Raw genomic sequence first — 72,089 nt, forward strand, 5'->3', positions numbered from 1 at the left:
GCAGCTCTGGCTCCTCCAATTTTGATTGTCAGCTGGACGACCGCTTCCGTGAGGCCCCTGCCGGCAGGCCCCAGTTGCGGCCCTCGTTTAGGGAAGCGGCGATGGAGTCGCCAACCGCTTCCGAGCTTGCGGTCTAGGCGCCGAATCCCTTTGGGCCCCTCTGGCGTGACGCAATTGTTGCCGGATTTTCTTCCGTCAGGCTTTCGCCCGGCTCCCGCACCATTCCTGCATTTCCGGGTGCAGTCAGCGGAGCGTTTGAGATGGGGCCCCCTGCAGACTAGGCATTGGGGCTGGCACTATAGTGCCCCTCCTCTGGGGGGACCGTTCCGCAGGCCCGGCAGCGATCATTCCGCGGATTAATGTAGACATCCGCCCTATGTCCCACTGCTCCACATAAGGTACAAGCTGGTGTCGACGTTTAACTGCACTTTGTAGCCATCGAACGTAATCACCGTCCGTTCGACTGTCCTAGCTTCCTCACACCCACCACCGGGATGTCTGGCGAGTAGAGAGCTCCAGCAGTATCCACTTCCGACACCTTCGGATCCACTTGAATTAGTCCACGGCACGTACGTGTTCTCCATCATCTTGAGGTTATTTGTACCGCTTGCAATTGGCCGCCAATCCGCGGACTACCCATTGCGAGGACGTGCCGAATAAGCAGTGCGTCTTGAATTCCAAAAATAATTATCTTCTGATCCAACGCCAGCCAAATAGAGAGTGCCTGCGACGTGCACGGGACCCCGGTATATCACCAACATGTATACCTTCTCCGATTTGATTACTGCCCTTGAAATTTGACAAATTGAATGTTCTTTTAGGTTTCACGACTGCAACAGCGTCTTCTGTACCGAATTTGGGCATCACCTTCGGTTTCGAACGCTTCGGTCGAAGTGTTTTGCCTGGCGTCGAAGTGGTGACGTGACCATTCATAGCGTCCCCACCGCGCTTCGTGCTGTTTAGAACTAGTACGCGTCTCGGCCGGTCGCTCTCGCTCTTCTAACGTCTTCCGAATAACATACACCTGTATTCCGTGGCTTCATCCAATACTGGCTCCTTCGCAGGCTGTAGCTCCATTACATGCGTGCTTTGCGGGTCGTGGCCCCGCGCAAGACTCATGGCGACCGCGCATATTCGTGACACCAAGGGTGCGTTCCAATTCTGGCCAGCATCAGGGACAGTCTACGTGGACAGCTAATGAGACAGCCGAGACAGCTTCAAGGCAATATAATGGAACGTGTTTCGAAGCGTTCGGAAGACGTGTGAAAGAAGCTTCTGCGACGTGGCGCCACCTCGCGGCGACAACAGAAAGTTTAGAAAAGCACGCATTATATCTGTATTTTATGTATTTGTACCTGGAATCTATGAAAAACGTGAAGTTACTTGCTTTAAGGACGCAGGAAAGTGTGTCTAGTTTTCTTGTGCGCAGACGATCTTCCTGTCGACTTTCCAAGCGTCCTGCTCAGTCCCAGTCTTGTTTGGACAGGAAAGTAGCCTGCATCGTTATTGATTTCGATACTGTCTTTGCGAAGCTGTCTACTTTGACGTCTTTGTGGTAATTGGAACGAGACTTAGGATGGTCGCTGTCCGCTTACATGTGCACACTCTTTGCCTAAGAGTGCACATTGGCTCGCTTTCCCTTACTTAGCTTGAGGTGGCTGGTTGAAAATCGTGGTGGCATGCAACGGAAAGTTAAGGATACCGCTAAAACGGATCCTCAGCAAAGAAGAGTTGGTAGAGCGAGGTCGTAAACGTGCCGAAAGTGCTCGAACATGTTACATGGCCACGCAAAAAGCTTTATTGTACGCAAATAAACCCATGCTCTTCGGCATGTGCGAGTAGCCAGTGTCTGAGCGATCGGCGGTAGCCATCTTTTATTCCTTACAGAACGAGGCGGCCTGCGGCTATTCAGAAAAAAAATCAGTTTTGTTCAGCATATTAATGCATTTTTAATGCGTACACGTCACTTTGACGCGTTGAGTTTTCGCTGTTTTGTGACGTCGCATGACAGACAGGCGAAGTGGATGCAGTCCGAAAACATTTTATCAATAGCACAAGGCTAATGGTGAAAAAAAAATCGAATCAGAAGTAATAATTTTTTTTCGTCCGGTGTAATCGTGCATAGTTAGTGCGTACATATCATATCATTTGGGACGTTTTCGCGGTTTTCGTGGAGGAGCGTGAAAGACAGGTGATCTGGGGTGGCCCGAAACCTTTTTGACCAATCGTGGATGGCTGATTGCAGAATTGGAATAGAAAATAGAGGGAGATAAAGGAAGGCAATTGTTCTAACCAGTCAAGAGTCCGGTTGGCTACCCTGCGCAGGGGGAAGGGACTAGGGGAATAGAAAGAAGGGAGAGAAAGAGAAAGATGGGGGCAGAGAGACGTCCACGAACAGCACTACAGAGTCAAGGCGCTCGCACAAGCCAGACGCTCTCAGAAAGAAGTGCCTTTACTGCCTTCTGACCCGATGATCGGTGGGGACGGTGTTCTAGTATTGTCTGTTCATCAGCAGATAATCATCAAGTTTCCTGAATGCGTTGGTCATAGATTGTCTTTGTGCCTAAAACTGAGGACAGTGGCGCAATAGGTGGTCAATGCTCTCCTCGCAGCCGCAGACATCCCATGCAGGACTGTCAGCCATTCCAATGAGTGCTGAATAAGCTTTCGTGAAGGCAACTCCGAACCACAACCGACATAGAAGAGACACTTCGCGTCACTGCCGCCCGGCCAGAGGTCTCAGTTTCAGCAAAGGGTTGAGTCTGTGTAGTCTGGTGCACCTTGTATGTACGGTGTTCCACTGAGCTAACGAGAGAGTGCATGCTAGAAATCAAAGCTGTCTCGCAGCGTCTGTCCTTGAGAGAGGAATGGGGACGCAGTGGTCTTCTTGGTTTGACGTCCGAGCTGCCTTATCTGCGTCATCATTTCCTATGATACCGCAATGGCCTGGTATCCATTGAAAAGTGATATCGTGGCCTTTATCTCTCAACTGATGGATGAGTTCCACGATTTGGCACGTCAATTGATCATGAGTTTCATGTTGGAGAAATGATTGTAGACATTGTAAGGCCGGCCTTGAATCGCAGAAGACTGCCCATTTTTCAGGACTCTCTGTGCTGATCACATGAAGCGCATCGCGGAGAGCCGCGAGCTCTCCAGCTGTAGACGTAGTGATATGGGAAGTCTGTAACCATTGGGTTATTCTCCTTGTTGGTATAGCTGCAGCGCCACCGGAACTGGTTGAGTTAGTTGAGCCATCAGTGTAGACGTGTATGCAGTCGCTATATTTCGCGTCCAAGAGACGCAAAGTAAGTTGCTTGGGTGCTTATGACGGCAAGTCCGACTTTTTCTGAAGTCCTGGGATTGTAAGGTTTACTTGAGTACGGCTCACACACCATGGAAGAATCGAAGGTTTTATCGCAGGTGCGTAACCTGGCTTGAGAGAGGCACGATGCGCGAAGACAGTTGCACTGAGTGTCGCGTGAGGCCTTTCTACAGGCACACTTTCGAGGTGGTGGATGGGGATCCGGGCGAAGTGCCTTATCTGCACACGCATTGTTTCAATAGTAATGTGCGTTCCGATAGTGTAATCTTGAGCGATTGCAATAGCTTCTGCCGTTGACGTGCTCCGCGGTAGACCAAGACCTATCGCGGGCTTGGGCTTGGATACCTTGGATTGTGTTTATGTTAGTTCTGCCGGTGTTATAGATGACCGGTAGGCTATACCACCGGAATCCAATAAAGAGGACCCTGTACAGTTGCAGTATGAATTGTATTCACACTCCCCCAGGTCTTTCCTGCTAGGAACCTAAACATATGGCAAATTCCCGTCAGTCGTTTTTTCACATAATTCACATGAGGTGTCCAGGAGAGATTTCTGTCAATAACCACCCCCCAGAATCTGTGACTTGTGCTGTACGAGATCAGCTTTCCGTGGACAGATATCACGTGTGGAGACGTTGGTTTCCTGGTAAGTTCCACCACGGCACTCTTTTCACATGATATTTGAAGTCCTTGTTCTCGAAGGTAGGATGATGTTAAAGTGGCTGCCTTCTGAAGCCGCGTGCGAAGCTGCTGTCGCGTCACACCCATCGTCCAAATACAGATGTCGTCGGCATAGATGGAGAGCCTAACGGTACATGGAATAATGTCGGCGAGTCCAATGAGTGTTCTGTTGAAGAGTGTTAGGATAAGTACTCCGCACTGAGGCACCCCATGGTTACTGTAATGCTGGGAGGTTGGGCCATCCTCGGTAAGTATGAGAAAGGATCTCTTATGTAGATAGCTACTAATCCAGAAGTAGATTTTTCCGCCAAGTCCTACTGCCTCTAACCTGCTGAAGATCGTTTCGCACGTTACATTATCGTACGCTCCCTTAACATTCAGAAACAGGGCAGCAAATAATCGTTTGCAGGATCTCTGGTGCTCGGCGTGCGTCACCAAGTCGATAACGTTGTCTATGGAAGAACAGCCACGCCTGAAACCTGCCGTTGCGTCTGGATATACCTCGTGACGTTTGAGGTATAATTCTAATCGTGCTAGAGCCATTCTCTCCATTAGTTTGCCGATGCAGCTGGCAAGCGCAGTCGGTCGGTATGATGCAATATCTACAGGCGACTTGCCAGGCTTGAGCAGTGGAATTAGGCGAATGGTCTTCCATTCCTGTGAAACCACGCCTGTCTGCCAGGAGCTGTTGAACAAGTGGAGAAGCACTTTCCCAGCCTTTTCGCCAAGATTACATAGGGCACGATAAGTTATACCATCGGGTCCTGGTGATGATGGATGCTTGCACAAGGCAAGTACAGCTTCAAGTTCGTCCATAGTGAAAGAACCGTCCACGCGGGGGTCGCGTGAAATCGGTGAGGGAGCGAGCGTTAATGTTCCAGCGATAATAGTTTCGCCAGCAACCCTCCTGCAGAAATCGTCAGCGATGTCAATCTCTCTGCATTGTTGGTAAATGGCCAAAGACTTGAGTGGGCATGTTGAAGCAGCAGGGATGCTGCCGGCCATAAACGCGTTCCTTTTCTGGGTGCAGTTCGCTGCACTTGCATCGGGATGGACCAGCTGCCCGATGGTGACCAGCCGACTTGCTGTGACGCTTTCAGCTTTGCACTGCGCAACTGCGTCGCCGGACCAACCTCACGGAACCGGAATGGCGTCATCCATATCTGATGCATCGTCAGACACCCAATGTCCTGCTTTGGCGTCTAATGCTCGATGCGCGATACCGGAAATGTTCATCTACGCACGAGCTCATGCTTCTTCATATTGATGCTTCACTATCGTCAGTGCCATCACACCCACCCGACTATTTAAAACGCCAGCTGCTGGCTGAACCTTCCAGTGGGCATGTTGGAGCAGCAGGGATGCAGCCGGCCATAAACCCGTTCCTTTTCTTGGTGCAGGTTTGTGAAGCTCCTTCTTATTATTGTAAAAAATCGAACAACGTGTTTCTGCTGCTCCTACCATGCCCACCATTACTTCTGATTGTTTCAACGTTATCAAACTGCTAATGTTGTGTGGGGACATAGAAGAAGACCCTGGACCTGATGACCTGAATGTACCACCGGAGTTAGCAGTTGTTGTTAAAATTATTGTTGCACATGTTGACTCGCGTCATGATGAACTAAAGATAATGCTTGACGACGTCAAAGAAAGTCAAATTGCCCTAGAAGAAACTGTGTCTGACATTAACGTACGCTAGACTTGCCATCGTAGAGGACCGCGTAAACAATTGAGATGAGGGCCAAACTAATGACCTGCAAGAAGTAGTTGCGGACACAGCTCGTGAAGAAGGTGCCGAACTTCGGAGCAGGCTAGACGATTTTGAAGACCGCGCACGTAGGGAGAACCTAATTTTTTACGGTCTTGCTGACTCGTCAAGTGAATCCTGGACTCAATCGGAAGAATATGTTAAAGCTCTTCTATGCAGTAGCTTAGGTACGCAGTTGTCATCTGACAGCATATCTCAAGCCCATAGATTAGGAGCATACGTAGCTGCTAAATGTCGACCAATAATTGCAAAGTTTACAAGCTTTAAAACAAAAGATGCTATATTTTCTAATAAGGGCGAACCTAAAGGATCAGGTGCAAGCATTTCTGCAGACTTCTGCAAGGCAACCCGTAATTGCCGAAAGAAACTTACCGAGTATGGCAAGGCAAGCGGACAGCCCTTTTCCTTGCGACACAATAGGATGTACATCAACAAAAAATGCTTCATGTACTCCTCGCAAACCAATACTGTGTACTAAATTTCCCCAGATTGCAGATCGTTCTCCGCTTTCGTCAATTGCTTCTACGTCAGGGCAGGATAACCCGCCAGAGAGATAGCACAAGTATTCTAAGAGGGGCGTGCCTACCGTGGGCAACATTTCTTTTGTCTTTACAAACATTAGAAGTGTCATTCACAAACGAGATGGTTTGTCTTCTATCATTGATGATTGTGCTGCAGATGTGGTTGTACTGACAGAAACTTGGCTTTCAAGTAAAATCGCTGACAATGAAATTTTACACTGTCACAATGATTATAAATTCTTCAGATCTGATCGAAGCGGAAGAAAAGGCGGTAGTGTGCTTATTGCAGTATCAACGCGTCATTTCTGTCAAGTTATTTCAGTCATATATCCACTAGAAATTGTGTGCACATGCGTTCGTTTCGGACGTCACGAAGTAATTATTTGTGCCTGTTACCGTGCACCTCAATCTTGTTCGACGTTCTGTGATTCTTTATTTGACGCTTTTAATAACATTCTTATACGATACCCAAATTCTCCCCTTCTAGTTTTAGGTGATTTTAATTTCCCAGATATTTTGTGGGATAGCAGCCATGCCTTTATTTGTACGCATACTAATGAAAGGTCTGATTTTGTTAGTCTCTGTCATGATTTCAATTTAACCCAATTAGTAAAAGAACCTACGCAAGTTACTACTACCTCATCAAACGTGCTAGATCTAGCCCTTACTTCAATCCCAGATGTGTTTTCAGCATTTACATATTTGCCTGGGTAAGCGACCATTGTATCCTTCACTTTCTTTGCAACTTTCCTTTCGAGCGAGCGCCACAGCACAGCAAAATCATAAGAGAATATGCTGGAGAGAATAGCGCCGCTCTTGACGTCGAAATGCAATCTTTTTGCGAATCGTTCCTGCGCTTCTACACGTATAATATTGTAGAAGAGAACTAGGCAACTTATAAAACAAGAATGTTTTCCCTTACCGAGAAATATGTGCCTTTGCGTAAAATTCATTCCAAGTTTCGCTCTCCTTGGTTCACTCCACTGCTCAGCCGTCTACGAAACAAGAGAACAATAATTTACAGAAAAGCAGTATCAGGGGATAACGCTGAACGCTGGGCAGCTTATCAAAATTGCGTCTCTGATTACAAGCGTGAACTTGAAACGGCCGAGCGCAATTCCTTTTCAAGCACTCTTCCTTCTCTGCTTCGAAATAAACCGCGTAAATTTTGGGAAGTGGTTAGCGCTAAACCGAAACAAGATATCCAACTATCGAATGAAACGGGGAACGTCATACCATCTGATATGTGCTGTGTTGCTCTGCATAACGTATTTAAATGTTCGTTTTCTGACGATCAGCCTTTTTCATGACCCGTATTTAATAGCCCCTTGTTTCCCACGATGGATCCCATAATCATTGATTGGGTTGGAATAACAAAACTCATAGAGAATCTAAAGGTATCTGCACCCGGCCCTGATGAAATAACTGCTCAGTTTTTTAAATGCACTGTAACCCACTTACACTTACTTACTCACTTACTTTTTTATGTAAACTGTCAAGCAGTCCTTAGAATGCGGTGTGCTGCCAAACGACTGGATGTCGGAGAAGGTGGTGCCTACTCCAAAACAAGGTAACCCTTCATGCGCTATCAACTACATACCCATCTCGTTAACCAGCATTTCCGGGAAACTTCTGGAACACATAATTTTCTCTAATCTCGTGCTTTTCCATGAATCTACCAACTTTTTTAGTAAGTATCAGCATGGTCTCCGAAAAAAAATTTTTCATGTGAGACACAGTTAGTCATGTTTACTAATGACCTGTTTTCATCTCTAGACCGAGGTTCTTCTATTGATTGTATGTAGGTGGTGGTGGTGATAAACTTTATTGAAAGGGGGAAGGGTAAAGAGGCACGTGGCTGAGTGTTAGGGCTCAAGTAAGGCCCTGGGCCTGCTTGGCCTTTTCCGCCCAGTCCACCAGTTCAAGTTGTCGGTCGACGTCCCCGGAACTGAGCCAGGCTGTCCAGTCAGTCTCGCTGCTGACGGGGGGATGAGAGAACGGGAGCGAGGTGCATTCCCACATTATGTGTGTGAGTGTTCCTGTTTCTGAACAGAGCCTACATTTGTCGCTTTCCCTGCCCCCTGTGATTTTGTTAATGTATTTTGGGTGTGGGTATGTATTTGTCTGAAGTCGCCGAAACGCGACCGCTTGCGTTTTGTCGAGCTGCTTGGCCGGTGGTGGGAGCACGCGACGCCTCAAGCGATACCGATGGGCTATTTCATAATAAGTCTCGCAGGGTTCCTCGTGTCTCTCCTCCTCATTCACGCCGTCCGCATCCGCGGACGAGGCTCGGCACGCGAGATCTCGAGCCAAACTGTGAGCCGACGCGTTGCCGGGCACAGCCGCGTGAGCGGGGGTCCACACGAGGGTTTTCAAGCCGCTTAGGGGGCGTCGTGTGAGGACATGGTACGCCTGTTTGCAAATTCTACCACGGACGAAATTGCCGATGGCCTGCTTGCTGTCGCTGATGACGGTATTCGCGTCCGCATGCATGGCCATGGCAATTCGCGGTTTCCTCCGCTTCCACCACTCGGCCAGCCGTGATTATTGTATGTTCTATCAGTCCTCCGCTGTGATCAGCTACCACCTCAGTCATGAGGTCGCCGCGAGGGTGTCTGGCTGCGTCTATGTAGACCACTCCATCTTGCAAGCCATAGCGTCGCCAAATGGCTTCACTACAGGCCTGCCGACGGCCCTGATGGAACTCGGGGTCCATGTTGCGGGGTAGAGGTGGGGCATAAATATGCCCCCTGACATTTCGTGGAATCGTAACGTACTCTGTAACCTCGGCGATAGCCTCGAGACTGAGCTTCCGGAGGACTGTGCGGCCAGCCGGGGTTAGCGAGAGACGACGGACTTGGGCTGTGTGGTGAGCGTCTAAGAGCTCCTCGATCGTGTTATGCATGCCTAAGGCCTCTAGCCTTGCGGTGGCCGCGTGGTCCGGAAGGCCCAAGGCTGCCTTTGTGCTTCGTCGGATCATGGTGTTTAATTTGGCTAAATCTGTGGCTGCGAGTTTGACATATGGTGTCGAGTACATGGTTCTGCTGGTTATGTATGCCTGCACAAGTCGAAGCAAATCGCCCTCGCCCATGCCGTGGTGCCGATTAGCCACCCGGCGAATGAGCTGTAGTGTGTAGTTGGTCGCCCGCTGGAGTTTCTTTAACATGAGCCCGCAGCGCAGCGTGTTCTGAAAGTCTAGCCCCAATATTTTGATACTGGGGCGCTCCGGGATGGTAAGTTCTCCGACTTTAAAGCGCCCCTGAAACGGTTCGGACAAATTTTGAAGGCGCGTAGGGTACAGCTTAAGTAGAACATTCGCACCACAATTTAAGTGAAGCGTTACGTATTAATGGAGCTGCAAGCGATTAGAAGTTACCCTCCTCCCTAGCTATGCTTTTCCTCCTCAACTCGCTCGCCGAGCGAGCGGCGCTAAGCTCCGCCTTCACTGGTTCAGTGTCACGATGCGACGTCACATCGCTCACTTCCGGTTGTTTAGGAGCACGCCCCGTCCCGCGCGAGACCTCTCCGCTAGCCGCTTGGCCGTTGACCGAGAGCTATCGAAGCAGCGTGCGTTGCGAGCATTCTGTCGTAGCGCCGAACGTGTCCGGTACTCCGCTAAAAACAGGCAAGCTGGTCATTTCGGCAAATGACTGGAGGCATAAACTCAAGCTGATGAAGGAACTTTAGCGTAGACGTACGTGAGCAGCCTGATCGGTCTGCACGGTCCAGACACTTGCTGGCGCAGCACTTAAGCAGTCAAACAAAGCGCTAATATTGCTCTAACCAAAATATTGAAATATAATATTGACCGCGGAGCTCTCGTCAAAATGGAGTACGTTGTAACACAAACAGAGGACACTTGCTGTGTGCCGGAAGTGCTGAAGTGTACTAAAAAACTATTCTTGTGTATTCTCTTTAAGTTATTTTCTTTTTACAAAAACAAAGTAACTAACATTCCAACTATTACGAGCATCATTTGTTCACCATAAAGTTGGAAAAATTATCGACCACGCGCCCTGGTCAGCCAATCAGATAGCTCGCCCATGTGACGTAATATGGGTTATTTGCATCATATGGGTAGGGGCGGCTTAAAATTCCGCCGAGTAGTGCGCTGCGATCGGCAGCGATGTGTATTTTTAAAACCTTATAATAAATTATACGCTTTACGCAGAGCACTTAGATGCATCAATTAATGATCAGAAGAACCTACTCTAACGACTCAGTACGTTTGTAGAAAATCGCCAAAATCGTTTCAGGGTCCCTTTAAGCTCAAGGAAGCGCCTTCTCCGTGGTAATCCCCTGGGACAGCTACTTCTGCTGGGCTTGATCAGGAGGTATTCGGATTTTTCCGGTGAGCACGTCAGGCCCCTTGACTCCGCATAAGCTTGTACGACGTCGATGCCGCGTTGCATGATCTCTAGAAGAGCTTGTGGATCATCCGCCGATGCCCATAACGTCACGTCGTCAGCGTAGAGGCTGTGGTGAAGCCCAGGGATAGAGCACAGCAGTTCCGGGAGCCCGCGCATCGCCGCGTTAAAGAGAAAAGGGGAGATGACTGATCCCTGCGGCGTGCCTCGGCTCCCCAGCTCTATAAATTCAGTTTCATGTTCGCCGACTTTGATCCGGCACTTCCGGTCGGTGAGAAAGTTTCGGACGTATTGGTACGCTCGGTTTCCGACACCCAGTTGGGTCAGGCCCTCGAGCACCGCTGCGTGGGCGACATTGTCGAAGGCCTTCTTCAGGTCGAGGCCCAGGAGGCACCGGAATTGGCGAGCGTCCGCCGGACTTTCGGGTTGCATCACCTGCCTTTTTACCTGAAGGAGCACATCTTCTACGTGTTCATTGAGACGGTCTAGGACCACGTGCTCCATCAGTTTGCCGACGCATGATGTCAGTGAAATCGGCCTGAGGTTGTCCGCATTGAGTGGTTTGCCTGGTTTTGGTATAAAGACGATCGTTGACGTCTTCCACTCTTCCGGGATGACGCCCGTCTTCCAGCATTCGTTCATGAACTCTGTGAGCTGCTCCATTGCGGCCTCGTCCAGGTTGCGTAGCATCTTGTTGGTAACGAGGTCCGAACCCGGCGCCGAGTTCGTCCGCAGCTTGTAGGCGGCTGCCGACACCTCAGCGAACGTAATGTCTTCGTCTATGTGCGCGTTCGGCCGCCCCTGGTAGGCCGCAGGTAACGGTGTCTTGAGTTGCGGGCCGATGTACTTGTCTCGCATCTCTGCCAGGAATGTCCCCGGGTCCTGAGCATGCCTGTGGATTAACTTGGCCATGTTTCTTCTGCCTTCGACCCTGGTGGTGTCCGGATCCAGGAGGTGGCGTAGAAGGTGCCACGTCCGGGCTGCGCTGAGGCGTCCCCTCATGCGATCACATATTTGGTACCATTGCTGCCGGGTGACCTCGGTCGCGTGATCGGAGATCTCTGCGTCGAGTCGAGTGATTCTTTCTTTTAGGGCTTGGTTATCTTTCCCCTGCTGTTGCCAACGCCGGAGCATGCTCGATCTTGCCTGCCACATGTGGAGCAGCCTGCTTTCGACGTTGGTGGTTTCCGGGGCGTCCTCCGGGTCAAGATGTTCCGTATGCTCTTCCACGTCGGCCAGGAGTTGGCTCATCCAGGATGAGATATTGGCGATGGGTCCCTCATTGGCTCGCATTCTTCTGGACTCGCGGAATTTGTCCCAGTTTGTAACCGAGAAGCGATGCTTCCGCCGACGCTTGCCGCGTGCATAGATTTCCGTGTGAAGGATACAGTGGTCGCTTGCCAGAGTTTCGCCGGTGTTTGTCCAGGCATAGTCTTGCGAGTGGACGACGAACGTCAGGTCAGGGTTATTGTCTACCTGACCTCGGCTGCCGATTCTGGTGCGGGTGGTAGTATCGTTGATTAGCGTGAGGCCCAGCTCTTGCGCGGCTTCTGCTAGATGTCTACCCTTGCGGGTGTCGCCCAGGTATCCCCACAGAGTACCGGCGTTGAAGTCCCCAACGATGAGCAGGGGGCAGTCGCGGCTGACTTTGAGGGCCGAGCGAAAAATCGCATCGAGCTTCGGGTCTGCATGCGGGGCGACGTATACGTTGAGGATGAATAGGCTGGGATCTGACGTGCGCGTTGGGATGATCTCCACGAAAACGTGGGGGATGCCCGAGGGGGGAGAAGTTTCGATGTCGTGGATCGCCGTCACCTGCTCTCGGCGAACGAGCGTAGTGACTTTCTTGGAGTTGTTACGGCAATGGAAAGCCCGGTAAGAGGAGAGGCCGGCTTCCATGTTGACTTCTTGTAGCGCTATGATATCAGGTTTGTATGATTCTTGCTGTGCCGTGTTATTAACATGCTGGTGAAGGTTGGCCTTCTTCTTTTTGAATCCGTGGCAGTTCCACTGCCAAACGTGATAGGTGCTATTGGTTGTTACAGCCATGTTGATTGTTGGGGAGTGTGTGGACGGCCAGGTCCAGGCGGGAAGGGCGGAGGACCGCCGCTGCGCTGACGGGTGCCACCTGAGGAACGACCGCGGGGTGAGGGAGAGTCTGCTCCGGCTGGACGGGCGCTAATTTTGGGATGTATTGTGCGATTTGTGCGACCTGTGCGGCTAGCGTGTTGTGGTGCTGTTCGAGTGCCGTCATGCGGTTCTCTAACTGCTGGAAGCGTTCAAAAATCGCAGGAAGGATGGCGTCCATGGCCGCCTTGACCGCGCGTTCAACGTGTTGCTCTACGCGTTTCATTAGGTCTGCGTCCTCAATTGGGGCTGTAGTGGGAGTCCTGTGAATGAGGCTGGCTTTTCGTTTGTTCGGTGGACCCTGGGAGTCCATAACGGACTCTTCACTTTCGGTAGTTGTTGGTATGCTAATAGGCACCGAAGTCGGTGAGGGAACTGATAGGGCGCTAGTTGCCGTGCTAGGGTGTCGGTCCCTGTCCATTGGTTGTGGGAAGCAACCCCTCTCGTAGGTGCGGATCTTTGTATCCTGTTGTGCGATTTTTGTCTGCATGTTTTGGATGGTTTGCTGTAGACTCTTAACTGTGTCAAGTGTAACTATTTCGGGATGCACCTCGCTCCCCCTCCCTGCCACTATGCTGGCCCAGTTTCTTTGGGGCGTCACCTGTGATTGGGCTCCTTGTTGGTTTCGTTGCTGATGCTGCTGTTGGCCCCGGCCTCCAGGGTTGGCTTGGCTCCCCGGCTGCTGCCTCAGGGCGCTCCGCGATCTCGACCGGCCGCAGCGGCTCCTGCTCCGACCTCGGCTCCGGCTCCGACCCCGGCTGCTTGACCGACGTCTTCCGGCCATGGTGCCGCCGTCACCGGTCGACTCCCCATTCGCGAAGGAGACTGACGACGAGTGCCTCTCCCTAGACCAGCTGCGATGGTCGTCGCCCCGTGGCTGCGGTGAGTGAAGCTGCTCTTCCCGCTCTCGAGCCTGCCGATCGCGGCGCTGGCGTCGGCGCTGGCGGATGATGAAAGGGGTCTCAAACTTCTTCCGGCACTCCCGGCTTCCCGTGACGTGGCTCTTGCCGCACAATAGACAATGTGGCGTGCACTCGTGCCCGTCGGTCGTGTCGGGTGCTCCGCATTCTCTACACTTCTTGGTCGTGCCTCGATTCGGACAGACGTCTTCTCGATGCCCGGTCTGGTAGCAAATCAAGCAGGCTTGTACTCTGCGCCGAAATAAATTGCATCGGTGCCATGCCCCGCCGTACATGACGTAATGAGGAACTTCCTGTCTCCTGTAGACCAGCAGGACGGTTTCGGACTCGCCTAGACGGCGGAACCCCACTATGTCGGGATTTATGCCGCTCTCGGACAGATTCTCCTGAATTTGCTGTTGGGTGTGGTGCGGAGGAATTTGGCGAATAATGCCCTTCCCTTGATCTTCAGTTGGGAAGTAAGCATTAATCGGATAGGTTTGACTTCCCACCTTTAGCGTCGATAGCTTCGCGTAACTGTCGGCTCGGTCCCCATCCTCGGTACCCACGACAACGAAGTTACCGACGGCGTCCAAACGTACCATGTCCTTGCCGCAAGCTTGCTTTGACAGTCCCGTGGAAACACACAATGCCTCCACGACGGCTGATGGGCGTTGTCCGGACACATTAAAACCACCGCTGATTCGCAACACCACTTTGAAGTAGTGCGGAGGGATAGGGGGCTCCCTCGGGTGCTTGGGACGTCGCGCCGGGTTAGGCCTAACAACGACTCCGGCCGTGCTCGCCTTCTCGCGGGGCGAACTTATCGCTGACTTGCATTGGGCACGTTTGTCGCGCTGCAGCGTGCGCCATCCTTTATCTGCTAGGTCTTCGGGGGTGATGGGCGTCCCCTCCACGACGACTTCCATGTTGGCGTGGCGTCGTGGGCCGGTCCGGCCCCGACCACTTCAGACAGGAGCTATGCCTAACGGCGGTTTTCAGGCGAGAAAGCGGTCAAAATTCGACGTACCGAGGTGGGAGCGGTGTCCGTCGAGGCCGCTTGACTTGTTGAACGTGAAGATGCAATCGGTTCCTTCCTTGGACCAAGGGAACCTGGCGAAACAGCACAAGATAGCGGACCCCGTTTCGCATACGTACACACAGAAGCGCCTTCGTCGTCTTCCCATTGTGTGTAAGTGGACTGAATACTTTCTCGACAAACGAACTCAGTTCGTATCCGTTAAAAATTCTGATTAACCAACCTCTTTCGTAACTTCCGGTGTGCCACAAGGCTCAGTCCTTGCGCCTCTTTTATTTCTTATTTACATTAACGATCTGCCGGATAAATTGACGTCTAACATCCGTATTTTTGCTGATGACTGTGTTATTTATCGGGAAATAACTAACCCAGATGATTCCTTTTTGCTTCAATCTGACCTTAACACCATTTCTTCGTAGTGTAACCAGTGGTTAATGAAATTAACTATCAACAAATGCAAAATGATCAAATTTTCTAGCGGTAGTGCTGTTTCTACATCTTCATACAAAATTAACAACTCTACTCTGTCCTGTGTCACTTCCTATAAATATTTCGGTGTTGACATTACGAACAATCTGTCATGGCAAACTCACACTGAATACGTGACAAACTCTGCCAATTGAACTCTAGGTTTTTTACGTCGCAATTTTTCTCGCGCACCCTCTTCCTTAAAACTTGCATTATATAAAACATTAGTATAAGGTCTAAACTAGAGTATGCTTCGTCAATTTGAGAACCACCTACAGCACAGCTAACATACTTACTTGAAGCCATTTAGAGCCGCTCTGCACGCTTCATTGTATCCAATTATTCCCGCAGTGCCAGTGTATCCGGCATCAAAACAAGCCTTCATCAGCCAGACCTATCATCAAGAAGGAAACTCGCCCGGTTATCACTCTTTCATAAAATCATCATCAGCCTGGTTACGCCCACTGCAGGGCAAAGGCCTCTCCCGTATTTCTCCAACAACCCCGGTCATGTACTAATTGTGGCCATGCCGTCCCTGCAAACTTCTTAATCTCATCCGCCCACCTAACTTTCTGCCGTCCCCTGCTACGCTTTCCTTCCCTTGGAATCCAGTCCGTAACCCTTAATGACCATCGGTTATCTTCCCTCCTCATTACATGTCCTGCCCATGCCCATTTCTTTTTCTTGATTTCAACTAAGATGTCATTAACTCGCGTTTGTTCCCTCACCCAATCTGCTCTTTTCTTATCCCTTAACGTTACACCTATCATTCTTCTTTCCATAGCTCGTTGCGTCGTCCTCAATTTGAGCAGAACCCTTTTCGTAAGCCTCCAGGTTTCTGCCCCGTAGGCGAGTACTGGTAAGACACAGCTATTATACACTTTTCTTTTGAGGGATAATGGCAACCTGCTGTTCATGATCTGAGAATGCCTGCCAAACGCACCCCAGCCCATTCTTATTCTTCTGATTATTTCTGTCTCATGATCCGGATCCGCAGTCACTACCTGCCCTAAGTAGATGTATTCCTTTACGACTTCCAGTGCCTCGCTGCCTATTGTAAACTGCTGTTCTCTTCCGAGACTGTTAAACATTACTTTAGTTTTCTGCAGATTAATTTTTAGACCCACTCTTCTGCTTTGCCTCTCCAGGTCAGTGAGCATGCATTGCAGTTGGTCCCCTGAGTTACTAAGCAAGGCAATATCATCAGCGAATCGCAAGTTACTAAGGTATTCTCCATTAACTCTTATCCCCATTTCTTCCCAATCCAGGTCTCTGAATACCTCCTGTAAACACGCTGTGAATAGCATTGGAGAGATCGTATCTCCCTGCCTGACGCCTTTCTTTATTGGGATTTTGTTGCTTTCTTTATGGAGGACTACGGTGGCTGTGGAGCCGCTATAGATATTTTTCAGTATTTTTACATATGGCTCGTCTACACCCTGATTCCGTAATGCCTCCATGACTGCTGAGGTTTCGACAGAATCAAATGCTTTCTCGTAATCAATGAAAGCTATATATAACGGTTGGTTGTATTCCGCACATTTCTCTATCACCTGATTGATAGTGTGAATATGATCTATTGTTGAGTAGCCTTTACGGAATCCTGCCTGGTCCTTTGCTTGACAGTGTCTAAGGTGTTCCTGATTCTATTTGCGATTACCTTAGTAAATAGTTTGTAGGCAACGGACAGTAAGCTGATCGGTCTATAATTTTTCAAGTCTTTGGCGTCCCCTTTCTTATGGATTAGGATTATGTTAGCGTTTTTCCAAGATTCCGGTACGCTCGACGTTATGAGGCATTGCGTATACAGGGTGGCCAGTTTCTCTAGAACAGTCTGCCCACCATCCTTCAGTAAATCTGCAGTTACCTGATCCTCCCCAGCTGCCTTCCCCCTTTGCATATCTCCCAAGGCTTTCTTTACTTCTTCCGGCGTTACCTGTGGGATTTCGAATTCCTCTAGACTATTTTCTCTTTCATTATTGTCGTGGGTGGCACTGGTACTGTATAAATCTCTATAGAACTCCTCAGCCACTTGTACTATCTCATCCATATTAGTAATGATATTGCCGGCTTTGTCTCTTAACGCATACATCTGATTCTTGCCAATTCCTAGTTTCTTCTTCACTGTTTTTAGGCTTCCTCCGTTCCTGAGAGCATGTTCAATTCTATCCATATTATACTTCCTTATGTCAGCTGTCTTACGCTTGTTGATTAACTTCGAAAGTTCTGCCAGTTCTATTCTGGCTGTAGGGTTAGAGGCTTTCATACATTGGCGTTTCTTGATGAGATCTTTCGTCTCCTGCGATAGTTTACTGGTATCCTGCCTAACGGAGTTACCACCGACTTCCATTGCACACTCCTTAATGATGTCCACAAGATTGTCGTTCATTGCTTCAACACTAAGGTCCTCTTCCTGAGTTAAAGCCGAATACCTGTTCTGAAGCTTGATCTGGAATTCCTCTATTTTCCCTCTTACCGCTAACTCATTGATCGGCTTCTTATGTACCAGTTTCTTCCGTTCCCTTCTCAGGTCTAGGTTAAATCGAGTTCTTACCATCCTGTGGTCACTGCAGCGCACCTTGCCGAGCACGTCCACATCTTGTATGATGCCAGGGTTAGCGCAGAGTATGAAGTCTATTTCATTTCTAGTCTCGCCGTTCGGGCCCCTCCACGTCCACTTTCGGCTATCCCGCTTGCGGAAGAAGGTATTCATTATCCTCATATTATTCTGTTCCGCAAACTCTACTAATAACTCCCCCCTGATATTCCTAGTGCCTCTGCCATATTCCCCCACTGCCTTGTCTCCAGCCTGCTTTTTGCCTACCTTCGCATTAAAGTCACCCATTAGTATAGTGTATTTAGTTTTCACTCTACCCATCGCCGATTCCACGTCTTCATAGAAGCTTTCGACTTCCTGGTCATCATGACTGGATGTAGGGGCGTAGACCTGTACAATCTTCATTTTGTACCTCTTGTTAAGTTTCACAACAAGACCTGCCACCCTCTCGTTAATGCTATAGAATTCCTGTATGTTACCAGCTATATTCTTATTAATCAGGAATCCGACGCCTAGTTCCCTTCTCTCTGCTAAGCCCCGGTAGCACAGGACGTGCCCGCTTTTTAGCACTGTATATGCTTCTTTTGGCCTCCTAACTTCACTGAGCCCTATTATATCCCATTTACTGCCCTCTAATTCCTCCAATAGCACTGCTAGACTCGCCTCACTAGATAACGTTCTAGCGTTAAACGTTGCCAGGTTCATATTCCAATGGCGGCCTGTCCGGAGCCAGTGATTCTTAGCACCCTCTGCAGCGTCGCAGGTCTGACCGCCGCCGTGGTCAGTTGCTTCGCAGCTGCTGGGGACTGAGGGGCCGGGGTTTGATTGTGTTGTTCATATAGGAGGTTGTGGCCAAGTACTGCACCAGGGTGGCCAATCCTGCTCTGGTGAGGGAGTGCGTTACCGGTTCTGGTCACCGGGATCAGGCCACACTCCAGGCCTGTTTATGCAATTTTATCAACACGCGGATTTTTTTTTTAAATCCGGTGGAAAATTGCCGGCACCGGGATTCGAACCACGGACCTCTTGCACGCGAGGCGGGTGTTCTACCTCTACGCCACCGCTGCACCTTTCATAAAATGTGCTATACTAACCCAAAATTAAAGAATGACCTTTTTATATCACCCCCTCATATTTCATCGCGAATCTACCACAACGTCAAGGTACAAGTACTGCCGCACAAACCTTTTCTTCAATTCTTTTCTCACCAAGACAGCATCCCAATGGAACCACCTCCCTGCCTCCGTCGCCAGCAATCCGGTTGATTCATCCTTTCAGACTGCTATATCTAACATTATTTAATGATTCACCACTCCTCTCTGTAACGCCATCAGGCATTGAGGAGCAGGCACGTACCCAGGATTTTTTTTCGGGGGGGGCCCACCACCTCCATCATCATCATCATCATCATCATCATCATCATCATCATGATTTAGGTCCACTGCAGGACGAAGGCCTCTCCCTGCGATCTCCAATTACCCCTGTCCTGCGCCAACCGATCCCAACTAGCGCCCGCGAATTTCCTAATTTCATCGCTCCACCTAGTGTTTTGTCGTCCTCGATTGCGTTTCCCTTCGCTTGGTACCCATTCTGTAACCCTAATGGTCCAACGGTTATCTAACCGGCGCATTACATGACCTGCCCAGCTACATTTTTTCCTCTTGATGTCAATTAGAATATTGTCTATACCCGTTCGCTCTTTGATCCAAACCACTCTCTTTCTCTCTTAACGTTATGCCTAGCAATCTTCGTTCGATCGCTCTTTGCGTGGTCCTTAACTTGCTCTCAAGTCTCTGCCCCATATGCACTGGCAAAATGCACTGGGCAATGCACTGGAAAATGCATTGGCACTGGACATATTGCACTGGCAAAATGCACTGATTGCACACTTTATTTTTCAATAATAATGGTAAGCTTCCAGTCAGGAGCTGGCAATCTCTGCCGTATGCGATCCAACCTATTTTTATTCTTCTGTGAATTTCCTTCTCATGATCAGGGTTCCCTCTGATTAATTGACCTAGGTAAACGTACTCCTTCACAGTCTATAGTGGCCGACTGGCCATCCTGCTCTCTTGTTCCTTTGCCCGGCTATTTATCATTATCTTCATCTTCTGCATAACAATATTCAACCCCACTCTTACACTATCTCTGTTAAGGTCTCCAATCATTTGTTGTAACTCGTCTGCATTGTTGTTGAATAGAACAATGTCATCGGCAAACCGAAGGTTGCTGAGATATTTGCCGTCGATCTTTACTCCTAAGCCTTCCCAGTTTAATAGCTTGAATTCTTCTAGGCACGCAGAAAATAGCTTTGGAGAAATTGTGTCTCCCTGTCTGACCCCTTTCTTTATCGGTATCTCCCTGCTTTTCTTGTGTAGAATTAAGGTAGCTGTAGAACCTCGTAGATATTCTAACGCGAAAGACGACTCAGTAAGACGACAAACTATTTACAAATTATATTTACAACAACGGTTGCAGCGCTGACCGGTTAGATTCACAGCGCGAGCCCAGTTCGTTCTTCCTCCTCTTTCCTGGGGTGATGGCGCCTACGCGCCTCGTTCAAACAAACAAATACCTCACGCATGTAGCAATATTTTCCAAGCTTTTTACGTAAGCGTACTGTACTCCTTGATTACGTAGTGCCTCTACGATTGCTGGTATCTCTACTGAATCAAATGCCTTTTCGTAATATATATAAGCCACATAGAGAGGTTTATTGTACTCTGCAGATTTCGCGATAACCTGGTTGATGACATGGATGCGATCCATTGTAAAGTATCTCTTCCTGAAGCCAGCCTGTTCCCTTGGTTGACAAAATCCAGTGTTAACCTTATTCTATTGGAGATTATTTTGGTAAATATTTTATATAATACTGGGAGCAAGCTAATGGTCCCATTATTGTTCAATTCTTTAACGTCTCCTTTTTTGTGGATTAGTATAATGTCTGCATTCGTCCAGTTTTCTGGGACCCTTGCAGTTGATAGACACTTCGTATAAAGAGCCGCCAGTTTTCCAAGCATTATGTCTCCTCCATCTTTGATTAAATCGACTGTTATTCCACCTTATCCTCCCGCTCTTCACCGTTTCATGTCTTGCAGGGCCCTTCTGACCTCATTGCTAGATATAGGAGGGTTTCTGTATCCTGTTCATTACTGTTTCTAAGTGAGCTATCGTGACTCCTCTGGGTACTGTATACAGGTCAGCTTAGAATTTTTCCGCTGCTTTTACTATATCTTCGAGATTGCTGATGATATTATCCTTAGTATATTTTAGTGCATACATCATGGTTTGTCCTACGCCAGGTTTCTTTTTTACTGATTTCAGGCTGCGTTCATTTTTTACGGCTTCTTCAGTATTTTTCATGTTATAGTTTCGAATATCAGTTATTTTCGCCTTGTTGATCAGCTTTGACAGTTCCGCGAATTGCGTAACGCTGCGCGGCCGCCAGTCCCATACAACCGCGTAGAGCGCAAGACTCTGCGATTCTAGACGCACTGCGCTCACTGCGAAGGGTTAGAAAAACACCCACATAAGCACAGCAGAGAAGTGGCTACGTGAGGCGGTTCGACCGTAACTGTAGAAGCGTCATTCAAATTGTTCTCCACTTCCGGCGGCGATTTCTCTACTTCCTTTTTAAATAAAAAGATGTTGATCCATAAATGTTCTCATAAACAACGGTTAACGTTTTTATTATTCGCTTTTGCTTGCAGTTTGGTTGTTGCCTTGGCTCTCTCCCTTAGTAGATCGCTAAATATCTCAACTCCTTGCGATTTTTGTTTCCAGTTGCCAATTTTCCACGAAAAGTGCTATACAGTTAGGGAAAAACAGACGAGGTAACGGGCGACAGTCATCTTGCTTATGGGTTTAATTGTTATTGCAGGGTTTTTTCAAGATGGACGCTCTTTCACATTATTTTATTTCCCACCTTATCTAACCCATATCACGTGTTTATGGTTCCGGACATCTGTCAGCGTCGCGGCGAGCCGTAACTCAAGGAAACAATGAAGCAAAGGGATAAGTTAAACGCAATTGGCGTTTTCTCCGGCCGCAACTCGTTCTATGAGAGTACAGACAGACCAGCTGAGCAACAGCCGCATCCCTCTCCTGGTCCCAGGATCAGCCTGAACAAAGAAGGTTGAACTAACAAAAGCAACAGCTATGCTCGTGACGGTCGAATAGATGGTGACAACTGAACGCATCTCGAGTTAATCGCACGGGTGCGGAATCTACGAGAAAACTGTCCTTCACATTACAAGAGGTGCCGTTAACTACCGCCATCTAAAAGGAGTGAAAAAGGCAGCATAATGCTGACCGATGAACAGCTGCGAAGTCTCAACATTGATCTGGCGGCGCTTTAGGAATGTGTGAGGAGTGGTGGCGTGGGTGGGGAGGGGGGGGGGGCTATGCCATTTGATTTCGGGGGGGGGCCCGGGCCCCCCCGGGCCCCCCCCCTGGGTACGTGCCTGTTGAGGAGTATTATAAATGAATAAATAAATAAATAAATACAAGGGGTGACGTTGCCGGGGGGTTCCACGGAAACCACGAATAGTTCTCCATATGTGAGACAAAGGTTTTCTTGGACCCAAAGACTCACAGAACGGCAGCCATCTTTGCAATGCGAGTTTGTCCATGCGACGCTGAATTTTCTTTTGAGTTCTTCTCGCTAACCTCAAGCCATGTACCGACTTCGTGCGCCAATATCTTCGCTCTGCATGGCGACGTATCGTACGAATCTTCTCTAATTCAATGTCGTATTCGGTGCATGCAGATGTTCTCGAAAGCGAATGCGTGACAGCATCTAGGACACCTTTTACAGTGCGCTCTAGGCTAGAGGATAAGCCCTCACAACAGCCATCTTCCACAATTGATTTGAACATCGGCCAGTGGATACATTGGATGACGCCGGGTAACTTGGAGTCCGTCAGCCCTTCAATCAATATTTCAATATTTGAAAACCACGTAACTTTTTTGGTGAAGGAGCGCGAAACAAAGGTGAGGTCCAGGCAGGTACAATAGACAGTTCCACGCAGAAAGGGGAGGCTTCCATCATTTAACAAACGCAGCTCTTGTTCGGAGGCAAATGACAGCAATCTTCTGCCCCTCGAGTTTATCTTAGCGCTTCCCCAGAGGTAGTAGAGGGCATTGAAGTATCCAGTTATCACCAAATGATGCGGAGTCAATGTCGTGATTCGCCGTAACCGCTCGCAATCCAGTCGATTTGAGCGCGAGATGTAGGCTCCAACTACTGTGAAAGTGAGCTTGTCTTTCTTTACTGTTACACGTGTACTGGTTTTTATGGTCAGTTGGCACTGGATGATGAACTTAAGTAAGGTTACATCGTATGAAAACGATAATCATGCTGCATTCTCCACGTGCGGCGGACATGAAGCACTCATAACCGGATAGTCTGACGTGAAAAGATAGGTGCTCAGAGATGATGACAATGGGAAACTGGTTCATGAATACAAACTTTCGAAGGTCCGACATGCATGACTTAAGTCCTCTGGCGTGCCACTGAAATATCAATCAATCAATCAATCAATCAATCAATCAATCAATCAATCAATCAATCAATCAATTTTTATTATTACATAAAAATAATATACAGGTAGTGGTATACAGAAAGAGGTCCCATAGTTAAAACTGAATTGGGACCTCCTGTTCATGGTTAACATAAAAGTTCGTTTGGCAAGCAACAGCAGCTCAAGTGGTACAATTGCAGTAATTATAAATAATGATATACAAATCTAAGCAGATAAAGTAATTAATAGACAATATAACGGCAGTAAGCAATATTTCGAAACTAGATAAAACTAAAGTAAAAGAGGAAGAAATAGAAAAAAAATTAAAGAAAAAGATTAATTACATGTTGGAGTACATAAGAATGGCAAGTCTAAAACCAAAATCAAATTATACAGTGCGCAGTGTCACTTACATATCACATAACAGAAAATTTTTCAGTTCATCACAAAATCGATGGGGTTTCAGGAGTTTGATGAAAAATGGTAATGTATTCCATGCTGATATGGCTGCAAAGTGAACTGTCGGTTTCCCATAATTATTGCGCACTTTGGGCAGAATGAAGTTATTATGCAGCGCAAAACGAGTTGAGTTATGATTTGTTAGAGATGATATCGGAATTACCGATAATGAGATTTTGTCATTTATTAGTTTGAAAAGAAAAGTAGCAAGGTTGTACTTGACAAGGGCTGCAACGTCTAGAATGTTATTTGCTTGTAGTAACGGTTTAGCATTGGCGGTGTGAGCGTAAAAACGCGAAATGAGTGAGAGCAACACAGGTCGTGAAAAAAAAAGCGCCTGCCGTGATTTATCGCTCACGGTCAACGCCGCCGACGCCGACACCCGACGCCGACGACACCGGCTTTTCTGCGACACGAGCTCCTTAACGCTATCGCGTTAAAATGGACGCCCCCTGATGAGAATGCGTATTCCATGTGATAACTTCCTTTTTATATGAGTTATATGGCGATGAAATTTTAGGTTACAGTCAATAATAACACCTAAGTATGTGCATTCTTGACTTGCTGATAATAAATGGTCACCAATGGAAATGGGCGGAATGCATAGTGATGATTTATTTTGGGATGAGAATAAAATAAAAATTTAGTTTTAGTAGGATTAATGGTAAGCCTATTTATTTTGCACCATTGTAACAAGTTATAAAGATCACTATTAAGCTTGGTTATTACCGTTGACAGACATTCGCCAGAATGAGTAATTGTTGTATCATCGGCATATAGTATACATTTGGAATATGTGAGGCAGTTAGGTAGATCATTAATATAAAGTAAAAAGGGCCCAATATGGATCCTTGTGGTACACCTAAATTAGTCATTTTAGGTTTAGAATGGGCATCGGAAACACTAACAACCTGGTATCTGTCTCGTAAGTAGCTGCGTAATAGTAGTGAAGGAGGACCTGTGATACCCATTGAACCTAGGTTAAGATAAAGAATTTCGACACCTTCCGGACCTCGTCACGAAACGATGGCTTCTGGCAAGCCATGATTTCAACCAAGGGCTGCAAGCACTGGACTCAAAGTGTCCAGCACCTGTAGCGTGCTTCGCGCAGACAGTTTTCATGTTGTTCGGTATAACACGAAATGGCATTCATGAGAGACCTCACAATGTTGATGACCTAACGATGATCGACCAACGTCGCTTCAACATTTTCCGCAGCCGTCGAGGTCGGTACGTTTTGAGTTGGTTACTCACCGACGAGTTGGCTCGTCAGGTCGGGCGAGTCTTCCCACTTTGTTTTCCATGGTGGGGCTGTGCATTGATGCGGCAAACCCTGTGATGGAAGATGGCGCCTCACTATCTAGTGCTGCGGTTTTTTGTGAATGTCGTCGGTGTCGATGCCGACGTCGGCGAATAATGGAAGCAGCCTCTTGATGTGTGGAATTGTCCCGCACCATTTGTTTGAGGATCACGAATTCCTTCCGCACCCGTGGGCAATCCTTTTATGAAGCCTTGGGAGCACCACTGCAGTTAGGGCACTTTACGACATCTGTGCGGCAGGTGTCTGTGTGCCCGCGGTGCCTCAGAGCACCGCGGGCACACGACGTTGTTCACACAGACACCCTTTACGTGGCCAATCTTGGAACGCTTGAAGCACTGGAGGGGCTTCGGTACGAATGGTCGCACTGGATGATGGACATGTCCTACTTTCACGTGGGAAGGAAGGCTGTCTCCTTCAAACCAAACCTTCACACAACGTGTGTTTCCAAGTCTGGAAATCTTCGCAATGAAAGTACCTTCGGTGGTTGGCTTGATTAGTATTGGCAAGTTTTCATTATGGATGGCAACGTCAACGTCATAAATGACGCCTACAGTACCATCACCGCTAGTAGGTATCATTGATCGTACCTTTACATTTTCGATCTCAGTTATATTACGTAGACCGTCTAGGGCGGTACGGTGAAGCACATCCACTGCTAGGACATTTCTCCTTGAGTTTATCCTCACGTCTTTAATCTCGTTTGGTGCGATTTTCTCCAGCAACAAAGAGAGGACCTGCTTGTTCAGGAGCGGCAAATTGGTGGCCGAGTCTACGGGCACGAAAAGCACAGTGTGCGGCCAGCGCTGCGGTGCACTCTTCATCGTAAAAATACTTGCTGACGATGACGTCTGTAGTATAGTCTTCACTTTGCTGTTCGGCTCATCACGAGTTTGAAGTCATCGTCCGAGGAGTCGTAGCTATCCGAGCATAGCTCGGTGGCCTCGCTGTCTGTATCACTTGACGCGCTTCGATACCACATTTACTGGAGGTTATCCGATCTGACGGCTGCGCACCAGGAAGATCCTCGGAGATCTCTTCATCCATAGCCGCAAGCAAGGAGCGGTACGTAGCTCCCAGAATTGCAGGGAAACAAAGCGAAAAGGTAGCGACAAAGGTAAAAGCGTACACTTGTTTACAATACTTGCGCTTGCTTGCGTGCCTGGCAACAAAAACGTATTCTTCATGATAAGTATTATAATGAGTATTTATACATAGTGCAACCTAAAATGTTATATATTTTTTGAAAACTAAGGATATGAGCTATCAAAAGAGCAAAAAGAAAATTATTACTTTGGACCAAACAAAGTCTCACCCCAACCTTAAGAAACGGTTTCCTCTTCATCTTTTATGCCCAAGTGTATTTGTGCGTGTACTTGTCGTGGTTAAGTGGTTGTCCCCGAAAGGACAGATAATTATTCTGTTTAGTTGTCATTATTCTTTCCAGTTTGAAAACTGCACATAGAAGCTTCGCGTATGAAGAACTGTAAAACTGAACACGGTTGCTCGTAAGATCATTTTTGACTAAGGGCAGCCCCCATCCGAAACGTGGTATGAGCGACAAAAGGGCGCACTCCTCATAGTTTGGCTGCCGGCGCTCAAATGAAGCAACCTGCGGGCGCCTTCCCGGACATTTCTGCAATTGTCTTCAAAGCGATAGAAAGTGGTAATTTCCAAAAGGCTGTTTCTGGGCAAACTCCAAACACAGAACACTACAAACACCATATTTTCACAAAATACAATGCATGGCCACTGGGTGTGGTCGTCGCAGTGGAGTCATGAAATATATTCGCGCTGCACACTATCTGTAAAACAGCAGGCAATGACATCTCAATACAGCGTTTGCACGGATTCTCAATGAGTGGTAGCACGTGCGCATGTACTGTGTTATCGATTTCCCTGCAAGCGTTTTCGTCGTGTGTGTTTCGGTTTTTTTTTTTCAATTGGAAAATATTGTTACGGGGTTAAAAACAGTCAGACGTGTATTTACAGTATATTTACAATAATTGTAGCAGCTGACAACATGGTAGACAGCGCGCGAAGTCCAGAGCGTCGTCGTCTTCCGATCAGGATTAAAACATCTTCTTCGTCAGCGTGTCACATGACCCCCGGCAGCTGAAGCACCGGCTCGGTGCTGGTTAGGAGGCGGGCGAATGATACAACGCTCCGACCACGTCGGAGCGTTGCTGAGCCTCGGTTGGCTCAAGAGGGGCGATATTGTACGTGACGTCAGCTACTTGACGCAAGACAGTGCAAGGGCCAGAGTAGCGTGAAAGTAACTTCTTTGAGAGGCCAACGCGTCGCGACGGCGACCAAAGGAGAACCAGGGCGCCCGGTGTGTAATGGACGTCACGATGGCGGGCGTCATATAAGCGCCGCTACAAGTCAACGCCGAGCAATATGGCGTGCTTCTTGTGCTTTGAGTATGGCTTCACAGGCGTACTCGGATGTGGAATTCAGACTAGCAGGCAGAACGGTGTCGGAAGGTAGCGTAGGGTCGCGACCAAACAAGAGGAAGAATGGCAGGCATCACCTGCTATGCCCTTACTGACATGTGCAACCTTATCAGGTTCGAAGATCTTCGGATCCATTTTGCGGCACAGAGCGAGCACGTCCTGGATGTACGTGATTTAGGATTCAGACCAAAAATGTCATGGGGTTAAAAACAGTCAGACGCATATTTACAAGATATTTACAATAATTGTAGCAGCTGACAACATGGTAGACAGCGCGCGAAGTCCAGAGCGTCGTCTTCTTCCGACCAGGATTAAAACATCTTCTTCGTCAGCCTGTCACAATATTTTTCAAAATCGCCTGTTAAAGATAACGCAATTTTGTCTGTTCAGGTGGATTATATGAAGAGGCGGACGTTAATTATACTTGCGCGACAAATTGAAATGGCCATGTAGCTAATTAAAAAGATGCCCTAATACTATTTTAAAAATACATTCACTTGTTGAAATTGCGAAATTGAAAACAGGACGTGGACATCTAACTTGAAGTGAGCAATTAATAAGTTAGTTAGTGATTTTTTTTTCAATTAGAGCTGCATGTATATTGCTATTTGTCATACAAGTGGTGCCCGCCTATTCCGACCTCATATCTGAATAGGCCAAATGGAGCTTTCAATGCATTTTTTAATGTCTCATTAATCAAAATCCACCCACCCAACCAACCAACCAACCAACCAACCAACCAACCAACCAACCAACCAACCAACCAACCAACCAACCAACCAACAAATAAATAAATGAATAAACACGGTACATTACAGGCGCGCCTGAATTATAGCTTGGTGTATGGCTTCATGCACGAAAAAAAAAGAAAGAAAGAAAACGATGAAAGCGGTGCAATAAAGTGCAGACTGGACAAGGCGGTGTTCTGTCCGCTCCTACCCTGTTTACCGCGCAGTTTTCTCTCTCTTTTTCGTCCCGAACACGGTATACATCTAAATTACGCACGCATTTGCACCGTGCAGTGGTCTTATAGGTCGCAGCATATGAGAATTTAACAGCACAAAAGCAAACATGGTTATACGAACGGTTCCGGTGCTGGTTGCAAGCATACTTTCGCTATATACAGCTCGAGACTTCGTCACCCATGAGGACATGCATATGGGATAGCCCGTCGGAACGATTCAATCTTATTGCTGAAATATTTTTGATGTCTCATTATTTAGTATAGGTGAGCTAGAAACTTAGTTCACTATACTGTGAGGCAGCTATAGTACTGCCGATCACTGCCAATGTGTGAGCGCGCGCACACACACACACACACACGCACACACACACACACACACACACACACACACACACACACACGCACACACACACACACACGCACACACACACACGCACGCACACACGCACACACACACACACACACACACACACACACACACGCGCACGCACGCACACACGCACGCACACACATGCACACAAAGCGCCCAAAATATAATGTTCAGCAAATACCGCTTGGCGATGTCCCGGTCTCAGTTTATTCAGCTCAGAGACAGTATAGGCTTATTGTACTCTGCGAATTTCTCGATAACCTGGTTAATGACATGGATGTGATCCACTGTAGAGTAATCTTTCCTGAAGCCAGCCTGCTCCCTTGGTTGACTAAAGTCCAGTGCTGTCCTTATTCTATTGGAGATTATTTTGGTAAATAGTTTATATAATACTGGGAATAAGCTAATGGGCCTATAATTTTTTAGTTCTTTAACGTCGCCCTTTTTATGGATTAGTATGATGTTTGCATTCTTCCAGTTTTCTGGGACCCTTGCAGTCGATAGACACTTCGTATAGAGAGCCGCCAGTTTTCCTAGCATTATGTCTCTTACATCATTGATTAAATCGACTGTTATTCCATCCTCTCCAGCCGCTTTTCCCCGTTTCATGCCTTGCAAGGCCTTTCTGACCTCATCTCTAGTTATAAAAGGAGTTTCTGTATACTGTTCATTATTGTTACGAATAAAGTGCTCCTGAGTCCTCTGGGTACTGTAAAGGTCAGTATAGAATTCTTCCGCTGCTTTTATTATACCTTCTAGATTGCTGATGGTGTTACCCTGCTTATCTTTCAGTACATACATCTTGGTTTGTCTTATGCCAAGTTTCCTTCTCACTGATTTCAGGCTACGTCCATTTTTACAGCTTCTTCAGTCTTTCTCACGTTATAATTTCTAATATCACTTATTTTCGCTTTGTTGATCAGTTTTGACAGTTACGCGAATTCTATCTTATCTCATTAGTTGGTCACTTTCATTCTTTATCGCTTCTTTATTAGGTCCTTTGTTACTTGGCAGAGCTTGCCTACTGGTTGCCTTGGTGCCTTGCCTCCAACTTCAATTGCTGCCTCTGGAGCCATCCTCGTTACGGTTTCTGTTCTAAGGCTGCATATTTGTTTGCAAGTACCAGTCTAAATTTGTCTGCTTTTACCCTTACTGCCTCTAAGTTGACCTGTTTCTTCTTCACCAATTTTACTTTTTCTTTGTTCAAATTGAGGTGAATCCTGGCCCTCACTAACTTATGATCACTATACTTTACCCTACCTATTACTTCTACATCCTGCACTATGCTGAGATCGGCAGAAAGTATGAAATCAATTTCATTTCTTGTTTCACCATTGGGGCTTTTCTAGGTCCATTTTCTGTTGCTAAGCTTCCTAAAAAACTGTTATTCTTCTCAGCTTATTCCTTTCTGTGAATTCTACCAGCATCTTGCCTCTAGCGTTTCTAAAATCGACACCGTAGTTGCCAATTGCCTGTTCACTCGCCTGCTTTTTCCCCACTTTTGCATTGAAGTCCCCCATTACTACTGTATACCGCGTTTGCACTTTTCTCATCGCTAATTCAACATCTTCATAAAACTGATCTACTTCCTCATCGTCGTGACTGGACGTTGGAGCGTAGGTTTGTACTACCCTTAATCTATACCTCTTATTGAGTTTGATTACGACTACTGCTACCCTCTCGTTGATGCTGTAGAATTCGCCAATGTTGCCCGCTATTTCTTTATGGATTAGAAATCCTACCCTGTATTGCTTCTTATCCGGGGGACCTCTATCGCAGATGACATGGCCGTTATATTCAGCAATGTGTAAGCCTCACCAGTTCTAATCTCATTAAGGCCGATAATATCCCAAACAATGTCTGACTTCGAAGAGACCTACTAAGCTAGCCTCCCTCGAGCGCGTTCGGGTGTTAAACGTTGCAAGGGTCAGTTTCCATTGGTGGCCTGTCCGGACCCAGGTATTCTTAGCACCCTCTGCTGCGTTGCAAGTCTGACCGCCGCCTTGGTCAGGTGCTCCGCAGCTGCTGGGGACTGAGGGCCATTGGTTCATTGAGGATATCATTTCATTAGGAAAGTTGTGGCCGTATACTGCACCAGGGAAGCCAATTCCTGTTCTGGTGAGGGAGTGTCTGTTCATGCTTAGTGGGCCTTCCTAATTTGATTGTACCTGGATTAGTATAGCCCCACTCGCTCTCTTCATCTTTCACCGGTGTCAGGCGCCACTCCAAGCCTGCAGATGTAATGCTCTGGAGGATGTCATACGCAGATATACCATCGTTAAAGAAAGAGGGGGGGGGGATTTGAACTTCCGACTACCGCATCCAAGCATAAGACATAGCTCAGTAAGATAATCCCGCATGCGGCTAGGCAACGTTGTCGCCGATAAGTACGGCCCAGAGGGCCCTACATGCGTAAGAGATCCGCTAATTTGTCCGCCCTTTGCGCGTTTTTGCTGATCGGCATAGGTTGCACAACATAGTGTCAATTCTCGGTTGCCCTAGCCTGTTTCCCGCATCTTACGCATGCACGTGGTCTTGAGCGCGCCTAGGTACACGATGTATTTTTGCTGAATTTGAACAGCGCCAAACACTTGTGCGTAAAAATAAAAAAAGGGAAATGTTTTTCAGTGCTTACCGAGAGGCCCCGAGTATCGTATGATCCGCTTGTCGCGTCTGCTTGTCTCTTATCGTCCGAAAACTCGCGTTCTCGGGTGGCTATTCAGAATGTTCAGTCGCACCGCCGTCTCACTACCGCGCTGAGATTCGCACAAAGCAGGCGACCTTGACGGCTCTCAGTGGTGTATTCGACCTTTCTACAGCTTTGGACTGTGATTATACTAGAGCTAATGAGAAGGAGAGAATGGGGGGGGGGGAGGTAACTGACTTCTTAGTTTTTCGGAAGACGCAGCGAGCCTAGGCACTAGGGAGACGGGAGTTGTATGCCTCATTTAACCTACAGTGGTACCTTCTTCGATCAGTCAGACATGGTTTGAACAATTCGCGCTTGTAAGAAATTGGCGGCTCTGCTACCGCCGCAGTCGCAATACAATTATCGGGAATAAAAATGAAAGTAAGCACGAAAGAATAACTACAGATGTAGACGAAAGGGATAGAGGCATATACGATCGTTCCGACGTGCTGAAAATCTCTGTGTTAACTTTACAGCTAGGTGTTGTTGTTGCTTGCTTTCCCAAGTGTTTCAAGGAAAATTGCAAGAGGGTGCCCGCGCGGACGGTCGTGGCGAAGATATGCAATTCCCTGTGATAATGATAAACTAAAACAGTAGGAAAGGGGAAAAAATGGAAGAAAATTCGGGATTCAAACTCGTGCGCCGAATTCGTCGCCGAATTAGTCATTTGAACTACGAAGTTGCTCCAGAAGCTCAAGTAACCTCATCACGACGGCGGCATCGAATAGAAATCGTTCACGTCGTCCGAATGACAGCCTAGAAACCACGGCCTTCTGTATGAGCATCGGAACGATGCAATCTTGGAAGGGGAACAATGACACAAGATGATTTCAAATTACGCGCGCCAGCCGCCTCTTGCGTCCGTGGAATTGTTTACTGCTACCTGCGAAAGATAGCGGCAGTGAAGCGGGCAACACGGACTCCCAAGGCAGGCGCAGTCGGAGCAACGCTTCAGCGCGGAACACGAGGAGAGACGAGGTGCTGGACTCTTGCGAAAAGACTGTGGACGTTGTAGTGAGGCTCTTGTTTAGCTGTTTGTCGGGCACAAGTTCGTTCAACGTAAAGTGATTAAAGTACCGTCACACAACTGTGCGTTACAATATGTAGCTATGTGTTGCAATTCTGATTTCATTTACAACGATTTTGTTGGTACGAGGGAGCTTTGTGGATACGGTAAGCTGACAACCGTGCTGAATTGGCGCGTCTTGGTCAGCTACTCAACGTTGAGGGTAAGAGAAACGGAAGGAAAAGGAAAGGATGATGGTGGTAACGATGACATAAAGAACGGAATCACCTCTGCACGTTAGCACGAGAAACTGCCTCAAGTGGAGACGACGGCCCGATCTGTTTTCGTCGCGGACGAAACCATGCTTGCTGCGTAAGGGTGGATCCAATCCTCTGGAACATTTCGTGCACCATTGCATTTTTCGTTCGCCGCTGGAACGTTCTCTGATACGCCACAGATTCGCACAAAGCAGGCGACCTTGACGGCTCTCAGTGGTGTATTCGACCTTTCTACAGCTTTGGACTGTGATTATACTAGAGCTAATGAGAAGGAGAGAATGGGGGGGGAGGAGGTACGATGTACGTTGACAACGTATACGTTGTCAACGTACATCGCTTCAGATTTGTCTTGCCGCTGTATATATATCCGGCATACCGTGGTGGACTCGCTGCTATAAACACTCACTCGCTTGTTAGCATATCGGAGGTGCACTCATACGAGCAGAAATCTGTGGGGCGCGCGACCCTTGTTTACGCTCTACCGAAAACGAGTTTGAAAGCTGACGCAACTCGCATAATCACTCTGCAGGGCGCGCCCTCGAAGCGGCAGCTCTTTAGCGCCTTCTGCATGGCCTCGCACAGTATTGCTCGCAAAAACCTCATCCGCAAAAACGTACACTAGCAGGGCACCTCCAGCGAGGAAAGGGTTAAAAAGGGAGCGCGAAGAAGTAGAGGAGTAGATTAACGTCGTCAGAGCCGTCTCTTGGTTCAATTAAAGGCGCATCGGGTTGACGCGTTCACGCCGCGCTCGCTGCGCGCATGCGGCCGTCCAGCCGGCCGCATCGGGAGAGGCCTCTCGTAATCTTTAAGGCCCATTAAAGGCACTTGGGCCGGCATCGGCGAAAGGTGGCCTTTTTCCGGCGGCCGAATAGGGTGGGACGGTGGAGGGGGCTGGAAGCAGGTGCAAAGGAGGCCGACGCGGCGCGTGAGTGATTAGGCCGTCGGCCGCCGGAGACACGCGCACATAAAAACCGGAGCTATAAAAAGGGTGTAAAAGGCGACCGGGATGGCTTCCGGAAACTAAGATAAATTCCTCTTAATCCGGCACTTTTAAGTGAAAAAAAGGAAAGGGTCTGCAGCAAGGGCCCCCGGTGTCGAGGGTGTGATTCCGCGGGCACCCCAGACGAGCGCTGACTAGAGGGGCGCTTCCCATTTACGGACGAAGCTCGTTTTGCGAGCTCGTGTCGCTGTTTTTGGGGCTCGGTGGCTTCTGCGCGAGGGAGGAGGAGGAAGAGAGGCCGCGCAGCAGCAAAAAAGGTGACAAGGAGGCCGGGAACGACGCGATTTACGTCGCGCCCGCTGCTCCGAAGAGAGAGCGATCCATGCATCTTTGTTTCTGATTAAGGCGGCAAAAGTTACAAAACAGCCGGCGCTCGCCTAAAAGCGGCCGCCGGCCGACTGAGGTGTATAAATGTAGATCGCATGCGAGCGACAGTAGCAGCCGATTGTACCTTTGCCAGGCTTGATTATGGATCGTGCTCTCTGGTGTTTTCTTCTTTTTTGTTTTTGCTTCCACCCTGGCTTCCGAGGGTGCTTTTTCTGCGCGCGAGACATTTGTTTACGGCAGAGAAGGGTGGTGGCGAATTAGGGGACAACGAGCAGGTGGACATGGGGTAATAAAAGGTTAGGGCGCTCTCACGGATGCTCATGTCTGTGTTTTACACGTGAAACGAAAACGGGAGTTTCGATAAATCTGAATTAACGATGTTTTTGCTGATGAAAATGAACCCGCCGCGGTTGCTCAGTGGCTATGGTGTTAGGCTGCTGAGCACGAGGTCGCGGGATCGAATCCCGGCCACGGCGGCCGCATTTCGATGGGGGCGAAATGCGAAAACACCCGTGTACTTAGATTTAGGTGCACGTTAAAGAACCCCAGGTGGTCAAAATTTCCGGAGTCCCCCACTACGGCGTGCCTCATAATCATAAAGTGGTTTTGGCACGTAAAACCCCATATATTATTATTATTATTGATGAAAATGAGTGAGGACTTATATCGCAGTGCCGTGGGGAAGGGGACTCTGTACATAGAGAACTCGAATGTATTTACTATTCGCGAAAACACATCCGCTGCATATTATGGCCACGCCATCACGTGATAGGCTATGGCACCGGAGTATAGAAACTGCTGGAACAACTAAATAGCCACGCAAAACACAATATAATCCGTTCGGGCAGCATTGGCTTCAGTATACTAATATAAACATAGCAGTCGAAATTTTAATAAATGTAATGACAGCACGCGTCTCAGCTTGTGGCGTCGGCAACTAAACGGTGACCAGTATGTTTAGTCTAAACTTCGCCTGGAGTATCTTTCTATGTGGCAACATGTTTTTTTTGAATATCACATGCACTGTGAGAATCTGTTTTATGCGAAACATTTTGCTGGTAGCTGGTAATCTTGCCTCGTTTAGAGCTAATACCGCACCATGTGACTAGATGGCACAACGTGTCTATGTATGCAAGGTGAAGTTATTGGATCTTGCCGTTGAGTGCGGGAGTTGGCCGACGTTGAGGAGTATTTTGAGATGAAACAGGAGGTTTATTTACATTATTTACATTAATAACCCAAAGTAATTAACAGGCATAAAGTCATTGATGGCCGGCAGCATATCGGACGCTGCGGCCCGTGACAAGAACGAAAAAATGAATGGATGAAGGAATGCTTGTCTCTGCTCCCTGTCTCTCGCTTTTAACCCCTTCGGTGTCTCGGGGTCACGTCATTTTCGACCAATCGTCGTGCCCGGCCAGTTCTCATTTTCCTCCTATGGTAGGCGCCCGTGCAAGTGCAGTCACATTCGGCAGATGGGGCTGCTCCGAGGGCTCCTCTGTGACTTACGGGTGACTTACAGATGACTTACAGATGACTTACAGATCACTTACAGATCACTTGCAGATGACTTACAACCGGCGTTGCCTTGGTGTTGCTTCGCCGTCTGCAAGCGCTCAACTGGAGGAGACGGGTTGTTCTTCGAACGACCTTTCAGAGCTGCAAAACAGCTTTGCTCGGAACCAAGATTAATTACCTGGAACCGTGCCAGGCTCCCGTTGCACTTTCGGGAAGAGTCAAGCAGGAGTGGAGACAATAGCTCGACGTGCGGCGCACGAGGGGGGGGGGGGGTCGCCAACTTGTCTGATAGGTCCAGGAACGTGTTAGGCGCGCTCCTGCGCACCCTAATTTGAATGCGACGGTGATTGGATGTGGTCGGGGAACTCGAGTGATGCCAGGAAATGGGTCCGTATCTAACAGCGTGGGGCACATCTGTGGCAAAAGTTGTCTTCCGTTATGGAGCACTTTGGTTTGTGGCGAGGTATAAGGCAATAAGCCCACATACAACTTACTCTCTCACCCCATCTTTCCTAGCCTATTTCTTACATATCTAATCTGCATTCCTTCCTTCTTCCCCCTTCCCCACGTACATTAAGCCTCGTCCACACTTTACTCTTGTTTGCCCATGGGATAGTTCACGAGCCTACAAGGCAGCGAGACTGATACGGTGCCTGCGGCCGCACCCCTTTCTCTTCTCCCACAATATGATCCGTATTTTTTCATTGACGGGTGTGAATAAAAATGCCTGACAGAGCCAAAAGGCTCGAGGTGTTCCAATGACACGAATTCTAGATGAGCATAAAAATAAATGCCGTCATTATTATTTGTTTTGAACACATATATACAATTAACAGGATAGGGAAAGCGAGGAGCAGGCTGGCAACTGCCGCCGGAAGGGACACAACGCCTGCCTACTCTTCAGAAGGAATGTGACAGCAACAGAGAAATGGAAGATAGGAAGGAGGGGAAGAAAGAGGAAAGGAAGAGTAACAAATCTAAAGAATAAAGTAGAACACAGTACATATCACACACAGTAGGACCAGTCACTGAAGGTCACGCTACTACAGAATGTTGAATAGAATAGTTTCGACGCTACAAACGTGAACCTAAGTTAGTTAACTCTAGTAAAGTAAGTAAAGCGTGATGAGCCTGATCACGTTTAGACGCACAATCACTGGGGTACAAACATTTGTCGAGTGTCGTACACCACAGGCCAAGGAGAAGATAGTCTCTCACTAGCGACATGCGCTGCGCACTAAAAGCGCAGCTCCAATATCAGATGCTGAAGCGTCTCGCAGCAGCCGCAAAACGTACTCGATGGACTGGCCACACGTTCTTGTCGGTATAAACGTTCGCGCACGTTCACGCAGCCAACCCTCAACTTGAGTAGTTCGCTCTAGCGCGACGAGGCAAGCCTGGACCGCGAACACGGGACGGAAACGTTCCATTTGGGACGCGCTGGTCTGGATGCTGCTTGAGTAGGTGGCGGCGAATCACCAGCCGAGCGTCATCAAGCTTTCACAACATTTCTGGGCAGTCACAGTTGTTATGAGCGCAAGTTGAAGCCAGTCGATCAGCCTGTTCATTTCCGGCGATTCCTACGTGTGAAGGTATCCATTGAGCAAGGAGAGATACCCCACGTGAGGAAATTTTGCTTGCGGAGTCAATAATGCTGCGCACAACTGGGCAATCAATTTCACTGCGTTGTAACCTCCCAAGAGCAGCGCGGGAGTCCGTAAAGAGGACAATCTTCGATGTAGTTAACTCCTCTTGCACGTATTTCAGTGCAACATTAATCGCTGCTAGCTCCGCAGTTGTTGACGAAGTTGGATGACGTATTTGAAAGATACGCCGTACTTGAGTCGAAGGGCAGAAAAAAGCTGCAGAGGCGCCTTGACCGTCGCTGTGTACAGATGCATCTGTGAATACTTGAAGACAATCTGGAAACTTATCGAACATGTGAGACTGAGCCAATTGGAACATTGCCGAAACAGGCATATCACACTTTTTGTGCATGTCAGGGATTGTGAAGTAAATGGAGAATACGTGTTTCGTCACGACATCGCCGACTATATCTAAATAAATCAACAATCGTAGCATTTGTTCTTTAAGATAACCGCGATTGCATGGTTACCGCTCCTTTAAGATCCAGAGCCACGATCCAGAGTTCTGTTTGACTGTTTTATGCTACATTCAGAGACAGGAAAATTCAGAAGGTAGGTGCGCAAGAGGTCACTCGCTGAACCTCTCATAATTCCTCTTAAACTACCCATTTGCGCTGCGTTCTGCTTCCTTAAAAATTAACATTCACATTCACTGTCAGGTAAGTTATTAGCTTAATAGGCTTTCATTTAGACGAATACGTGATGTTGACCCATCCCCACGTCTGCCTATCTTGCCTCTACGTGCCATGGTGCATGACCGTGACGTACACATTGCCTCTTCGTGCTGGTGCGATCTGTAGAGAACTCTTCCTTCCGGTGCGGAGCGACGAGGCACAGGCGCACTATACGCTATTTCGGGAGGAGCCCCCTCTGCATCTTGTATGCGCCGTCTCCATAACACCATGCATGAAGTACAGCCAAGTTACTGGTCGCGTGAGTAAATCAGAAAGAAAAATCCGAGGACACCTAAGTACTTCTTGTGAGTGGCAAATGTGAAAGTATTAATGTCCTTGTTGAACTCCGCTGAGCGGTCCTTCGAGTTATGATCTCCTCGCGGGCAAACGAACGTGTTCAGTCGCTTGGCCAACGTCTCCTGATAGCACAAGCTCAGTTACCTTCAATCCGTAACGTCATGTTAGCTTGCCCTACTGTCATGAAATCAATGAGGACACTCCCGAGTAAGCCGCGGTGATTTTGAAGTCGCCGCATTCGCCCCGCCGGGCTTGGCAATGGAAATTTTGGCCCAAGCGGCGTAATGTCATAAAGCAGAGTGCACAGGCTTGCTGTGTAGGAGGCACTGGTTTAGCTCGGTGGGGAAGGCACTCGACTTCTGACCGTGGGGTCGTAGGTTAGAAACTTACTACCGTCAACGTTTTTCCTTTCGAATTTATTCTGTTTGATACATTAATTTCTTTATAACGATTACCGAGTCAAAGTTAGAACTCAGGCGAGAGTTCGCGCCGATAGCACAGGCTTCCTATAGCGAGGTTGACGTGGCGTCGCGGCGATGCCCTTTCCCCTCACGCAACACCTGGCGGGCCAGCGCGGCAGCAGGTGTTCTTGCTGTGCCCCGTCGAGTCGCGCACGTGACGTGGCCTATGTGAATTTAGGTGCCGTTTCGTTGTTGCAGACGCCGGCTTTTTCGCTCAATGGGCCATTTGATGCTTTCACATCAAAAAGACCCATAAGATCGTCTAATGTCCGCCGCTAATTACCTGTTAGTCGCGGGCTGAATGCAAGGTATGAAAGCATCAGCAGCGCATTATGGTAGAGCAATTCGCCTTTGAAAAGCGTGGCCGGCTTTCATTTTTAACTGGTTGACACCAGTTGTAGCTTTCGCTGCACTGCACGGAGTTTGTGAGGAGGAGTATAAGAGAATGGCATCTTCGGCAATGCCCAGTGTAGCATTAGCCACCTCCACAGTTTCTCTTTAAATAGGTCGTGTATCTAAGCTTGTAAATGATACTACATAAAAGCTGCATTGCACTCTTTATAATTCCTGTTAGTCAACATCGTTGCCAACCGCGCTGACGGGTGCACATTGATCAAGGCGACAAGTATGTCAGCGTTCAGTTTTGGATCAGACAAGATTGAATGAAGGTGAAAGAAGGTGCAAATATCCTGGATCCACGACTTAAAGGGCCCCTGAAACGGTTCGGACAAATTTTGTAGACGCGTAGGGTACAGCTTAAGTAGAACATTCGCACCACAATTTAAGTGAAGCGTTACGTATTAATGGAGCTACAAGCGATTAGAAGTTACCCTCCTCCCCAGCCACGGTTTTCCTCCTCAACTCGTTCGCCGAGCGAGCGGGGCTAAGCTCCGCCTTCACTGGTCCTGCGTCACGATGCGACGTCACATCGTCCACTTCCGGTTGTTTTGGAGCCCGTCCCCACCCGCGCGAAACCTCTCCGCTAAAGCCCCGCACTCTTGGCTCTTGACAGCCGCTTGGCTGTCGACCCCAAGCGAGAGCTATCGAAGCAGCGTGCGTTGCGAGCATTCTGTCGTAGCGCCGAACGTGTCTGGTATTCCGTTAACCACAGGCAAGCTGGTGATTTCGGCAAATGACTGGAGGCATAAACTCAAGCTGATGAAGGAACTTTGGCGTAGACGTACGTGAGCGGCCTGATCGGTCTGCACGGTCCAGACACTTGTTGGCGCAGCGCTTAACCAGCCAAACAGAGCGCTAATATTGCTCTAACCAAGTGTAAAACATTTTAAACATTTATAAAAACAACGTGCTGATGATTACACTCCTGCGAAAAATACGCACCAGCAGCAAAGAAGAATACGCTTCGTTGCTGCTACTGTGTATGGTTGAGCTCTATGCCACCAGGTGGCTGCACCGTGCAGACCATTCACATTTGCCCTTCAGCTCATCTCGGCTCATCCCGTTACGGCACAGTCAAGCGGCCAGACCCTGTCCCCTTGCGCTCATGTTTGCCCTAATACGGGACTCGCGAAACGCTATTGCGTTAGTAATCTTCCGGTGTAAAGTGACGGCCACAAACGCGCAAATCCTGGCGCTGATCGTATAGCGGCAGTCCGATGCGCAGCAGCCAGTTCGCTCGTACGCTGCCTTGCAGAGGGACACGATGTCGCAGCTTGACATATTGCCAGTCGCTACGTTTACAGTCCACAAAGCAACAAAGTCGAATCATAGTGCTCGCGAAAAGACTGAAACCAACTCTGACCGCGGAGCTCTCGTCAAAATGGAGTACGTTGTAACACAAGCAGACGACACTTGCTGTGTGCCGGAAGTGCCTAATTGTACTGAAAAATTGTTCTTGTGCACTCTCTTTATGCTACTTTCTTTTTATATAAACAAATTAACTAACATTCCAACTATTACGAAGATCATTTGTTTACCATAAAGTTGGAAAAATTATCGATCACGCGCCCTCGTCAGCCAATCGGATAGCTCGCCCCACTGACGTCATATGGGTGATTTCGGTCATATGGGTAGGGGCGGCTTAAAATTCCGCCGAGCAGTGCGCTGCGATCGGCAGCAATGTGAATTTTTAAAACCTTATAATAAATTACACGCTTTGCGCAGAGCACTTAGATGTGTCAATTAATGATCAGAAGGACCTACTCTAACGACTCAATACGTTTGTAGAAAATCGTCAAAAGCGTTTCAGGGTCCCTTTAAAGCAATTTGTAAGAACAGGTGCCGGAGAAGTTCGATGACTCATTAGGGACGTTTAGCGTGTCCGGTATCCGGGCAAGCGCGGGCGGTTTTCCGGTTTAACGGGGGCGTCAAGGTGAGCGGCCCGATCGGTGGCGCCAGCTGGTGGCGCAAAGCTCAACCACACAAACACAGAGCTAATTACTGTATTCTGCTTAGCTGCTGGGGTAAATTTTCGACAGTGGCGTAATCGTGTTCACAATTACGCCGCTGCCAAAAATTTGCACGAGTGGCGAAGCAGGATATGGTGAGTTACGGCAGTTTTAGCTATGCATTTGTCTGGTTGAGCTCTACAACACCAGGCGGCTTCACCGCTCATGTTTACGCCCCGACCATCCGGTAATCCGCCCAAACCGCTCCCGTTTACCGGAATAGCGTACAAGCTAAAGGTCTCTATTATTAGTGTAGACGGGAAGCTAATGATGCTTCCCGTCAGACGGGAAGACGGGAAGCTAAAAAAGTTAATACCAGCTGTACTGGCACTACTGGAGTGCAGGTGTCGAGGGAAAACAATTAACATTCACATTCACTGTTAGGTAAGGATTATTAGCTTAACATGGCACACATATAGACGAATCGGCGATGGTTACCCATGCAACGCGTCTTTTTTCTGCGCTGCGTATCACTGGCTTCACTCGATCCTAACGCTGTATCACAAAACGACACTTCTTATTTAATGAGACGGGATCTTGATACTAATATCCAAAAGAAAAAAAGTTAGTGCTCTGGCGCTTCCTAGGTCCAAGTCCAGATTGAAGGTGATGACTCCATTTCTGAGGAAGGTATTTCAGCAACGCTATGGACGAAGTGGACTGAACAAGCGTAGCTTCTGGCCTTGCTGCGATAGTTTTGTCATAGTGGAGGCGTAATTGTGCTCCTTGGACGAGAAGCCGTCCGAGGTGATGACAGACAGCACACCATCATTCGCGTTGAGCACGCCTCTTCGCACTGTGTCACCCAATGATATAATGTAAGGCTCGGCACGTCGACATGGAGATCTCCATTTCCTGTTTCTCCAACAGCAAGCCAATGGACTCCGACAACGACTACATCGTCGTGGAGGGCAAGCGAATGAAGAGGAAATACCTGAAGACAACCAATGACGTGAGTGAGCAGGGCCCCAACGGATCAGCCACTGCGACTTACAGAATTGTTTTGTGCCTCTCGACGTCTCTAAGAATTTAGAGACACAGGCAGATTTAGTACACAGGCAGATTCTCAACATCTATCTTGGTAATGTCGCTGCGAAATAAATTAACGAAGTGCGTTTCAACACCAAGAAAAACATAGTCATAGTGGAAGTAGCGACGCAGGCTGCCCTAGAAAAAATTGAAAACCGTGCGCATGCTACGACACATAGAGGTCCGGTCGTTAATAGTGCACGGTGATCGCACTAGGGCATGCGTTATTTCATATGTCGTGATGGACATCAGCGACGAAGAGTTACAAAGGCTTCTGGCTTCAACAGTGAAGGTTATCGACTTTCATCGCTTCGGTCACTCGACGAGCGTCAAGCTTCTTTTCGAGGAGACACTCTACCTGATCGATTCAAGGTGGGCTACGTGAGACACCCGGTGCGTCCTTATGTACCCCAACCACTGCAATATCACAAGTGCCTAAAGCTAAGCCATGCCAGCGCTGTCTGCACAGGCCAGACGGCATGCCTCCGCTGTGCCGGCAGCCATGACATATTTTCATGCACAATAAAGGAAACGAAATGCTTGAATTGCTATGGACATCACGAGGCCAATTCCAATTAAGGATTGTCCTATACAGAAAAAGCAGGTAAAAATACTGAATCAAATGAGAAATACAAGTATATGTCATGCAAAAAGGCAGCAGCGTCAGTGCAACACCGGAGGAGACTATCGCGTCGTCGACGTGGACAAGCTGTAGGTCCAAAACAAAGCTCCCTGGCTTCAATTGCGCAGGTTGAGCAGAAGGTAGTTGAACCGGCGTCGATAGATCTCTCCGAACTGTTGCTTCGAGCGAGCCGCGCAAGCCTGGAATCGAATGTATGGCCACGCTTGCCTCCGCGCACACGGGCCTTAGACTGTCAGAGCGAGCAAGGAGAGTGCACTGAAAAATCGCCATCGGACACTGCCATCAAAGCCGTGCTGCGGCAAATAATCGACGCCCTGCAGCTGGTGCTGTCTGGTTTAAATACGACAGTGGCGCTAACAGCGGCAAAAATTGTGAACGCTATAGACTGTCTCCCAGCTACACTGCAGTAAATTCTATCTCTGCCTGCGAAGATGATTGTGCTGTGTTGTACTGGCAGGCACGTACCCAGGGGGGGGGGGGGGCCCGGGGGGGCCCGGGCCCCCCCCGAAATCAAGTGGCATACCCCCCCCCCCCCCCTCCCCACCCACGCCACCACTCCTCACACATTCCTAAAGCGCCGCCAGATCAATGTTGAGACTTGGCAGCTGTTCATCGGTCAGCATTATGCTGCCGTTTTCACTCCTTTTAGATGGTGGTAGTTATTGGCATCTCTTGTAATGTGAAGGACAGTTTTCTCATAGATTCTGCGCCGGCGCGATTACCTTGAGATGCGTTCAGTTGTCACCATCTATTCAACCATCACGCGCATAGCTGTTGCTTTTGTTAGTTCAACCTTCTTTGTCTAGGCTGATCCTGGGACCAGGAGAGGGATGCGGCTGTTACTCAGCTGGTCTGTACTCTCATGGAACGAGTTGCGGCCGGAGAGAACGCCAATTCCGTTTAACTTATCCCTTTGCTTCATTGTTTCCTTGAGTTTCCTTGAGTAGCGCTCACTCTATTTCCCGTTCCCTTTGATTACCCCTACCTCATTCCTTTTTTGCTCTTCCGAGCTGCGCTACAAGCCTAAAACAGTGTTTTTCTAACCTTTCGCGGTGAGCGCAGTACATCTAGAATCTCAGAGTCCTGCGCTCTACGCGGTTGTATGGTACTGGCGGCCGCACAGCGTTACGCTATTCGCGGAACTGTCAAAATTGATCAACAAGGCGAAAATAACTGATATTCGAAACTATAACATGAGAAAGACTGAAGAAGCCGTAAGAAATGAACGCCGCCTGAAATCAGTAGAAAAGAAACCTGGCATAGGACAAACCATGATGTATGCACTAAAGGATAACAAGGATAATATCATCAGCAATCTCGAAGATATAGTAAAAGCAGGGGAAAAATTCTAAGCGGACCTGTATACAGTACCCAGAGGAGTCACTATACCTCACTTAGAAACAGTAGTGAACAGGATGCAGAAACTCTCCTATAACTAGCGATGAGGTTAGAAGGGCCCTGCAAGACATGAAACGATGAAGAGCGGGAGGAGAAGGTGGAATAACAGTTGATTTAATCAAAGATGGAGAAAACATAATGCTTGGAAAACTGGCGGATCTTTATACGAAGTGTCTATCGACTGCAAAGGTCCCAGGAAACTGGAAGAATGCAGACATTATACTAATCCACAAAAGAGGAGACGTTAAAGAACTGAAAAATTATGGGACCATTAGCTTGCTCCCAGTATTTTATAAAATATTTACCAAAATAATATCCAATAGAGTAAGGGCAACACTAGATTTTGACAACCAAGGGAACAGGCTGGCTTCAGGAAGAGATACTTTGCAATGGATCACATCCATGTCATCAATCAGGTTATCGCGAAATCTGCAGAGTACAATAAGCCTCTCTATGTGGCTTATATAGATTACGAAAAGGCATTTGATTCAGTAGAGATACCAGCAATCATAGAGGCACTACGTAATCAAGGAGTACAGAACACTTACGTAAAAAGCTTGGAAAATATTGCTACATGCGTGTGGTATCTGTTTTTTTTTTTTTTGAACGAGGCGCGTAGGCGCCATCACTCCAGAAAAGAGGAGGAAGAATGAACTGCGCTCGCGCTGTGAATCTAACCGGTCAGCGCTGCAACCGTTGTTGTAAATATATTCTGTAAATAGTTTCTCGTCTTACTGACTCGTCCTTCGCGTAAGAATATCTACAGAGGTTCTACAGCTACCTTAATTCTATACAAGAAAAGCAAGGAGATACCTATAGAGAAAGGGGTCAGACAGGGAGACACAATTTCCCCAAAGCTATTCACTGCGTGCTTAGAAGAATTCAAGCTATTAAACTGGAAAGGCTTAGGAGTAAAGATCGACGGCAGATATCTCAGCAACCTTCGGTTTGCCGATGGCATTGTTCTATTCGACAACAATGCAGACGAGTTACAACAAATGATTGGAGACCTAACAGAGAGAGTGTAAGAGTGGGGTCGAACGGGTATAGACGATATTCTAATTGAGATCAAGAGGAAAAAATGTAGCTGGGCAGGTCATGTAATGCGCTGGTTAGATAACCGTTGGACCATTAGGGTTACAGAATGGGTACCAAGAGAAGGGAAACGCAATCGAGGACGACAAAACATTAGGTGGAGCGATGAAATGAGGAAATTCGTGGGCGCTAGTTGGAATTGGTTGGCGCAGGACAGGGGTAATTGGAAATCGCAGGGAGAGGCCTTCGTCCTGCAGTGGACATAAAACGGGCTGATGATGATGATGATGATGATGATGATGATGGAGGTGGTGGGCCCCCCCCCGAAAAAAAAATCCTGGGTACGTGCCTGTGTACTGGGAAGTGTGCACGTACGCGTTGCACAGAAACAGTATGCTGTGCAGCACTCATAATCATCATATTCACCATGCCACATCTCTCCTTCCTCTTCACGCCCTTTCTCTGTTGTTCTCTCAAGCCGTTACCCCAGCGTGGACTAGCAGGCTAGAGGTAGATTACTTAGGCCTACCTCTCCACCTTTCTGCCATTAAAAATTCTCTCTCTCTCTCTCTCTCTCTCTCTCTCTCTCTCTCTCTCTCAGCGGTGCTACAGCTAAACGCAGTGCATACATGGTGGCAGCTAAGCGTCGATGGAAAACAGGTCTCACTGCATGCCGATCTGAAGTTCTCAACACTTCGTTCTCAATATTCAGACTGATTTCAACGAAGTGATGAATTCGGGCTTACGACTTTACCGCGTGTAGGAGTTTATTCAAAAGATGTAATGGCGAAATCTAGAGCAGCAGATCTAGTTTCGTTGTTCCTGATCACGTTCCCTGTTTTCCACGCTCATTCTCGTTATTAAATTGCTCGTTTTACGAAGGATTTCCTGAGATCACGCAGAGCCAAACAATAATGTGAAATATGCTATGTGCACTGCGCTCTACATTTTAAAGGGACGCTAAAGAGTAACGCTAAATCCGTTGTGACAGGCGAAACAGTGTTTCAAAACGCCATTTTCATTAAAATGGCGGAAATTTTAATTTATTATTACTAGTTTAACTAGTTTAACTAGTTTATTATTGCTAGTTTAACTAGTTTAATGCCACACCGAAAGTTGAGCGCCGGTAGATCAATGTGACGTCATGGATACCAAAGTATTTTCTCGCATATTGACTGTTTTGACGACAGAAAAGTTCACGAAACTTGCTATGTACTGTCTATAAGCTCCTTCAAAATTCGATGTGGTCCATTTATTTATTGAAAAATAATTAACTAGTTTCCAAGTATAAACGGTGTCAGAATCCACGACGTCACGTCGAGCTTGCGATGAAACTTGAAGGCAATGGCGCTGCCCGTACTTCTTCGGGCCCACCTCTCAAGGCAAGAACGGCTGTTGGACTATTGTAGAAACGGAATTAAACGATACAGTCGATGCCGTTTGTAAATATCAATCTTTGGCGTCTCTTTAACGCTGTCCAAAGGGCGCGAAGGTTATAACACGAGTCTGTTCTTTGTCATGTAAGCCGGCATCTCGCCCGACATCTTTATTCGCTCGGCGTTAACACTCGCCGTTAAACTGAACAAAAAAAAAATAGTCTTGGCGGCACACTCATAATGGAAACTGAAGGCAAGCACTCGCCAGTACCCATCTCCCCATTACATCGACGTTAATGCGAATGGCATTGATGCAATATTTTAGCGACACGTCGTAAATTGTCAACAACGAAACGCGTCATGTATGCGGTGAATGTTTGCAGCCTGGCTCTTCTGTCGTACTTCGATGGTGATATATATATCGCGGCATGAGAGATAATGATTTCTTTCCTCTCGTTCATTCATTAACATTCTTCAGCCTCCTTGCCGCATTGATCATCGCCATAATGTCGGAATTCAAACAAGCAACAATAAAACTTTCAGTCAGTTTTTTCCCAGATCATCGCAACAATGGGACCACCTTGCCGGTGACATTGACGCTATTGTCGATAACAAGCCTTTTCGCGAGACATTAGGTAACATTTTATAATTAGGAGTTACTCACTGTTACATTGTTTATTTTATTTTCCATGTTTCGTTGTTATGCTTCCCCTTTTACCACTCCCCTGTGTAGCGTCCTTGGGCCTTGAGGATAACATTAATAAATTAAATAAATATAACGAGGGTCTAAAATGCAGCGTCCTTGATGCCATTAGGTAGCAAACGGAGGTTTATTGGCCATGTGCCTGCTCTCCTAAGTTCACGTGCTACGTGACGCCATCGGGCAAACAAAGAAACCCGCCTGCCATGGCACTGAGTGGCGCTGGCAACACTCTCAGGGCTAGATCTAGCACACATAAATACCCAAGATAGTGGCCGGATTCACAGCCGTCGCCGAAGCACAATTGGTAGTGCGACGCACGAATAATGAGGAGGTTGTGGGGTTCGGGTCCCACCTGCACCATGTTATATTTTCGTGCGCTTTCATTTTCCCTTTTTCTCGACCTCTATGAACTATCATGTCATTCATTTCATGCATGCATGTCATCTCATTCATGCCGTCCATGCCATATAGCATGACATATATATCATGGCATGACATGTCATGCATATCCTGATGTCTTGATATGTTCATCCAGTTAAAGAAACGACCACGACGGCATCATGACGGCATAAGAGGACATATATATATATATATTGTATTCATATGGGAGGTTGTGGCCAACTACTGCACGAGGGTGGCCAATCCTGCTCTGGTGAGGGAGTGCGTTACCGGTTCTGGTCACCGGGATCAGGCCGCACTCCAGGCCTTGTTTATGCAATTTTATCAACACGTGGATTTTTTTTTAATCTGGTGGAAAATTGCGCGGCACCGGGATTCGAACCACGGTCCTCTTGCACGCGAGGCGGATGCTCTACCTCTACGCCACCGCTGCCTTCGCAGTGCATTATTCTGCAGAAAACTAAACTAATGTTTAACAGTCACGGAAGAGAACGCCAATTTACCATAGGTAGCAAGGCACTGCAAGTGCATGGTAAAGGAATTAGGGCAGGTACTTAGGGCAGGTAGTGACTGCGGATCCGGATCATGAGACGGAAATAATCCGAAGAATAAGAATGGGCTGGGGTGCGTTTGGCAGGCATTCTCATATCATGAACAAAAGGTTGCCATTATCCCTCAAGAGAAAAGTGTATAATACCTGTGTCTTACCAGTACTCACGTACGGGGAAGAAACCTGGAGGCTTACGAAAAGGGTTCTACTTAAATTGAGGACGACGCAACGAGCTATGGAAAGAAGAATGATGGGTGTAACGTTAAGGGATAAGAAAAGAGCAGATTGGGTGAGGGAACAAACGCGAGTTAATGACAACTTTGTAGAAATCAAGAAAAAGAAATGGGCATAGGCAGGGCATGTAATGAGGAGGGAAGATAACCAATGGTCATTAAGGGTTACGTACTGGATTCCAAGGGAAGGGAAGCGTAGCAGGGGGCGGCAGAAAGTTAGGTGGGCAGTTGAGAATAAGAAGTTTGCAGGGACGAGATGCCCACAATTAGTACATGACGGCGGTAGTTGGAGAAGTATGGAAGAGGCCTTTGCCCTGCAGTTGGCGTAACCAAGCTGATGATATATATATATATATATATATATATATATATATATATATATATATATATATATATATATATATATATATATATATATATATATATATATATATTCGGCTAATCGGCTTAATGAACTAATTCTGGAGTCCTGGGACTGTTCCACGAAGGTTTTGCGTGCTTGGACAGTGTGTTGTGCAACCAGACGCTGGCGGCCTTCAGAAGCAGCATGAAACTCGTGGGGAGTTGTGCGACCGCACAGTCTCAAAACTGGAAACCGGAAACCAGGCTTATCTGCCTGGTTTCCGGCACACTCAGGTGCCATGCGCATGGTTGCGGTGACAATTTAATAGTTCGGAGACGAGGATAGGCACTGATCTACTTGCACAGGCGGCGGGGTTGTTTATGGGAGCCGCGAGGTGCGGCTGACATCGCGTCTACTGCGCTCCGGCTTCCTCCCAAAGCTTTACCACGGCCCTAGGTGAAGCTAGCTTGTGGGGAGTCGCAGCTGGAATGACATGGTTGCCGTGGAGCAGAAAGGCAGCGGCAATGGAGTCTAATTCCATAGCTTGTCTTTTGTTTGCAATTTCGCCTCATTTATTTTGATTGGCGCGTATTCCTCGAAATACTCGCTCCGCAGCTATGCCCATTTTCCATTACATCTGAATGGTCTATGTTCGAGTCGCTGGATATAAAATGGGCGTTGCAAATGACAACAGTAAGATCAATTCTGAGGGGACTAAAACGAATTCTCGGAATAAAAGAAGGGGGAATGTGGGGGGGGGGGGGGGCGAGGGATTTACAGAGAGCAACGTTCAGATGTCTAGGCCACGTACGGCTCGTATATGATCTCAACATAGAGCATTGAGCCAGATTGTATAGCACATTTCGATATTTCACAATGCTCAGGACACGGATGCAAAGGGAACACTAATAAGTGCAGTAGTTGTTCCTTTCTGAGTGTCTGACTTGAGAGCTCCAAAATTTTGAACTATGATGTTGTTTGCTAGATGTGAAATGAGGGAGGTTTAGCCAAAAGTGGTCTCGCTATTTCATAATCGCAGTTATGGGGAAAAAACGATATAGTGAACTGAAGCCTAGAACAACATAGCAAGACACTAACAGAGCAAGTTCATGGATCACGGCGAAAAAATAAGGGAGAAAAGGTTATACGTCTCCAAGATGACGCAGTGCCAAAATGAGGTCAAGAAAGGCGACACGTCGACAAACGCCTTAGCGGAGCATGTGCAGGCATCCGGACACAACATTGATTGGGACAGCGCGAGCATCTTGCTGACAGATAACATAGGTCATCACAGCTTCATCTCGATTCACTCATCATTCAGACTGCTGACAATACTTTTAACAGAACAGGTGGTAATCTCCACCGCATCTATGCGAACTCACTTCGTCACACGTTCAAGTGTACATAAATTGTTCCAGGGGGACAATCCAGTGGGGGGGAGGGGGGGACAATGACGTTTTACATTTTTGTGTTTGTGAACTTGGTACCTGGCGTACGGGTACCGAGACAGCAATTTCGCCGTTTTACCGGTCGGTGTAAATATTTATCATTTCTATGCTAAGACTATAAAAAATTCACGCATGAACATTTTATAGTAACATAGCGGAAACTTTAAAAAAAAGAACGCATATAAACTACTGTTCACAGGGAATTTATCAAGTCTCTGTCTACGAGAAAATCCCGTAGAGCCCTGAAAGTCAGTCTGTTTGTTGGGGCGCGACCACGGTTCAATCACTTTTCTTAAAGAGAAAGGGCGCATATCTAAAGTATCCAGACGAATGTGAAAGACCTCTCGCGGTCCGTCATGTAGTGGGCATGCATTCAATGAGATTGTAGTCAACAGAAGTTTCCATTGTGCTGCAGTGCGGGCACTACGATGATGTACTTTTCTTTATACGCGGCAAGAAATACCATGGCACAGAGCTGAAGCCCGGTATCCCTGTAATGTAGATAACGCGAACGAAGCTAAGTGATACACAATGTGGTCTGCCACAAACTAAAACCGACATGCGAGAGAAAAGATGGAAAATGAAGCAGTTATCAACTAAGTTCAACATAGAATCGATGGCGCATCGCATGCTTTCAGAATTGCAATCAGCAGCGCTCCTTGCCGTCTGTTCTATTTGGCATTACAGGTGGGAAGAACGCGTGTACTTAAAAACATTAGCGGGGAATGACGTTTCCAGTTATGGACGCGAGGACTAAACAAAATGAGGAGCCAGGAAGTAAAGTTTCTTTAGTATCCCAAATGCTTCGAAGTATATTCGACACAAAATTTTTTTTCCCCCGAGACGCCGCACGCTCAAGGGAGTCCACTGTAAGCGGTCTATTGATATTTACATTACAAGCCTCATCTAAACCATTGGATAAAGGGGATATTTGGCTCTTACGTATAGTGAAAACACAACTGCGGGACGCATGGATGCATGTGTGACCTATGCCCTCCTAATATAACTCACTCAAGCGGCAGGTATAACACAACGTGGTGTTCCAGTGGGTTCCAAAAAACTGCGAAATCAAAGGAAATGAAATGGCGGATCCGTTGGCAAAGCGGCTCATGACGATTCGGAAAACTACCTTATCCCCATGTACGGGTCAGCCACACGGCGAATCTTATACAAGGCCTCAAAGAGACGTGTGTGTAGAACTGGTTTACAGAGAGCACAAAACAATCGAAATTGCATGCAGTTTGCATGCAATTGTTACGTATAACGTTATCTACTAAAAGTGATGTCTTGTATTTACACAGAACAGTGAAGGGTATGTATACGTAGCTCCTGATAAAGTTAGCAGAATGAGTGACCGATGTAAACGTGATTCCTCGCAGTGCTCGGTTTTGAAGTTGATGTAGTTTTGTTAAGTATGAAGCATATGTTAGACCTCATGACTCTGCGCAATAGGAAATGCGACTGTGTAACAATGAAATATATAATGTTCTTTGTCGGCTGCAAGGAAAGTACGATTACGCGTTATTTAAAGTTTATTTACATGCATATGCTCTCTCATTTGGGCGATCGCATAAGAGCTAGTTAAGAGAAATATTTTTTTGTAGGTTTACTCCTAGAGTAAACAATTAGATATTCCGTTTTTTCGGCAATTTACGTTAGATGAATTTGCGAGAACCCACTAGAGACGTTTAACTCAGAAGTTATAATATCTTGTCATTGTGGAAGCGAATCAGCAGCAAATACGAGAGCTGTGTCATCTACGTACATTAGTAAATTAGTGCTTTCTAGGTATTCAGGGCGGTTGTTTAGACAAAAGGGAGTAAAATTGGTTCCAATACCATTATATGACACTTCCCTGCTTCCGTGATGAGAGGTAACTAGTAAAGAATAGAAGGGTGCTGCCGACTGCACCATACGATTCAAGTGTCTTTAATATGATGCACTGACCAAAAGTATCGTAGGCATTTTTGATATCTAAGAAATCAATTGTTGTAAATTTACTGTTATGAAGAGCACTGTCAATATTTGGCGCGAGGGTTACCACGGCTGTATAGAGGACTTGTTTGCTACAAAGCTGTATTGCTCAGGGCATATATTGCGCTATTTTCACTTCAAAACTTCCTAAATTGTATTGAAAATAATTTGTCAAGAACTTTGCTATATTCACTAAGCACAGGAAATGGCCTGTAACTGTTCGCGTCGTTTTGATCCCCATACTTATATATGCATGGACGCTACTTTGGCTATATTTAGTATATCAGGACATGATTCGGATGTTATCTCGTGGTTGTAGATGTCGCATAACGGAGTGTAGATGATATCGATGTTCTGCTGAAGTATTATCGCGTTTATATTAACTACTCCAGCAGCCTTACTTTCAGAAAGTCTGAGTAGTGCAGTCCTGACGGCGCTCTCTGTAATGACATCAAAACGTGTTCAATAACTCTTTTGAAAAAGAAGATATGTTTAACCGATAGATGCTGATTCACAAGGTTTTGGCCTAAACTGGGAAAATAATCATTGAAACTATTTGCAACTTCTGTAGAAAGCTCTCCTGGTAGATCATAATAATAATAATTATGGGGTTTTACGTGCCAAAACCACTTTCTGATTATGAGGCACGCCGTAGTGGAGGACTCCCGAAATTTTGACCACCTGGGGTTCTTTAACGTGCACCTAAATCTAAGTACACGGGTGTTTTCGCATTTCGCCTCCATCGAAATGCGGCCGCCGTGGCCGGGATTCGATCCCGCGACCTCCTGGTAGACGAGGGTGGCGATATGGGCTTGCACTGGTTAGTCATCATGGCATAGAATCTGGTATAGCGTAGCAAAACACATACACAAGAAGAAACGACAGGCGGACCACAGGCGTTATCAACAACGAACTTTTAATTCCAGGATCGGTTTTATACGCATACAAAACCACGTGCACAGTGATATCAAACCTCTAAGATACATAAACGTAATCTTAAAATGTATACATCATGAAAAAAACTGAATAAAACCTAAATTTGGCATTGCAAACCAAGTGAGCTCTCGAGGCATGCGCAAATAACCTATTTCCTTTGCAGACATTGACAGTGAAGGTTTGTATATATATATATATATATATATATATATATATATATATATATGCAGTACCTTACAGGCCCATTGAAAGCCATTGAGTAAGGGGGGCAACAGTAATTGCATGACAAAAATATAGCAAAGAGCAACATCGTTATGCAATAATAACACGCAACAAATTCAGGTTATCCCAGAATGTTTCACGATTGGAGATCACTATATATATATATATATATATATATATATATATATATATATATATATATATATATATATATATATATATATATATATATATATACACACACCTTGGTCGGCGGCAGAACTTATGTGCTCGTTTTTAATTAATGGTCTTACCGACTCACGTTTATTCCTGTCTATAGCAGCGGTGTCTTCTAGAAGAGGTTGACGAGTACACGTTTTGCAATGAAACACCAGAAAACCTCACTTGGAACACTCTTCACTTTGTTTACGGGCTCTGTCAAGCGTTCATTGATGCATCCTCCGGTTTGACCTATGTAGCATTTACCACAAGAACGCGCGCCGCGAAAGGCGATTTCGCCGCAAGAATTCTCTAGAATACCAGCTTGGGCTTGTTGGTTTTCCATCCTGGTGTTAACAGCGCAAAACGTAGACGGGACACGAGACGAGAAGACGACACTACAAGCGCTGCCGAAATAAGCGCGCCGCCTTGCGCGCGCTCTCTTCCGCAAGTGAGGACGTATACCGTAAGACGCGCAGCGCGCCGCGCGTCTTAAGCTGGGTATCCTAACCATGTGTTGTTGTCAGTGGCGGAAATGCTGCTCAAACAGGAACGATCGAGAAAGTGACCCCATGAAAATGCGAGAGTTAGCAGTCGTGACAAGGCGAAAACCACCGCGATTCCGTATATTCACCAGGTATCACATAGCCTGAAAAAGATAGGAAGCCGAGGAAACGTTCGGGTTATTTTTTCAGCTCCAAGCAATCTAAGTCCTCTGCGTAAACCGGCTACCCCGACGATGAAAAAAAAAAAAGCCGGTCTGTGATAAGAAGCACAAAGATCAGTTCGTTGCGTCCGCTGTAGGGGTATGTCTACCGCATTCCGCTGTGTTGCGGTAAATGCTATACATAGGTCAAACCGCAAAATGCGTCGACAAACGCTTGAGAGGGCACATAAAGAAAGAGTGAATCAGGTGATAGTTTTCTGGCGTTTCATTGGAAAACGTGTGCTGGTCACCCTCTTCTAGAAGATACCACTACTATAGATAGGAATAAACGTGAATCTGTAAGATTAATAACTGAAACCGAGCCCATCCTCTCTGCCGCTGACCAATGTATAAGCAAACTTTCACTGTCATCGTCCGCGAAGGAAATCGATTATTTGCGCATGTCTCGTGAGGTGACTTCATTTGCAATGTAAAATTTTGGTTTTCTTGGCATTTTTTATATCATGTATCGGTTTTAGGATTGCGTTGATGTATATTAGAGACTTGATAACGCTGTGCAGGTCGTTTTGTGTGCGTATAAGATCCATCCCGGAATTAAAATTTTGTTGTTGATAGTTAGCGCTTGTGCCCGTCTGTCGTTTCTTCTTGTGTCAGTGTTTTGCTGCGCTATACCAGATACCATGTCATGTCTCTTGATGGGGCTTGCTCTGTTGTCTCCAGACCTAATACATGTCACCCATGTCCATACCTATTCCTCATCTCCAGCATGACGCGTGACAAGGTTTGTGTGATAGTTTGTTTTAACGTTTCTCAATCATCGAGTCTGACTTATTCCAGTATAGTATATTTAAATACCTGCATGGCTATATTCATTTGTTTTATTCATTAACTAAATTACGTTTTATTTGCCCAAAACCACGATATGATTATGAGGCATCACGTAGTGGGGGACTCTGCATTCATTTTGACCACCTGGGGTTCCTTAACGTGCACCTAAATCTAAGCACACGGCTGTTCTTGCATTTCGCCCCCATCGAGATGCGGCATTTGTCTTATTGTTCATCCATCTGAGGTGATAAGTGTATTTTTTTCCTTAGCACTTCACGTATGGGGCTAGTCATCCAAGGGCACATCGTATACCTATAATTCTGTCGGTAGGAAAAATATTTAGACTCCGCTACCACATGCGTGAAAGCGTTTACATAAGTTTCACATTCTAAATGTACATCATCATCACAAAGGCTTTCAAAATTAATTAGTCGCAGTACAGAGCGCGCATAGTTTGCTTAGTACATTTTTTGCAGACAAGTCTTATGTATTTCTTTGGGAAAAGCCAGAAAGTCAGGCAAAGCTCTGCAATAACAATGTCACAAACTCCAGCAGACACAACTTTATCAATTTCTCGAAGCATGTGACCGATCAATGGTGATGATCTGACAGTTATACGGGTAGGCTCACTGATTATGTTCTTCATCTGCAAAGATTTTAGTAGCAATAGGTAGTCGGAGCAGCTGTATTTCCCGAGGTCCGTAATAAAATCACCACATATGACAAGAGATGATTTAAGTGCTGTTAGAGTAACCGAAATGTCCGCCATGACTGGTATAAATTCGCTGACATCTGAATTATGTGGGCGATAAACAACGCCTACTGTGATGCCACACTTGAACTTTTTCGTTACCACACCCATTCAAATCGATCACCGGTAATCGATCATTTAAATCGCCGATTTCGACACGTTGGAGCCGTTTCTTATCCACTTAAAGCCATCCACTAGTTAGTACAGGCACTGAACTTTCAGAATCAGTTTAAATTTTCGCACTCCGGTGATGATGTCATTTTTGACGGACCTTTTTGCGAACTAATGTGCGTGTGTTGTAGCGAAAAGAGGCGTGGCTATCACCTTCTGCCGCGCTCGAGAAAAAAGCATATTGCTCACGATTACGCCACACCAGCATCAAAATGTTGTAATCAAATCAATCCCATCAAGTCAAGAATTAAATTATGTCGCCGGATTTGCTGTGAGACAGTGCTGAGCGGTGATAATTAACCGAAAATGATGCCACCTGTTCACTAGTGAGCTTTGGTTTGGAGTCCGAGTCGTTTTATTCCTCCAAAGTGTATTTCTGGAGGTCCGCCGCATGTCCAACATGTGCACATGGCACTTTCTACCAGTTTCCAAAAGTTTCTGTTTCGCTTCTCTCGTAAAATCCAGGCATTTACTGCGCAGTTACAGGAAGTCGCTCCCATGGCGTCGTTCCACGCGGCTGCGTCATGAGAGAAGCGTCCCGCTCGAAACTATGCGGCACCTGCACTTGAATTTAGTGACAAGGACTCGAGCTATGATTCCGAAGATAACAGAAAATCAAATCCAAGCGCTGCCGCAGCTGTTCACCGGCGAGTTTCCCTTACGCCCTTCAGCGGTCTCCTCCCTTGTGCACGCTTATGTGCGGATCTTTTTGCACGACCTGAGAGCTCTACTCATTATCTTTGGGGTGCATACTTCGCTTCGTTATGATGTACTGCGATCGGCAGCAAAGAAACTTCCGTTCACTCCAAAAAGGCACATCTCGGGCCAGCACTACGGATCAGCGCAAGACAGTTTACAACGGCGTGGGATTTCTTTCTGCTCTTCTCTGCAGAGGTGATAAAGACAATCAGCAAAAATGCAAACAGATATGCTTGGATGCATAATCTTGTAGTTGCCCAGCTACGCTGAGAGCGATCGGTCCTGAAAGAGGTGCATGAATCTAGACGAACTGGTGAAGTATGTTCTTTGGACTCCTCATTGGACCATCCTCAGCAGATGCCGAAAAGGCGGAACTGCAATATATGTTACGATGACCGCAAAATTGAACAAAAACCAGACGTTTTGTGGGAAAAGTGCGGAGGGCACCTATGCTTCACAAAATCCAGGAACTGCTTCACCGCATGGCGTCTTCACCGTATGGCGTCTTCACCGCATGGCATCAGCGGTGAATTGGTCTGTTTCTTTTTTTGCATCCGAAGAACGGTGGTCTAATGAGCACTTATTTTTAGACACTGTTCCTGGGTTATATATCTTTGAAATTAATATTCTGAATTTCCTTTGGTATTAATGTTTTTTTAGATATGTTTTTATTGTTGTTTTTATCAACTGGCAGCAAAAATGGCGCTTTCTAGAATTTTTATGTTTTACGTAATAATTTTTTTTTGGCAAGTATGTTTTTGGAAACAGCATTTCATTATGCACAATATGCTATGCTGCAATGTGTGCTGGAATATTATTTGTAGTGTTAAATAATTTTTTTTCCGAGACCTATAAAAAAACGACCATTTTCTCGCGGTAACGGAATAGTTAAACTGATAAAAAGTGATCCCATGGAATGTGGTATTCCGTGGAGCATGTGCGGCTGATTCTATATGTATACAATTTTTCTCGTCAATATACAAACAGTTGAAAGTGAGCGCTACGTGTGTCTCCATCTCCTTTTTCTGTCTTTTTTTTGTCCTCATTTTGTCGTGCACTAATTATACGAAGTCAATAAGTACCAACTTGCATAAACCGTCGCATTTGTGCCCTAAGAAACGTCATGCGAATATGTAAGAGTGATTGCATTTGATATCCGAACAAAGATCAATGACACTTTATTCGTGATATTATGTGTGTACAGTGCTCCAACGAATAATACTCCCAAAAAATGGACTGCAGATGGATATGACCCAGTGAACTGGCCTAGTTCATTCACCACAGGGGCTGCAGCGCGAAGACTGCAAGGTCCTGGGCCAGCGCTTCCCCGGCCGCCAATGCGTATTCGCCCTTCTCCCCGCTTCTCGTTTTCATCGCAGCCATATGCAACACGGACGGAAATAAGAAAAGAAAGTAGGTTGCTTGGGCGGCAGGCAGACGCCAGGCTTCTTGCATCGGAAAACATGCATACGTTCGCAGCTGCGCTCCATCACTTTCTTAGCTCTCTGCTGAATGGTTTTTAACTGACTTTTTTCGGTTAAAGCCGAATTCCTGGGTGCAAAGAATATCGACATGCTCTTTCTTTCTTTTTTTCGGCATAAACTAAAAGGGCTGAACTTAAAAAATAACAAGGCACATATTAGTTAACAAGTGCAAATCGAAATTCAAAGGATGCGGCAAAAGGTTCAAGTATAAAAGATTAACCTAAGATTAGAAAAACACACGCGCGGGCAACCGACATGCATCTTTGCACTAGAAGAATTTAGAAGCAGGCTTTGTTTTAATGCTCTAGTGCAATGCAAAGAAGCAAACTTTACATCACGCTGTGTAAGGTTAATGCAGTGCAGGCAGCCCCCACCGCAGGTCAATGCGGCTACCAACATTTCGTGGGCATGTTGTGCGCGCGGCAAGACAACGCTTAATTGAGCACATCTCATCGGCTATTCCGGATCCGGCATAACGGCACTGAGCAACCACAATGCTGTGCGCAAGGTGAGTGAGTGAGTGAGTGAGTGAGTGAGTGAGTGAGTGAGTGAGTGAGTGAGTGAGTGAGTGAGTGAGTGAGTGAGTGAGTGAGTGAGTGAGTGAGTGAGTGAGTGAGTGAGGAAACATTATTGCAGGTCCGGCGAGCACGCGAACTCGTCGCGCACCCGGCTAGTCCCACGTCGGGACCAGCAGGTCTAGCCCACCGGCTCGGTCGCGGGCACGCCGGACAGCCAGGACTTGCTTTTCTAGAGCGGGGCTACGCACCACTTCTTCTTAATGAACTTGGGGTATGTCGACCCGCACTCCCAGAGCATGTGCGCTAGAGTGGAGGTGTGCCCGCGTGACGGGCAGGCTTCGTCGCGATACACGTCGGGGTAAGCCTCGTGGAGAATGGACAGACACGGATATGTGCTGTTCTGTAGAAGTCTAAGCGAAACTGCTTGCGCCCTATTCAACTTGGGGTGAGGGGGTGGAAAGACCCTTCTAGACATGTAGAAAATTTAATGGTCTCGTTGTGAGTAGCAGGAGCATCTCTGTGGCCGTAGAGAGGAGGGGAGTCAGCGCTTTTTATAGTGGAAGCGCAGTCGGTGAGGTCACGCGCAGCCTCGTGAGCAGACTCATTGAGGTTCGGGGGAGCACCCTCGACCGACCCTACGTGAGCGGGAAACTAGTGAATCCAATGATGTGTGAAAGCATATGGACTCGAGCCGCTAAGAAGACGAGCAGCTTGCTTGGTGATGCAACCCTTCTGAAAAGCCCTATAACTGCCGTTTTGGAATCACTATAGATTTCGGACCAACGACCGCCTAGCAGAGCGAGGGCGATGGCGGCTTGCTCGGCGACTCCGGGGTCTGAAGTGCGAATCGAGGCGCTATTGGAAATCTTGCTGCTGGAGTCGACCACAACAATGGCAAAGGTCTTCCCGTCGCCGTACTCTGCGGCGTCGACGAACCTTGCTCTAATGTCGTGTTGCTTGATCTGTTTGAGGGTGGATGCTGCTAGGGCCTTGCGTCTGCCCTCGTTGTCAACGGGACGGACGTTTCGGGGCACAAGGGCATACGAACTTGTCTAGAATGCACATAGGGATTGGGGTACTGACCATCGGGAATCCCGCAGGGTGGTAACCCAGCTCTTCGAGGATGCGTTTACCTACCGCTGTGGTGGTCAGGCGAGTGAGTTGCGCGCGTTCTTGGGCTTGGGCAATCTCCTCGGCGGTGTTATGTACCCCCAGCTTCAGGAGATCCTCGGTATTGGTCCTGATGGGTAGCCCGAGAGCCCTCTTGACTCCTTTGCGGATGAGAGCGTTGCGCTTGTCTCGCTCCGCTCTGAGCCAGTTTATTTATTTATTTATTTATTTAAAATACTTTCAGGGCCCAAAGGCACTACAGAAAGGAGTGGGAAAGAAATGGCAAGACGTGCAGCAAACAAAAAAACAGAAGTATTACAAGGCGTCTTGTAAAGCGATCTTGAACTGGTGGTCATCAGCAATGCTGGCGATTGTGGAGGGAAGGTGGTTCCATGCGACACTTGTTCTAGGAACAAAAGAGTCATTACACAATTTTGTGCGACAAGAAGGCAGCCCCACCTTGAAGCGATGATCGGTCCTTGAAGAAATGTAATGAGGTGGATGAAACAAAACGTCCTTCATCTCGTTGTTATAATAATATATTTTATGAAAAAGGCTGAGGCGAGATGACTTTCGACGCAACGAAAGGTCAGGCAAGTTTAGGGTTTTCTTCATGGATGTGACACTGGAATGACGTGAATTCTACGCGATTTCTATGCCATGTGCATAGAAATCGCGTACGTGAGATGGCATAGTACGAAGGCATTGATCAGCCTGAGGAGATTGTTTTCCTTCATGTCTCGGTGCTGGTTTGCGATTCTGCGAACGAGGCAGAAAGCGTTGTCCGTCTTTGCGATGATCTTGTGGAGAGCTGCTCCGTTCCCTCCGTTGAATTCAGCAAACATGCCCAGCACCCGAATAACGTCCACCGTCACAAGTGCGAAGACTGAGGATGCTTTCGGAGAGTGGCTTCCAATCTTTAGGTTTGCCTCCCTTCTCTTTTCTGTAAAGCAGAAGCTCCGACTTGGCGGGGGAGCATCGAAGTCCGCTGGGGCTGAGATACTCCTCGATCACGTCGAACGCCTCCTGCATGGCTTCTTCGACTCTGCCCTCGCAGCCGCCGGAGCACCATATGGTGATGTCGTCGGCTTAGACGCTGTGTTTCACGTCCTCGACACGCGCCAGCCTCTCGGAAAGACCAATCATACAAATGTTAAACAGTGTGGGGGAGATGGCGCCATGAGGAGTGTCCCGCCCTCCGAGGGGCACATCTTCGGAGCGGAAGTCTCCAATGCTTGGCCTTCCTGTCAGTTAGAAAAGAGCTGACGTAGCTGTGGATTCTGGAACCGAGACCCAGGTCTGAAATGGTCTTGACGATGAAGGTGTGGAGCACGATGTCGAAAGTCTTCTCGAGGTCCAGACCGAGCAGAGCCTTGACGTCTCTGGAAGGGCCATCCACAATCTGATGCTTGATTAGTTTCATGGCAACCTGCGTCGAGAGACCGGCGCGGAAGCTGATCATGTTGTACGTGCAAACCTCGTTGTCTTCGAGGTACCCGTTGGGTCTGTTGTGCACGACGCGCTCCATGACCTTGCCGACGCAGGAGGATAGAAAAATCGGCCTGAGGTTCTCGATGTTCGGGGCCTTGCCGGGCTTGGGAATCAGCACCGTGCAGGCCGTCTTCTATTCTGCAGGAACAATGCCGCTCTTCCAGGACTCGTTGATCTTGTCGGTCAGAAAGACAATCCACGTGTCGTCGAGGTTTCTCAACATTCTGTAGGTGACTCCGTCCTGTCCCGGCCCAGACTTGCGGTTGAGCGCGAAGATAGCCTGTCTGACCTCGGCAACGGAGAAGCCTTCGTCCAGCTCGAGACGTGGAGGGCCTCGGTAGTCCGGGAGTTGGGTCGACGGATCCCCGTCGTGACAGACAGGCAGGTACTTCTGCATCAGTTTTGAGACGAGTTCATCGACCGTGTGAGACCTGGTGGCTTCGTTAAGGGCCCGGGCCAGCGTATGCCTTTGATTTCACTTCGAGCCGCGTTCGTCGAGAAGGCGCTTCAGCATACCCCAGGATTTGCCGCTGCGCAAGTCGCCGACGACGACCAAGGGTCGAGGGCTGGCCAAGTCGGTCGCTTTCTTGAGAATTGTCTAACTGCTGGCGCGAGTCTCTGGGGTTGCTATAAATATTGACGACGAACACGCTGTTTCTGCGCTGATTCCGCTGCGGTACGTCGAGCAGGATCTCAACCATGACATATTCGATTCTACCGCTCGCCAGCTTGAGGTCGTGGGTGAGATGAGTTAGCCATTTATCGATCAAAGTGCAAATCCCTCGCCCCCGGGCCAGCCCGACACGGCCCTGTAGCCCTGGAGCGAGGCGGCAGAGACTAATGTTTCCTGGATAGCAATGATCTGAGGTTTGACAGCGAAAGACCTGAAAAACTGCTGCAGCGGGGCTTTTTTGTTAGAATACTCCCTGCAGTTTCATTGCCAAATGCGAAAACTCTCTTTGGATCTATCCATTATGGCTGACCGGACGGACTACCAAATAACGGGGCAGTTAAGGCTGAGCAAAGACTGGGACCTCCTGTCACCGCGCTGGTGGGTTACTGAAGTCTAGCTTCCTTTAGTACGGCGGGAACGGTTAGCGGTTGTACGACAGAGGTGGATGAAGCCATTCGCGCCTCAGTGGCGTCGATGCGATCTGCGGGAGTTCCGAGGCCCCTGTTGGGGTCCCCGAGCGCAACCTGAATTTGGTGCAAGGTGTTCGTATGTTACAGCACCGCCCTTTCCTCTATCGCAAACATTGAGCGAGCTTTCTTCACATCTTCACAAGAAAACTAAGGAACATAATAAAAGCACATATTTAAAAGCAATTGTTGGTCACGATAGACAACTTGTGAAGGGCTGCTGATAATATACTGAAAGCCACTTTCTGATTATGAGGCACGCCGTAGTGGAGGACTCCTGAGATTTCGACCACCTGGGGTTCTTTAACGTGCACCTAAATCTAAGTACACGAGTGTTTTCGCATTTCGCCCCCATGTAAATGCGGCCGCCGTGACCGGGATTCGATCCCACCACCTTGTGCTCAGCAGCCCAGCACCATAGCCACTGAGCAACCACGGCGGGTCGCGCTGAAAGTAAAATAGAAGTAATCGATTTCTATTTAGTTAGTAACTATTCAATTACTTTCGTCAGGCACTAATCGGTAACTGTCATTAGTTGCTTTACTGAATAAAGTAATTTTAATTGTAATTAATTTCTTTTTTTTCTGAAAGGTGTACAAGTCTTCTATAGCAATCTCCCTGTTGATATTTTCTTGAGCTGCCTTTTGAAGACTTGGCCACGATTGCTCCCATATGCGTAGGACATAAAGTGACCCGTCAGCTATCATCGTCGATGCAACATCGTCAAGTGGCGCCGCCTGTCAACTCACCATTCCAATTGGCAATTGCCAGCATCTCGGAGATCCCGACAGTACCCACACTGCAAACCGTTTCAAGAGGGTAGACACACTTGATAGGCTGCTCATCGTGTTTCGCCTCATCAACAACTGCGTGGCTTGCAGCTCCTTCTCCCCTTTACTTTTTGTCCTGGAATTATTCCCCACCTGCATTGAAAGTTCCCCATGGGGCCAGTCCGAGTCATATTTCTATTCCCTCCACTTCCTTTGTGTAGCGTTGCCAACCGGATGCTTTTGCGTCTACCCTCCATACCTTTCTCTCTTCGTATACTCTCTCTAGGAACAGGACTCTGCGGAGCTCGGGATCTAATCGTTTCAGAAGGCACCACCACCATCACGCAAGTTGGAAAAGTGTCACGACGCTGAGATCGAGGACTCCATCTCTGGGTGCGGCAGGAGCTTATTGTACATTGTCCGTGTGTATTGGGGCTTCTACTAATGCGATTAGCGTTCTTCGGGAACTTCATCCAGCTTCTGGAATGTCTTTTTGTCCGTTTGTGCTCGGCTAACATCTTTCATGCCAACTTAGGGCACTGGGTATTCCATGGTCTAATGTGTAGAGAGCATCTTGCTGCTTTGCTAAGTAAACCTGATTCGAAACCAACCGTCATATTAACTTCGGTCACCGGGTATGGTCGCTTTTCAATGTATCTCTTTCACGCCACATGTGCCACCTGGTTATGCGCCGCTCTTCAATGAACCTCTTTGGCGGAAGCTTGGGTCACTGGGAAGGTTCCGCTCTTCAATGAACCTTTTTGATGCCAACTTGGGTCACGAGTACGTGCCGCTGGATATGTGTTCAGTGACAAAAAAAAACCTTTAAAATTTATCTGATTCTGGGCAGAATAGAACCCGCGTCATATACGTTCAGACAATCTTGGCTGAGTAGACATAGGGTGCGTCAATGTAGCGTGCGGCTACATTGTGTTACATCGAGGCACCCTAAGTAGACATTCAAACGCGCGCCACGCGCGGACATCGCGGAGGCACCGCTAGGTGGCTATAGGGAAGCGCGAGAGAGGAGCCCGGCGGCAGTGCAGGCCCAGTACATGACGCGCTTCGGCGGTGGCAATACGGTGTGTCGCGGCATTGCATCCACTGATAAAACAGCCATCCTGATTTGGTTCCTGCTGGAATGTTTTTTTTTTATTTGGAGGGCTCCAAATCACTCGGGTTTCATCACGATGTCGCCCTCACCATCAAAAGTTTCAAAGCCCGAATAGCTGCAGCAGTAGAAGCGCATGGCCCGAATTTGCAAAGCTTTTCATTCGTAAGTGCTATTTGCTTTTGACTGGCCACCGTCGCTAATAATATGTGTACCGTAAGGATTGCCTGAAATTTGCTCTTACAAACAATTTTATCATAGGAGATTTTGTGAATACGGGCCCAGGGGCCGAATTCACAAAGCGTTTCGTTCGTAAGTGCTCTTTCCCATCGGTCAGCCGCCATCGCTAATCATATGGCCAGCATCAGGATTGACTGGAATTTGATCTTACGAACAATTTTAGCGTAATAGCTTTTTGTGAATACGGGCCCAATTCACTTCCCTGTGCAAGTTGGCAAAGCAGTGATGCCCTTGCGAAGGATGTGGGATCTTTCCCCACCTGCGGCAAGTTGTTTTTTCATCCACTTTCAATTCTATTAATTTATAATTTATTTATTTCAATTAGTCAGTACAATTAATTCCCTCGTCCTTGGTGTCTTTCTTTGTTGGTTTCTTATGATCGATTAGACATAGTGATGCTTCCCACGCAATGAACGAGATAGCACCCTGTCTTCTCTTCTTGCTTGTCCAGTCCGTTGCACACTACCTTCTCATAGAGAGGCTAGTGTGCATGGATCACTATCACTGTCTTTTCATGGACTCGCTACCTCTTTTGAGCACTACCTAACCAGCATTATATCTTCTCATAGAGAGGGTATACCGCCGTCGATTTTGCGTCTATCATGAAGAAAGTCACAAGAGCGCTCCCACAGTTTTTTATGACTAACGGAATATTGGCCTCCTGTAATCAAGTGATTATCTCTCTAGTGTACGTGCATGCGAACAGTACTTTACCTTTGCCACTTACCTGCACATAATTTTGTCCGATTTCGTGGGAGTCAAATCTTTAGTGCCGGCTGTTACACGGCAAGAAACTAGATATATACTGTGATCTAAGCCAGCTCCGATTCAAAGTCGACACCGCCGTGAAATCGAAAAGTCAAAGAAAAAAAATCCTCCGATGTAAGCCGAACAAAAAAAAATAAAGCATACGTGAACACCATCCCTTTGAAGTCTCAAACGATGCTTATTTCGAACACGCGAAACTAGCGGCGAATCTCCTGCAGCTTACAGCATGCAACCAGTCACTCATTATCGTCATCCACGTCGAGATCACTGGATTCCTTGTCGCTCTCTTCCTCCCTCAATGCGCTGTCTTCTGTACCATCCAGCGCGTTGGAAATAGGCTTCCTATGTAAATGTGCGCATGGTGACAGTCGCAATCCAGCTTACCACCTGTTCCGGCGACGCGCGCTTCACGCGAGCAGACTGCCGCACGAGCCAAATCCTCGAGTCTAAGCCAACCCATGTAATTTGTGTCCCGCTTTTCTTTAAAATAGTGTCAGCTTAGACTCAAATAAATACGGTAACAAAAAATTACACACACACACACACACACAGACACACGCACGCACATAGACTTCGCTTTTTGTGTGCCTCGCATGCGTGCCTTTGTTTCCGGTTTCTGTGTCCTTTTAGTTACTTTATACCCCCCGATCTTGTCGGTTTTCCTTGGCTAATTATTTTTTCTCTCCTGAGCTCACTAATTTCTCTAACTATGCTTGCACGCTTGTGACCTACTCTGAGCTCATAAGCAATTAATTACGCAGTGGCGACTAGCTTGTGGAACCACGCACCTTTCATGGTAGCAACAACTCTCACGCCATGTTTTTCTTCTTAAACATCAAGGCGCACGTTATACAAGCGCATTTTTGCAGAATAAAGAGTACATATAAGGAAAGCTGGTAACGGAGTTGTCAGCTGCATTAGGGGTTGCTTCGATATGACACACGTCAGTGCTACGTCAAGCCGTTGTAAGCTGCAGGCATGCTTTGTCTTCCAAGAGTGGCCGGCAGTGGAGGTATGCATGCCATTACATTGCAACTCATTAACGCTGTTCCAGTCTCCGTTCCGTGCTTTCAGCTAAATGGAGATGATTTTCCTTTTTGAAACAATTTTAGGTATTGGTACAAATTTAATAAATATGTATACTAACATGTCATTCAGTCAGGTTCAGCGTGACGGAAAGAACCTGTACAAGCACAACTATCGGCAGGACACCATATTGCATGCGTATTCGCGCAATGATGAAAACCAAAATGCGTGTTTTCCCTTAAAAATACGAACTTTATTTGCCTCGTGAACCTTGTAAACCACACAGGCAAAACGTAAAAAAACTAATTGATATCATATAGTTGTGTAAAGAAACATAAGGATGCTTCTGAAAACACAAACACTGATGATTGAACACTGGGAAGAGTAAAACTATTCATATTTGGCTGTGGTGTATTCACTGTTACAAAGGTGCTTCAAGAAGAGTATTATACCAAGGCATAAAACAACCGCAGCTTAAAATGTATGCAGTTTCATACCCTGCTTTATGATGTCAATACATAGAACAAAAACGTGGCGATGAATATGAATTACTTGTATTTACACGGTTGGGTGAAATTCTTCACCGGAGAAGCACTCGGGTAAGAACAGCCTGAAGACCACACACGCTCCCTTTTTTTTCTTTTTTGACAAGATGATGAGATATATTAGGAGGTATAACTTCTGTATAGACGTGTTGCGATTTGCCTCGAGTCAGGGCTGGGAAAACACGGGAGGCGCGCCACGGAAGAGAAATAAGTTAACAGAAAGACCGCGGGCGCGTTTGATTGTTTGCGAGGTGCACTGCCGTCGCCGCGCACGGTGCACAGGGACTACTCAGCCGCCGTGGCTGCTGCGCACGTGCTGTTCGAGCTCGAGTGGCGACTCGAACTTGATGCGGCACTCGGGGCAGCGGCCCTGGTCCTGGACGCCCTTGGCGTGGAAGCAGTCCTTGCACATGAACGACTGGCGCTCCTGCTGGCGGCCGGTGATGATGCGGCTGGCCGCGTCCAGGGGTCGCTCGCAGACGCAGCACAGCGAGCCCTTGTCGCAGTGCGCCACGTGAAAGCGCGCGTGCATGCGCAGTTCCACCTGAGACATGAGCGTCTGGCGGCACACCACGCAGGGTAGCGGCAAGGCGGGACCACCACCGTGAGAGTTGACGTGCGTCAAGAACTGGTCCTCGGAGCGAAGGACCTCGCGGCAGCCGGCACACGTGGAGCCCTTGACGACCTTGCAGTGCGTCAGCTTGTGCTCGGCGAGCGTGGTGGCCGAGGGGCACATCTCATCGCAGATGTTGCACTTGTGCTTACTGGGGCTTGCCGTGTGACTCTTCATGTGGTTCTCCAGGTCCGAGCGGGACTTGCATGGTTCGTTGCAATACGCGCACAGCAGGCTCACCGACTTCTGCGACGAAGAGCGTACGTTGTGCACTTGCTTGCGGTGCGCCGCCAGCAGGGCGTCCGCTCCAAACGCCTGGTCGCAGATTTCGCACTTAATGTCCTTGATCCTCGACTTGACGCTCAGGTTCTGCACACCGTCCGGGTGCAAGGTGAGGTCGGCCGCGTGACAAGCCTGCATGTGCTTCTCGAGCAGGAATTCTACGTGAAAGGCTTGACTGCACAGGGCACACGCGAATTGTTTGCCGTGCGTGTCCAGGTGGCTTTGGAGCAGGGGCTCGCTAGCAAATGTCTGGTCACACAACAGGCACCGGTAGGGCGCAGCCTTAGCTAAGTGCGTGACTTGAACGTGAAGAGCGAATTCTGGCTCAGACCGGTAGGCGGCGTTGCAAGCGCTACACTTGAATACTTGGCACTCGTTGCTGTGCTTGACGGCGAAGTGAACCTGGACTCCAACTTTGGAGTCGAACACGTCCCGGCAGAGCGCACAGCGGTAAAGGTGGTGGGCATGAACGTCAAGCAGGTGCTTCTGTAGCTCGTCAGGCCGCGCGAAGAGCTTTAGGCACGCCTGGCAGCCGTACTCGACCGACGTGGCCAGGAAGTGCGCGGCAACGTGCGCCTCGAGTTGCTGCGAGGACGGGAACTCGGCGCGGCACTCGGGGCAGCAGCGTGACATGCGTCCTTCCAGGTGCGACGCCAGGTGCGCCCGGAACGACTCGAAGTCTGGCGACGCGGCGCCGCACTGGCTGCAGAGCAAAGGTCCGCCGCCGGAGTCGGCCCCCATCATGGCCGACATGCGCTTGCTCAGCACCTCGCTGAAGCTGTGAGCAGCCAGCGTGTGAGTCTGCAGGGCGTGGACGCTGGGTAGCTTCATGCCGCAGTACTCGCACTCGTACGACGCGTCCACCACAGACGAGGCCGTGGTGGCGGCCGGCGGCGACTGGCGGGACACCGAGCGGCCGCTGGGCTCCGGCCGCAGTTGGTGCGACGGCCCCACCAGCGAGGCCGCCGAGAAGGGAACGTGGGAGGCGCGCACGTGCGCCTGCAGCGCCTCCAGGCTGCTGAAGTCGCGCCGGCTGCAAAAGCCGCACGCCAGCGGCTCCCCTCCGTCGCGGGGACTCGTGCTGCCGGCCCGCTCGGACATCTGCAACGAAGCGCAGATCGTCAGCATCGCGAGCAGTGAAGCGACAAAAAATGCCACCCGAAAACTAAACACACGCGCGCTTTTTTTTGCAAGTTGAGAAGGCAGATACCAATTCAGGTCATCGCAAGAACTGAAATTGCACCTCTTTCGCGTCGCAAGCCCTCCTTTATGGATGTCAAGTAATCTATTTTGAATATGCCGAACGTGAGCCGGGAGGAATATGAAGGGAGCCGTTCGAATACAATCCCCACGACCCCGAGTGACCAGGTACGAAAGCATTGCGCGAGCGCACTGTTTTCCCCTACTCCAACATATAAAGAAAACACAAGTACAAATAAATAAATCAACAAATAAATAAAATGATACCCTTCGACGTGGGCGCACTCGGCAAGTATAAAACACGCCGTCGTATGTGCGCGAGCCTTGCATGCCCCCCGCTATTCATTTCGATCCAGAAGGAAAAGCCCCAGCCCCTATGTCTCTCTCTCTGTTTCTTTTTTTTTTTAACGTTGCCTCCCTGCGACACAATGTGCCTCGTCGCATGCAAATAGAAGCCATCTTCCCTCCCGGTATGGCCCCACCCGGTCAAACACAACCCAACTGTTAGATAGGGATTCCTATATTTTTTATTTCTCTCTAGGAATAGATGGACAACAGATTTTCCTGTTTTGATGAAGGAAGGAGAATAGGACGTCCACATTCAAATCTGCGTGGCTCAGGCTTCATCCGAATCTGCATCCACCGAAATCCCTCGTATAGACTGTGCGCGGACGCCATGGCAGTCCCCATAGATTACATGAATTGAACTGTGTGCCTGGATCACAAACATGGAGTCAGCACGAGCACAAGAGCCTTTTGTCTGCGTACTCTTTTGAATGCGCATCCGCGCTTCGGACGATGCCCGTATGAATACACGTGGAGTACTTAAGCCGGTCTGCTTACTAAATAAAAGGATTGACTCGACGTCGAGCGATGTGCCGACACCGCTGTTTGCAGTGACAAAACACCAATTTCGCGTGGCTTAATAAATATATAGTGTCTTAATAAAACGTCCTCGGTGTGAGTGCAAAATACGGCGGAACTGCTAAACAATGTGCACGCAGCCAACTGCAGACATCAACTTGAAATTAAACTTGCGGCAAGTACTGTACAACGGCAACAGCATTAAGAACATCGCGAGATTGACGCCTTGATTATATGGCATACAAAAGAGTGCGCATATGTTTTATTTGGTGCATTATGAAGTTACAACGCAAAAACTGCAAGGCCAGCCAGCGAGGATAAGTTGTTACGAAGATACATGTTCGACCAACCGCTTGTAGACTGTTATTTGTTTTGGCATCCGTTAAACTCAAGAACCTGACAGTGTTATTTTATTTTCGAAAGCCGCTTACTTGCACGGAAGTCGCATAATTCACGTGGACCCAAAGCATACCTAAGGAACCTCCGGCTTATATCGTCGTCGCTCGCAAAGGTCACATTTACGTACAATAAAAAGATATATTCTTATAAAAGTCTACACAAGGGCCTTTTTCACAAGTATTTATAATTTTCTGTGTTTTGTTTGAAGTTGGGGGACGTAAGCGCTAACTGGTGGTTCGATGGCACTATAGACCCATGTATGTCACAAACAGGTGTGCGATAGCAGGCACTATCCGGGCGCTAGTCCAAATGGTGAGTGGACTTACCGATTTGCATCCGTTTGCTTGGACTTCAACGCTGCCCGGACCAGGGCTGCCACCGGTTAGGCTCAGTTTGTCAGTTGAGCAGGAGGAGCTGTCGTCCCGCGACATGGACGTCTGCGACAAGATGGGAATCTATATTAGAGTAATATGGAGCAGGGCCACACTTGTGCGCGCATACAACATCGCCGTCGTTCGTAAGTGTATACGCATATATAACAAGTACCTGTTCAAGAAGGGCGCACTCTATTTCGTAAATCTGTATTATTTTTCTTTTCTTTGCATTTCAGGTTTTGGTAAAGAATCCAACGCGATAATGTGATGGAACACAACGATGCGATCACTCTCTCGCTGTCATATATATTGGCCGGCGCATATAAGCGCCGGCCAACGCATAAGAGCACACACACATAAAATACGTTTTGACGCTCGTAAGAGCTGCTAACATGAATGCGTCCACTTGCTCGTTCACTATTCCTATAAGGGAAAGGCCGATGGAGGCCGTGGCAACGTGTTAAAATGTACGCATTTTAAGCGTTACCTCGTGAGAGCATTCCATATACTGTGCATGCAGCGGCGTTGCACATGCGACATGCGATTCCCCATTTGGTGAGCGTCTCACTACTACTATTCCTTGTACTGCTAGCAGGAGTAGTAGAAGTAGTGGTATCTATATAATTTTTTTGGTGCGGAGAGCAGTCACCAGCACACTGGCTTCGTGAGCTCCTCGACGGCATGCGCATAACATCTTGCGCGCGTGTGTCAGGTAAAATGTGTCGTACAAGCATGCGACAGGACTGGGAGAACGCTGTCGGTGGTCGCAAGGGCAGGCTCCAATAGGGTCATAACTAGTGTTCATCATTTTCGGTTCAAGCCAGGGGAAACCGAAAGAGCTACGCCGAATATTTTCCCCAGAATTCGGTTTTAACCGAAGAGGATTAGTGAAAGTAAATTTACTAGATAGCAAAAATCGGCGCGCCGCAGCTAGCCTACGTGAACTGGTCCAATTATGCAAGGCGCCTGGAGAGGTCACGCGCTATTCTGGCGCCCAAGCAATGAGGCAGAGTGAATGCACGGACGGCGTCGTGGCATGCAGCACATTTCAGAAATTTAGTTCCTATGGAACTAATAAATATGATTTCTTTCTCTCTGTTACTTTTCACAGTGGCTCGTAAGACCTAGTCCTATCTATATATCTATACCTGCTGTTCTCTTTTTCCTGTATTATAAGGTCTGAATGTATTTAGTCTTCCAATCTCAAATGCGTTGACTCTCAATTACTGCACAGACACATCGCCATATATGGTGCTATACCTTTGCTAGACTGTTTCTCTAAAATGTTGTTATTCTGCACATTCGATGCAACTATACAGTGCTGAAGAGCGTGGATCTGCAGCTTACAGTCGATTTAGTGCCAACAGGATTAGTAGACTAGATAGACACCTAAATTGCGAGAAATTA

The 72,089-nt window shown here is 47.6% G+C and overlaps 2 protein-coding genes across 21 annotated transcripts in view; one reads left to right on the plus strand and one right to left on the minus strand.

The window, feature by feature from the left end:
* Nucleotides 1-5,304: 5,304 nt before the first annotated feature.
* On the plus strand, nucleotides 5,305-14,665 carry LOC139056158 (uncharacterized). Its single transcript, XM_070534111.1, has 3 exons — nucleotides 5,305-5,405; nucleotides 7,795-7,864; nucleotides 13,449-14,665. The coding sequence occupies exons 1-3, from the start codon at nucleotides 5,367-5,369 to the stop codon at nucleotides 13,676-13,678; spliced, it is 339 nt and encodes a 112-aa protein (XP_070390212.1). The 5' UTR covers nucleotides 5,305-5,366; the 3' UTR covers nucleotides 13,679-14,665.
* Nucleotides 14,666-66,636: 51,971 nt separating this feature from the next.
* The window catches only part of L (zinc finger protein Lobe), a 287,693-nt gene continuing 282,240 nt past the window's right edge, over nucleotides 66,637-72,089 (minus strand). For all 20 annotated transcript variants that reach the window (XM_065426791.1, XM_070530685.1, XM_065426792.1 and 17 more), the window contains 2 exons: nucleotides 70,635-70,745; nucleotides 66,637-68,946 (listed from right to left, as the gene is read on the minus strand). In XM_065426791.1, coding sequence (XP_065282863.1) covers nucleotides 67,240-68,946; nucleotides 70,635-70,745 — 1,818 coding nt within the window. In that variant the 3' untranslated portion in view covers nucleotides 66,637-67,239. The remainder of the gene's footprint in view (nucleotides 68,947-70,634; nucleotides 70,746-72,089) is intronic.

This window comes from Dermacentor albipictus, chromosome 1 (assembly GCF_038994185.2).
Source record: "Dermacentor albipictus isolate Rhodes 1998 colony chromosome 1, USDA_Dalb.pri_finalv2, whole genome shotgun sequence".
NCBI lineage: Eukaryota > Metazoa > Arthropoda > Arachnida > Ixodida > Ixodidae > Dermacentor > Dermacentor albipictus.

Coding starts and splice junctions, on each gene's coding strand:
- LOC139056158 (XM_070534111.1), top strand. CDS start 5,367: ATGCAGCCGGCCATAAACCCGTTCCTTTTCTTGGTGCAG. Junction 5,406..7,794: donor CGTTCCTTTTCTTGGTGCAG/GTTTGTGAAGCT, acceptor TAAACTGTCAAG/CAGTCCTTAGAATGCGGTGT. Junction 7,865..13,448: donor GGTGCCTACTCCAAAACAAG/GTAACCCTTCAT, acceptor CCCGGCCTCCAG/GGTTGGCTTGGCTCCCCGGC.